Source organism: Tauraco erythrolophus, chromosome 28, assembly GCF_009769465.1.
Source record: "Tauraco erythrolophus isolate bTauEry1 chromosome 28, bTauEry1.pri, whole genome shotgun sequence".
In the NCBI taxonomy this organism is placed as follows: Eukaryota; Metazoa; Chordata; class Aves; order Musophagiformes; family Musophagidae; genus Tauraco; species Tauraco erythrolophus.
In genome coordinates, this window is record NC_141492.1 from 4703175 (window position 1) to 4771817 (window position 68643).

Below are 68643 nucleotides of genomic sequence, written 5' to 3' on the forward strand. Positions count from 1 at the left end.
AACCAATGTGGGGAGCAGGAACTCTTTGTTCTTTACTCCAGCAAGCAGATGTTGCTGGGTGAGAGTCTAGAGACCCCTCAGCAGGGGACCCTGCAGGACTGGGACTGGCTTTTTAAGCAACTGTAAAACCTACACAGGATTTTTAAGCAAATTAAATCTCCGGTCCCTCATCCAGCAGGACAGGAGGCTGGAATAATGCCCCAGGGCTGGGTTTTCCAGGCAGACCTGCTCATGGGAACCATGCTGTGCCTCCAGATATAGGTGGGCAGCTCTGTATTAGTGACTCCTCCCGGGGAGGAAGGCTCAGAAGTGCACTGTGTCACCTCCCTAGTCCCTGCCTGGCAGCTGAGAGAAGAGCTGGCTTTGGGCTCCCCTTGCCTGCGACAGTGATGCCAACGGAGGAGAGGATGACTCCCTCCCCAGTTTGGCGCTGGGTCAGAGGACCCTTCGGGGCTGCTGGGGAAGGGTCGGTGGGAAGCTCCAACAATAAAGACAGGGGAAATCACGAAGGGACTGAGAACAGCTGAGGGACAGAGCGACAGAAGAAATACCAGGGGACCTAAAGCCAGCTCCAAATCCTACCTGGACCAGCAAAGCCACCAGCCTCTCAACTGAACCAGCACGGACTGGCTACAGAAAGCACGTCAGCATCAGGCGAAGCGCCGGGAGGGGCCTGATCCTGTCAGTGGCATCTCTTCCCCGGCTCCGGGCAGGGGACGAAGGGGTATCAGGGATGAAGTTCTCCTTGTGCCTTTCGTTTGCTGGGTTTGAGTGACGGGTCCTGGCTCAGTCCCCAGATCCAGCCAGGCTGCGGCAGCCGTGCCCCCCTTAGAGCCGCTTGTCTTTTACGAGTCCGTTCTTCAGGTGCATCCTGCGAAAGAGCAGAGCAGACAGTGAGCCTCGCTCTCCGCACCGACTCTCCCTCCCGTACCTTCACGAACCACTGCTGAGCTCAGACCTGTCCTGACAGGCTCACGCAGACCATTTGTCAGCCAGACCTGCTCTGTGGGATCCAGCATCTCGCCAGACTTTGTGCTCACCACATCAAGGGCAGATGCTGCTCGGAGAGAACAGCCTCAAGCAAAGGGCCGGTCCCACGCGGTGCGCAGGGGAAGGGGCGGGTGAGGATTCACGGGACAGAAAGACGGATGGACACACCGCAATATGCCTAGGCATGGAGACACAAAGTGCCTCCTGATACCTGCAGCAATGGTTTATACTCTGTGTCAAGGCATCCTGCTCTTCTGTTTTCCAGCCCAGTGGAGAACCCTTTGAGACCGGCTGCAGAGCCCTGAGAGGTCTGCCAGCACCCCCACCCAGCCCACGGGTGCTGTACCCGTGTGTCACCCCACCCCTGCCCACGCACCCTTCTTTCAGAGCACTGGGCAACTGGAGTCCAGCCTCTTTCTTCTTGGCCATTGTAGTCTTCTTGCTGTCCTCCACGTCGTACTCACGAACGTCATTCACCTCTTGCATCTGCCCCATCAGCACCTTGGCCACGAACAGGACGATGTACTGTTGGGGCAGAGACACTGTCAGCCTCACGCCCCAAGGCTCTGAGCTGCTCCACCCAGCCTACTCACTCCTGTTTGCTAAGTGGGACCTTTCTCCACTGTCCTGCACCCCAAGAAGGGCAAGGCAGATCCCTCCAGGACAGCCAAAGCCCTGGGATGTGGCTGATGACCCGCAGCAGTGGGAGGCACCACTCCCGTAACCACCCTTAACTGATTTCATCCCCACAGGATGATGAACTCAGACACCACCCAGCTCCACCCAGGGTCAAGCTCGCTGGTGGGAGCGAGTCCACCCTTTCCACCCCCTCCCCAAAGCTCCAGGGGACACCAGAACATTTACACCCATATCAGCCTGCCCCAACTGCTGCTACCGCTCCCTCTCCGTGGATCCCCGGAGTACGAGACAGTCTGAATTCCAGCACAGAGGAGCCTCCTGGGCACTGACATGGGCTTCCCTCCTCCCCTCCCAGCCACCCCCCAAGTCCTCCAAAGCCTCCCCCATCCCTGCAGTCCCCCCGGCTGCCCCCCCCGGACAGGCAGGCAGCAAGCGCCATGCAGGAGCAGCAGAGGAGGGACAAGCCAGTGTAGGGGTTGCTGAGCTCCCCCTACTCACCAGAAACCAGTAGATGTTCATCAGAGTGAGGACAAGGAGCAGAGCATTGAAGAAGAAGTAGAAGGGGATATTAGGGACCGACTGGAGGCTGGAGTAGCAAGTGGCGTAGAGCACCTTGAGGGGGAACCAGTAGAGACGGAACCAGAACCTGCCAGGGCAGAGGGAGCAGGGTGGGTTTAACGGCCCACGGGGATCCCGGGAGAAGCGTGAGACCCAACATTGCTGCCCCCAGCACAACCTCCCGCCTCCGGGCAGCCCTCGCCAGCTGCCCTTGTGCCACCCGGCAGGCCCTGCTCTTGGCATCTGCCTTGGGTCTGCAGGTCTGGCTCCAGACAGGGCTTCGCACAGACCCTGGGAAAGGGCAGCTACGGAAGGGGGAACACGATTCCTGCGGGCAGGAAAGGCTTGGCACCCGAGGCAGGGCAGAGAAAGGGCGTTCCCAGGGCAGAGAGGCAGGTCTGCACTGCAGATTATTTCGGCTGGATGGGGGACAGGAGCTGGAAGGTTTTCTTAGTCCTGTGCATCCCTAGTTTATCTCTAAAAACCTTCACTGCTCTCCTTCCCTCACATCCAGGGCTCTTGTTGCCACTCCTGCTTTTCAGAGCAAGGAAGAAGACAAAGGGACAGATGAAGAGCGACAACCTGCGAGTTTCCCATCTCTATTTCTCATCTTTTTTTTTTTTTTTTTTCCCCTCCTGCCTTGCCCCAAGAGGAACAGCAAGGCTGGAATCTGGGACAGCCCCACGTCCCGTTTCCTTCTTGCCAAAGTGTTTCTTACTGCTGAAACCAAGCGAGTGGGAAAATGGAAACAGCTCCTCCTCCCCTGGGGTCATTTGTCATGCTGCGAGCGAGATTTCACAGCCGCTTCGGTGGTGACAGACGGCACAGTGACTACAGAAGGATTCCAAGCCCAGCATGGGGTCAGGCTCTGCGGGAACCTCTTCCCAAACAGTTTTTGAAAGGGCTCGTTCCCATGCAAACCATGAAAACCCAGCCCGGCTGTACCCCGGGGCACCGGGGAGGGGATTGCAAAAGCTGGCAAGGAGGGTTGGAAGTGGGATCAGGCAGAAAAACCCACCAGCTGATGCTGAAGGTGAGGCAGCCAATGTTGGAGATGATGTCGTTGAGGCGATGATAGACACCCCCCCGGTGCTTGAAGTAGACGTTGAGCTTGGTGAATTCCAGCTGCACGTCGTTGACGTCGTGCAGGAAGAGCACGAGGATGCCCACGTTGTGGTACCTGTAGGAAAAAGGGGAGCACGGAGGGAGACGTGTGGGGCAGCGGGTCGGTGTCAGCACACGCGGTCCATCACACCGGGAGCGGACAGACCCCCTGGATAATCCAGACAAGCAAGCCTGGGAGCTGCAGGGCAGGTCTGGCACTGTGCAACGGCTCCTGAGCACTGGGATTGCTGCGGTAGGATGGAGACAGGTGTAGGGAAGCAGAGCAGAAGCCACACCAACCCAGCAAGAGCCCTCCTGATACATGCCCACGGGATGCACGAGAGCCCAGAAAGGCAGCAGCTTTTGCTGTGCAGATGCCCGAGGCTGCCCCAGGCACATCGCAGAGGGGCAGCGTCACAGAGGCCTCACCTGAAAGCGTAGGAGAAGGCTATGAGGGTCAGCGTGACCACGTGGTGGAGAAGCATGACAACAGAGTCCTTGCGCCACGTGTCCATGTAGGCAGTGGCATAGATGGAGTGGCCGTAGAAGCTGCACTGCATCAGGTAGGCGATGGCGATGTCTGTGGGCACATCCATGCCCTTCTTCCAGTCTGGGGTGGGACAAAGACACTTGGGTGAACCCAGAGCCACGAGCACAGAGCCTCCATCAGCAGCAGAGAGACAGGAGCATGAACAGCAGGCAGCAAGCAGCAGCCAGAGCTGCCCCGGGCAGCCCCAGCACTTTGCCGTGCTCAGGTCCTCCCATTCGGGACCTCACGGATGCAACGGAGGCAAAGGCTGGAAGGGAACCCAGGTATCCTGGCTCCCAAACCCTGCCTTGGCATTAGACTCACTCCCTCTCCTAGATCGAAGGGAGATACCTGGATTTACTTCTCTCCTGCTTGAACTACTCAGCCCGTCCCCCCTTCAGCTGACACATCCCCACCGCTGCCATCTGCGACAGCCACTAGATGACTCTCTCCGTAACGAAATGAGCGGAGGGAGCCTGCTGTGCCCTTTCTGTACCCACAGCTTTGCAGAAAAGGCAATTCAGAGATTTGGTCTTCTCTTTCGCTCACCCCAACTCCCATTCCCTTGTTCAACCCACATGTCCTATGAACCTGGATGTCCTAATCCACACCCACTTCTCCCTGGTTCTTACTGTACCGTAAAAGACGGATGGTGGGTCGTAGAAGAAGGGGTAGTCAGTGAAGAAGAGCAGGTAGATGCCATACGACCAGGATAACGTGTAGAAAAGCAGCTTCCAGGCACTCTCAGGCATCTTGGCAGCATCTTTTGGCTGCAAGTTGCACCACTCCCCGAAGGGCTGCAAGGAGAGAGGAGAAGTATCATCACGATGGGCCCTGGGGCGCCTGGCAGAGCACACCGAGCCTCCGAGAGCCGCGAGCGCTGGGTGCCACCAGCCAGGGCAAAAACCAGGGCCACAAACCCCACTCTTCTGGCCACCTTTGCAGCATGAATAAGGAGGTCAAAGAGGCTCTAGAGAGAGCCCAAAGCAGGGAAAAAACACGAGGCTGGAGATCCTTCTGCTCAGCCCTGGCCACGGTGGGAAGCTGCGAAAGCAGAACCTCGCGGAGAAGGCAGAAGCCTACGGCACGCGTCCCGCAGTCCGGGCACCGCTCCACCGCCCTCGCTGCGGGAGCGGGGCCGACCACAGCTGGCTTTTGCAGAACAGTCAATAACTAATGAAATAAAAATCAAGCCCTGTCTGCGCAAGGAAACCCAGAAGAGGAAGCCGTAACAACGCTGTCCTGCGCGTACGCGCTTGGCAGCGCCGCCGGCTCCCAGAAAAAACGCCTTCCAACGGAGGAAGAGAAGGATTTGCAGAGCCCTAAGCACGCGGCCGCTGCTGCTCCCCAACCAGCACGGCACAGACCCCCCTGTGTGTGCAACCAGTGCTGGAGGGGGCAGCTTTGCAGGTAACCAGCCAGTGAAGCCCGGGGCACTGGGTCCTCTTGCTCTCTCACACCCACCCAGCTCACCCACGTTCCCAGCAGCTTTTCCAGCCAACCAGCGCTGAAACGCTGCTGGTTTTTTCCCCCCCGTCCTGTGGTTTGCAGCACCCCTCCCACCTGTCGGGACTCAGGAGGCAAAGCCTCCCCAAATATGGCCAAAGTGAGGGAAGGAGGACGAGCAGTTCTGCGGATTGCTCGTGCTAATCAGAACGAAACTTTCTCACCCCAGTTCTTCACGCTCCCGAGGATGAGGAGTACCACTCAGCCCACACTCGCGCTCTGCAACAGTGGGAGAGCTGGGCCACCGAGGCCAGGGACAACTCGGAAATCACAGTAAAAGACAAGACCCAGCGTTAAAAAACCCCCCCAGGAGTAAAATGCAGCAGCTGATGCTGCCCTTCGTCTCGGAGCGTGCGCTGGAGAGCGAGCGGCGCTGCACGCCCAGCGTGCCCTGAGCTCGGCCGGCGCTCCGGGCACCGGTGTTTTCCCCTCCGTGGCAGCTGAGCAACACCAGGCACCGTTTCTGCTTCTCATCACAGGAGTGACAGAGCCCTACCAGCCCAGCCGACCCCGCAGCCCCGGCCGTGGCTGCAGGGGAGCGCTGGCGGCCGGGGAGTGCTGCTCAAGGTCCGGAGGGAACCATGGCTGCCGGAAACACAGATAACACCCAAAGGCCCCCCCGGCTGAGAGCTCCACGGGGAGAGACCAGATAAGCTCGAGATGAAAACAAAATGCCTGCAAAGTAACCGTACCCTGCCCCAGGTCAGCACTTTCTGCAGCCGGCGCTCGGCTCCTTGATGCTCAAGGGCTATATTAAGGCCCCAGCTGTCCCCAGGCACTGGCTGCTCTGGCTTTTAGCCCCTCTCTGCATCAGATTTTCAAAGGACTCTGACTCCAAGCATTGTCCCAGCCTAAAAGTGCTTTGTTCTAAGTTCTGAATTTCCCAGCACCGGTCAGACTGGGAAGCACCGGCCCCACAAAGCTCTGCCAAGTTGTCCGTGTCCCTTCCAGCTAGAGAGGCAAAGCTCCGACCTCCCCTACGCATCTCGCATTCAGAGCACGGCCGTCCTCGTTGAGACCAGGAACAGGCTGCTGCCAAGGCTTCTTCCACCAGGAGCCACGGTAGGAAAAAGAGGAGGAAGCTTGAAGGGTGAATAAATAATGCAGAGACAGAAAGTCCTGAGTCCAGAAAGCATGAATTATTTGTGTCTCCATACAGTGGAGAAAAGGAGCTCGGATATGGGGACGGCTCACCACGGCAGCGTGCTGCAGAGCCCTCTGCCCTCCTCGGCTGGGGCTCAATGCCGGATGCTGAGCTCGGCCTCAAACCCCTGTTGCAGCCTTGGTGCCCATCACCAGCCGAGCCAAGTCATTTCTCATCTTCTCTACCCCTCGGGTCCCCACCTGCAAAGGGGGAAGAACACCACGTTTCTGCCCCGGGTAGGCAGAGCTGACGACGAGGACCATCACCCATGGGGCAGGCACATACTACCGAGACGATCTGCATCTTACGGACACCGGGACCCTCGGCAGAGCTGGCAGCAGCGCAGAAAATCACCACCACGAGCCTGCAGACACGGCCAGACCAACAGTCTGCTGCGGGCACAGCAGCAGCTCCCAGCCTGGAGCGAAAGCAACACCCAGGGAAAGGATACCCCGCTCCAGCTGGTGGTGGCTAACGCCCAAGAGAGGTTTTAGCCCTTGCTGCATATATATTTAAGGACAAGTCCTGGAGAGAGCCCTCCTCCTCCCTTACATAGCCATGGGGCATCTCAGGCTGTACCCCGAGTGCTACAGAGACAGGAGCTGGCTCTGGAGCGGATGTGGGGATCGCCCAGCATATCCCAGAACCCTGACACACACAGGGGACTGGGGGACACAAACCAACATCCCCAGGGAGGCCCCACCAAAACCTGGACCACACATACGGGGAAGTGTGAGCCAAGGGGAGCGCAGACCAGCCCATGCCAGGCGGGAGGTATCGTCCCCCTCCCTGGGGTGGGAGATGTGCAAGGTGGGGGATGTCCTCCCGCTACCCGGCTGCCGTTCCCACGGCAACGGTGCAGAGATGCCTGTTGCTAAGGGTGACGGGTGCTGCAGTGGGAACAGCGGATCTGGCTCTGGCTGAAAGAGCCCAAGGCTCTTGGCAAGTGATGTAATGGGGCTTCGCTTAAAGGGCAACTGGCTCTTCCTCCCTCCTCCTCCTCCTCATTACCCCCACGCAAACCTTCACAGGCAGCTTCTGATTCCCTCGTAGAGGGAAGCGGTGTGAGGGACGTGACTGCTCCCCCGCAGCATCGCCCGCGCAGCCCCGGGGGGAGGGACGGAGCGAGGCGGTGGGCGAGAGCACGCTGCGAGAGCGGCTCGGAGCTGGAAAGAGAAACCGAATGGAAACTGTCGCTGCCCACAGCTCTGTTGAAGTGTCAAAAAAATACTCGTAGTAAAAAGCAAACACATGCTCTCTCCCTTTTTACAGCCTCTGGCACTAGAGGAAAGCAGCCAGGCCCCTTAAATCTACAACCAGCTGCAGCAGCAGGACACGAGTCCTTGCAGGTTCCGAATTGAGGCTTATTACAGAGGAATTGCACCCCCCAGCCCGCCCCCATCGCCTCTGCCACCTCCCCAGCCTGGAGACAAGGGCCTGGCTGAATCCCAGCCACGCCGCGTCTGGCTTCTGGGCACAACGAGTTCCCCAGAGGAACACAAAGGAATGGCTGGCACGAAGCATCCTCAGCCCAGGGAACTGGCAGCTTTACATCAGCTTTTACTCAATGCAGACGATAACGATGAGCAAGCAGAGCTCCAATTCCAAACCTGGCCACAACTAACAGCTACTGCCCCTCCCGTGGCGGTGGCACGGCTCCCCGCAGCCCCGTGTGCTGCTTCTCAGAGCTGCGACGATGCCTTTCCACCCCCAGGGACTGTGTCCCCTCAGTATCCAGCCTGGACATCACTCCTGAACCACGTGCCATCCCCTGCCACGCCAGGGATGGGGCACAGAGCCTGCAGAACGTAAGACCCAGTCAAACAGCACTGGTACACCGGAATTGATGAAGAAACGGAGTCTGTGAACCCCAGCACAGTGTAAGGAGCTCCAGCTCTCATCTCTCCATCCCCACACCAGGGATGTGACCCGCTCAGTGCCTCAGTTTCTCTGCCCATACAGCAGCTAAGACACTGGGGAGCTGCGTTAGGGTCTGGACAACACTTTCCAGATAAAGACGTAGAAAAAGGCACCATGACAACAGCAACAAACCAACAGGCGTTATTTCTTGCTCAGGAAGCACCAAAATATGCCCTCAGGAGAGAAAAGCAACAGGAGATGCTCTCTGAAGACAAGACAGAGCTGCCCACAGGGTGCTGCGGGGGCTGAATAACCCCCCCACCCCTGCCTGCTGACACGGCACGGGGAGAGCAGCCCCCGCTCCGAGCCGCGGCAGCGCAGCTCCGTTCCCGGGGTGAAGAAAAGATCCATTGTTGTGGCTTCCTCCCCTCCAGTTGCCAGGGTCTGTGCTTCGCCCAGCGGGATGAGCCGGGGAGCTGGCGGCGCGGCGGAGCCTTCGCCCACCGCGGGCTCGCTCGGCGTGCCCTGCGCTCGGCAGAGGTCGCGTTGGGTGGTGGGTGTTGGGGACAGGGATAATTCCCCTCGAGGCACACGCTCAGCGCTGGGACTTGGAAAAACAAGTCTTGACCATACCGTAGGGTGGAGAAAAGTTGCATAAGTCACTCCAAGGGATAACAGGAACCTTTGCTTTCCAGCTTCCCCATAGAATCATAGAACGGTTTGGGTTGGAAGGGACCTCAAAGATCATCTAGTTCCAACCCCCCTGCCATGGGCAGGGACACCTTCCACTACACCAGGTTGCCCAAAGCCCCATCCAACCTGGCCTTGAACACTGCCAGGGATGGGGCATCCACAACTTCTCTGGGCAACCTGTGCCAGGGCCTCACCACCCTCAGTGTAAAGAATTTCTTTCTTATATCTAACCTAAATCTGCCCTCTTTCAGTTTAAATCCATTGCCCCTTGTCCTATCACTACACGCCCTTGTAAAAAGTCCCTCCTGGGGCCGTACCGTAGCACTCACCCAGAAACCTTGCTTTGCAGAGCACATTTTTCAATTTACACAACACTCTTCCTCGCAGACGATGCTGCGACGCCCTGCAAATTTCAACACCAAGAGATGGCAAGTCGATGGAAAACATCTTCCTGCTGCAAAGGCAGACAGCTGCTACGGAGGGAGGCGATACCTGACAAACACGGTCAGACCCAGAGGGAGTTTTTTACGGAACGGATTTTGTTCTCTTACGGACTTACGCTTAGCTGACTTCGGGAACTTCGGGAGCAAAGATGGCTCGGGGCAGTTTAGGGCTGCAAGTATCTGCCTGGGCTCACCGCAGCTATTCGGGATCATCTCCGAGCATGACTCTAGGTGTGCTCTTCGCTTTTTCTGTTCAAGTTCACTGAACTGCTCGAGACCTGCTCGGGAAGGGAGACTGCCAGCACGGGCGTGATGAGCTCCAGGTGCTTCACCGAGCCTTGCCCAAGCTGAGCTGCCTGGTCCTATTCCAACGGCGCTTGGCCACGGCACTGCTGGGCTCAGCTGCCCTCCGGGACGTTGAGCCGCTGCAGAGATGCTCATGTTGCTGCTTTTTAATCAAACTCCTCAGAGCCTGGCTGCAGGGGACAGTCCACACAGGGGACACACCAAGGACTGACGGAGCTCAGACGCTGCGGCAGGAGGACAGGGGCACACAAACGGAGCGGGCTTCGAGGGGTGGGAACGCTTGCCTAGAACTGCCTTGGTCTTCATCTCTGAAGGTGGTCTGCAGCTCCAGTGAGCTCGTACAATCAGACGTGCCCTCAGTAGCGTTCACGTTTGTGCACTCAGAAGTCACGGGGACCAAGAGCAGAGACTCTCAGGCCAGACCCCCGAGAGGAAGGATACATCCCTCAGGCCTTTGCGAGGATGCCCGTGCCTCCAGTATAGCTGACACTGGGGTCCTCCCCTGCTTAGTAATCCACATTTGCTCAGCTAACTGGGATCTTTCCTACACAAAAAGAACTCCTTTCCATATTTGCACCAAGTGAGGATTCTGTGAAGAAGAGGAAAAGGGCCGAAAACTACCTTTGCTCTAAAGAGGATGGGAAAAACCACATCTAACACCCGTGTACCGACCTAGCCCTTATAACAGGTGAAAGTCCAAAATCCTAACGAAATTTCCAAATCCTAACGAAACCCCTTCCATCACAGGCACAACCTTTACCGCTTCTTCAACCCAACTGTGAGACCTTTCGTGACAAAGACGTTGCAGGACAAACGGTGCTGCGGTCCTAGAAGGGAGCGAGGACCCCACCTCCCGTTCTCTCCATCCCACTGATGAAAACGGGACGTGCCGATAGCACAGGAAGACGCGTGCGGCTTCAGCGCGCTCGTTTCTCAGACGAGCTGCCATGGCCAGAGCTAAGCAAGATGCACTTTACACTCCAAGCTTCAAGGCCTTGTGGTAAGAGTCACTTCCTCTTCAGATGCAGAGAATCACAATCCAAACAGCAAGATTTATAATTTATAAATAACACGCAGGAAGGCAGCGTTCTCCGGACACCGGGTGGATTCATTTTTATAACCGTGAGCGTTTCAGTTCTTGCAGGGAACATGAAGACATTCAAAACGAGGAAGGATGCTCTTTAAGTCTGCGCTGGGAAGCAAAGTCCTGAGTGCAGGAGAAGCTTCCTCCCAGGGTTAAACCAGAGGTCCTTTTTCTCCCTGACTTCCCCCATTCTGCGCGACAAAACCTTTCCCTGCTGCTGAATGACCCACTCTGCCACTGCCTGTACCAGCGCCACGCAATACAAACTGGTTTCTTAAATACTGCCAGGCATTTTAGAGGAAAGTGACAACCTCCAGCTTTTCCCATAGCAAGCCCAGCAGAATAAACAGAGAAAACCTTCAGATCCCTTAAAAATAGAGAGAGAGAGACAGAATTGTCTCTCCCTACTGTTACCCTTCCACCTATCTGCTAGGAGAAAACTGATGCTATCACAATTTCGCTCAGCATCTCATCACTAGAACATATGCAGATGTAGCCACAAGAACCGGCTCCGATCAACCCCCCTCACTCTTCTGCAATTACAAGCATGACCCATTTCTCCGAGGGAACGATCCCTCGGCACTCAGACAAGCTGCCGAGCATCCTCCGAGGGCACCGAGCGGACTCCACAGCACCAAGGGCTTTTTTTCACGCCCTGATCACCGCTCGCTCTGTAAAGGTGAGCCTTACACGAGGAGAAACTGGAGCACGAAGGAAATCACCTCCAATTTGTAACAGAACTAGGGTTACGTCCAACCTTGTTCGACCCAGTCCCAGCGTCCCCAGGCACTGCACGCTGCCCATCAGGAGCCCCAGGCAGGCAGGGGTGCCGGTAACAAGGAGAAATTCAGTCCCACGTAAGAAGTCCCAGCACGTCACCTTGCCTACATGTCACTTCAGCAGCTTCAAATGACTCCAGAGGACTTCGGCTGGAACCTCACACAAGGTCGAGATCCACCTCGCATTACTGGATAAGCAAAGCCAGCCCTGAACAGTAAAGGAAGAGCTACTGTAAAGGCAAGCTCGCAGCAGACAGGGCAGGGAGAGGACAGCAGTAACTCCTGATAGCCAAATTATGGGATGCAAGGTAGCTGTCTTCAACATGCAAAGCAGCCTCTGAAGGAAGCAGCTCACCCAGGGAACAAGGCCTGTCCCACAGAGCCGCAAAGAACCACACATGCTCTCAGCTACTCAAGGCCTCGTGCCACCATACTCATGGGCAGGTGAGAAAAGGGTCGTTTCCACGTCCCTGAGAGCCGAGGACTATCCCCTGACCCAAAACACCGCACCCTCCATCACTCCTGCTTCTCAAGGCCAGGGTAACCGCAGAGCAAAGTGCGCAGCATCTCTCCAGGAAAGCAGCGTGGAAGAAGTCGCCTCTGCTGGGACTGAGCCACCAGAAGGAAGGGGGAGGTCTCATTTCACCACATACGCTTTTCCCAGCAAGAAATCGAACAGAGCTGTTCTTCGCTCTCGGACTGACCCTGTCTCTTACAAAGTATCGTATTAACAAGGAGGGGACAACGGCTACCAAACCTCTGGGAGGCTGTGAGGGTCAGATGCTCCCATCCCTGCATCCCCCACGCTCTAAAGAAGGTCAGCCCAGCACTGCGGTGCAGCAGCTATCCCCACGCCACCCTCTCCACCGCCGCACCGGCGAGGGAAAGAGGGGAAGGACGTTTTTCATGCCAACCACGGGTGACACGCACAAACGTGGTCCTCTCCTTCCCCCATGCAAGAAATAACCCGACCCCATGGAAGAAATAACCCCCAGCCCCTGCCGGGATGCTGCTAAGGGAACACGGGGTGGGGGGAGAGCTCTCCGGTGCAGCAGGATGCTCGGTGCAGCCCCGGGGGATGGGGACGGGGGTGGGGAAGTCTCTCACGCAGCCCCCGGGGAAGCAGAACGCGCTTTCCCGCACAACGAGCCACCCGGGCCGCCGGGACGAGGCCTCGGATGGCGGAGGACGAGCTCTCCCGTGCAACGGGCCCCGGATGGAGGCGGACGAGCCCTCCCGTGCAACGGGCGCCCCCACCCCGCAGCCCCGGTGGTCTCCGGTGCCTTCCCCCCTCCCCCCCTCCCTCCCCCTCCCCCCCCTCCCTCCCCCTCCCCTCCCAATCCCTCCCCGGCGGCACGGACTGACCCGAAAGAGCCTTCGGGCAGCGGCGCGGCGCAGCGCGGTCCATCCCAGCGCGCAGAGCCCGCAGAGCAGCACCTCGCCCCAGCCCAGGTGCGCGTTCTCGGCCCAGGTCCGCCGCGCCAGCTCCCAGCCGCAGTCCCCGCAGCCCCGCGCCGCCGCCGCCAGGCTGCCGTAGCTCCGCCGCACCAGCTGCCCGTAACCGGGCATGGGCTCGGGAGGCGGCATGGCACTGCCCGCCGCGGCGCTCAGCGCTGCCCGCCCATGGCCCGCCGCTGCCCGGCCGGCTCCGCGCAGGCTCCGCGCAGGGCGGGACGGGGACGGGACTCCCCACCCCCGCCGTTACCGGGCCCTAAGAGCCGCCCCCCCAACTCCTCGGCGCTGGCCCGGCCCCTTCGGGCTCCGCTCGCCCCCTTCGGGCTCCGCTCGCCCCCGCCGCGCAGCTCCCGGGGCGGCGGGAGGAGCCGCTCACCCCCCGCCGGGGCCGGGGCAGCGCGCCCGGAGGGGAGCGGCGGCTCATTAAGTGCTCGTTAATCAGCACGGAGCGGAGCGGCGGCTCATTAGGTGCCCGTTAATCAGCACAGGCGCTCGCTGAATTAAGTTACAGCGCGGTTTTTTTACATTAAAAAAAAAAAAACAACAAAACGAAACCCCAACGCTGCGACTGCTCTCTTGGATGATGGGGGGGGGGTGACAAGAGGCTGGAGTCGCTCCAGCAGCAAGAATGGGGACAAACACTAATATTTCGGTATCAAGAGATGACGATCGATGATGTAACAGGGGCAAACTGCCGTGCCCGCCAAGGAGCACCCTTTGATGGCCGTGGGGGCTGGAGGTCACCCACAGCGTCTTGGCAACGCTGCCCCACACCACAGAGCTCCTGCAGTTCCCCACGTCCAAAACCCCTCGCTAAACATCCACCCTTTCACGGTTTTTTCATGTGATATTGCAAAGAGAAACATTCATCCAGATCTTTCCCTTTTCCATACCTCCCAGCAGCAGAAGATCCGTCCCTCTGCTCTGCACTGAAAGGCTTTGTGGGGACCAGGTGCTTCCACCCGGCTGCAGCTCAACTCCTGCACCTGTGGCAGTTTGGGTGGCTCTGGAATAACGAGATGCACCTGGAAAATGCAACCATGAACTCCCAAAAGGTCACCCCTGAGGAGAGGCCTTCTCCAGAAGGCAGGCAGCTTGCTGCTCTCCAGCTCGCTGCTGACTCATACAACAGAAATCTCGTTAGGTGCATGTTTAAAATTAAAAGTTATGGGTCACGTATCCCAGTCACACACCGACAGCCAGACGTTTGGCTTGCTAGGAAAAGCGTGAGCTTCAGATGAAGATTCTCCTAAAATGCCAACACTTCAGTTGTCTCCTGGAAAGGCACAACAGGAGCCTCAGACCGAAGGCGCTGGAGCAGCGCAGCGGAATTCGGGTTCAGCCACGGAGGAGTAAACGGAGTTGGGTTGTGTCCCAGTGCACCAGTACTGAGCTGTGGCTGTGGGATCCGCACTGCAAGGGATGGAGAACAACCATCACCACCGCGGGCGCTCGTGGCACTGCAGCTTGAACCAGCTCGATAGGGAAAGAGAAACTGGAAATGAATTTTATGTCATTTAAAGTCATTCCTCCGGCCGCAGCCATTCTCTGGAACCCCTCTGGTCAGTCTGGGGCAGCAGTGGGAAAACACAACCTCATTCCTCCGAGGTCCGAACAACATGTTCCCCTATTCCCACACGGACAGTGCTGGCTCCTGCTATGCCACTTGCTTTTATTGTTTACGTTTTTAAGTCAATTTATCATGGCCCATCAAGTGGGGAACGGCTGCCCCGCACACACAAGCCCCTTTCACGTCTCCCTCAGACGGCTCCACAAAGGAAACATTCATTCCAGACCGGACCATGAATAACCCCTCACTGAATGTAGCCGCTGGCTGAACGAGCCAAGGAAGGAGACAATGAGCCCTTTCAGAGCAGCCCGGGCGAGGTGGGCACAAAGGAAACGCCGGTTGGACACATTTACAGTGTAGCATAAACTCTTCTTCTCCCCCCCTTTGCAACTGAAATGAGAATTCTGAAGATAACTGGAATATTAGAGTTCAGAATTCTAAAGGTAACTGGAACATGAGAGTCCAGGAGTCCCAGCTGAGGGTTCCTTGGACACCTGCTCTTTGCATCCCTGATGCGACACACTCGCTCGGCACATACAGTAGCCTGAAATGGCAGACAGGAGCCCGAGGCTGCAGAAAACCATCACCACGGAGTGCCGGATCACGCTACATCCCACGACACGTCAGGTTCAACACCCACCACAGCCTCATGGCGACAAGCGCACTTCCACACGCACCGTGTGCTTTGGGAAGACCTGACGCCTTCCTGGCTCCAGGACACGAGCTGCTGCGTTTTACCAACTCCAGATTAAGGCTGAGCCTATTACCATTGGATTATTTTTATTTTGGGGAAGCTTTCCCTCTCACCAGCAGTAACCCCTACAGCCGTGCGTGCTTCTTCCAGAGATTCCGAAGTTAACGGAGGAGTCAGCAGTCAGCCTGAAGGAACATCCATAACTCAGGACTCATCCATGCACTGAATGCAAACGCTGAAGATCAATCTTCATACTCTTCCCACAAGTGTACTCTCGGTACAGTTGATGGGGTTCAGTCCCAGCGTGGAATTACTTGAATTCCAGAAATTAAGGGGCACAGGGATGCAGAAAAGGCTTTATTAGGAATGTTTAAGGTACAGTGTTGCTTCGCTTGACTCGCACTGTATTTTAAACGGCGTGCAGGACCCAGGCAGGCCAGAACACGGGCCACCAGACTCACGTAGCTACACGTTACGCGCGGGTTCCGCACCGGCACACTGGGTTCCAGGATCCCGCCACAGAAAGTTAAGCCAGACCGACTCCCAGAAGGCATTTTTCCGTGTTACCGGAGAGGCTTTGCGCATCGGCCCCGGTCCCCGAGGTGCCACAGGGGCTGGCAGCCTTGCTCCCCTCTCCTCAGGCGCTGGGGGCGTACTGCATGACTAGCCGGTCGAAGTCATTCTCCTTCGAATCAGAAGCACAAATAAAATGAGCAAATCTTGAACTTCACTGAAAATTTAACAAAACCTGCATTAGCTGAAGAGAACACTACTATCGCAGCTCACTAAGGCAAAAGGGATTCTAAGCAGCAAGATCACCTGTACCAGTTCTTAATTTTTTCCAGTTTGTTCCATTTCTCCTTCACTATTATCTTTACCTTTCCCCCTCCCCAGATTCTCTCTTCCAGAAGGATGTTTCCTCTGTTCAAGCAGTGTGTGATGGTAACAAATATCCGACTCAGATGAAGAACTCCGACCTCTGAGCTACTCTTCCAAGATGTTACCAGGGCTGGGTGCATCACTCCTTTGTTTAACACCCGGCTTGTGTTTCCCAGCACCTCTCACGAGGGCTAGAAAACGTGCTGGTGGCCCCATCAGACCCCAGTATGAGGCACAACACACTCCATTTTCCATTAGAAAGCAATTAGTACCTTTGCCTGATACTCCTTGATGAAGGGATGATTTTTATGTGCATCTTTCAACTGTGACAAATAGCGATTCGTAACCTGATGGGATAAGACAGATAAATTTAAATATTGAGATAACATGAGCAGAAGCCGAGAATTTAAAACATCACACTTCAACATTATTTGTTTGCAGTGAGTAAAGATCTGATTTTCTCAGTGTCCTGAATGTTACAGCCCCAATTAAAACCAGTAAGACCTGTGCATGCTCTGCACTTAAAAATCAGACCTTAAAGGGTGTGTTCAAGAAAACAATCAGTGAGAAATGAACTCAGAACTCTCAAGAGATTTCTTTTTCCACCCAGGCCTTCCTCCTAAGTACATACCATTTCCCACAACACCTGTATTCCCACAACACCTGTATTCCCACAACACCTGTATTCCCACAACACCTGTATTCCCACAACACCTGTATTCCCACACACACGTTACTGAACGTTGAAGATGTGAGCTCCCCACGCCCCAGAACTATTCTATTTCCTTCATGCCAACCCTGATGGGAACACACAAAACCTAAACAAAGTCACCAGGAGCACTGGGAACACACAACCTGCCCTCAGCAGCAGGAGCAGGTTGATGGTATCCGCTGGCTGAGCGCAACAAGACTCACCTCTGGTGGTTTGCCCAAGTGCTGAGACAGGACAACCAAGTTGATTAGGGTCTCAGGGTGGCCACTGTCCTGAAAACAAGAACAATCACCTGATCTATCTGACTGACTTCTACCCGTGACTGAGTGTGACTACCAGTACAGTTCTGCAAGAACAAGCTCTGCCAAACCCACAGCTCACCCTGCTGGAAAGGGCAAAGTAGAAGGAAAGGTGTTAACAGCATCTGCCCTTAGCGGTACAGACCCATACTCTGGTAATTTCATGAACTTTAGCAGTGAAAGTCCTTGCTGTTTTACTTTCTACCCCTGAGAGCAAACCTACCTGGCAAAAGCAGGACATACCTTGTCCAAGGCCTCCTGCAGAACCCCCTCGGCATCGTCCCACTTGCCCTGCGCCATGTAGCAGGCTGCCTGCCCGTTCAGGAGCAGGAGGGTGGAGGAGCATTTGTCTGCCATCTCTTGGAAGATGTAGTAGGCATCTTGCAACTTCTCACCACCCTGCAAAGGGAGCAGACAAACCCCCACAGTCTCACCACGTGTCGCTAAGAAGCCTGTATGCTCTTGCCTTGGCTGAAGGACCAGGCACAGAGTTCATTTCCAGGGTTACAAACAGCTGTTGGCATTCACATGATCTCCGGTGCCACAACAGACCACTGGCAGACCGCAGATGAAAGAAATGCAAAAATACTAAATATTAAGAACCACTTAAATGACCAAAAGATGGAGGCTTCCATTCAAAAAGAAAAAAACCCCAACACTCTGAAAGAACCACTTCAGATATTGGATGTAACAAAGGATTATGAAATCAGACTTTTCTAATTAAACAAAGGTAGGGATGCCTGGCTTCTCAGACGTTCCAGCTTCAGAAAGGTTCCACAGGCAGCAGCTTCCACCATGCAGAAGTGGGATGCTTTGTGGAAACTACGGAAAATCCAGCCACACGCTACTGTAAGGCACGGGCTACGCAGGAGAGACCTTGTGACGAGACCAAATGAACCCCAAAAAAAGAAATCCCAGTAGTGTAACGGGTTATTGCATGCACAACCTTGCAGGGGATTTGAGGAGGCCACTTATTTCCAGTGCCCTGATCACCCGGACTGCAAACAGTGTGTGTTTTTGTCTGATTCACAACACGCTTAAAGACAGTTTGCTCTGAGCAGAGCAGAAAAAAATTGCACTTTTTTCCTGGGAGTTTAACTGCAAGGTCTGGATGCCAGTAACATCACAGCTTTCTGGTTTATATTGTAAGGTTTCGTTAATTTTTTTGAATTTGTGAATAATTTTTGAATTATTTCAGCGTGGTTTAGCTCCTCCTCGGGTGAGCTGAAGGCTGAGGAGCATGGACGAAAGGCTGACGAGCAAAACAGCCAGTCAGTCTGTGAAACCAGACACCAATATTTTCTGTGTACTTAAAGGAAGGGGGGGGGGGGAAACCAACCAAACAAAACCAAGGAAAAGCCTGCATGTTTTTCTGGAAGCACAATGTGAGAGAGCAGCCAGGAACAAGCGATGGAGCCGTGTTTCCCAGGTGTGGCAGCCCAGGGACCACCATTTCAGACACTCACCATGGCCAGGTTCACCCAGGCAGTTGCCAGCTGAGTCAGAGTTGCGTCCTCGTCTTGCTCCTGCATCTTCTTCAGCTCCTTGCTGGAGAAGCCAAAGTGGGAGTCACATAACAGAAAGACAAGGCCTTTTCTGCACTTCTTTAAGATACAAACAAAAGGCTGGAGTTTCCTCTCTCAGCTCTTCCACCACTACAGCACAACAGCCACAGCAAGCTGGTCACGGGGCACAAACATCTCCTGATATTTTACTGAAACAACTTGTGAAAGATCCCACAGGGAAGTGAAACAGGGGGCAGTGAGGAACCCACGCCTAGAGATTGAACCCACATTCTGCTGAAGGTCAGACTGAACCTGGAGGTCTGTGTCATCCTTCAGCTGTGCCCAGCTCTGTTATCCCCACAGCTTTTGCAATCTGAAGAATAAAACCGTTCTGCAGAGCACCCAGACCGACACACAAGCTCTTCTGCCCACTGCAGGTAGGAAAACGCTGCACCTGGAGGAGACTGATGGAAATTCCCTTCTCAGGACCCACCCCACAAGAGCACCACTGAGGAGCAAAAAGACACAAACTTACCGAGCCAGATCAAGCCTGTCAAGCTTCAGAAGAATCTGTATCATCATGGCGATGCTGCAAGGAACAAGAGCAGTGATTTCCACAGCTGCAGGCTTTGCTGCTCACCGTGTGTCGCTTGGAAGAGGTGCTGCCAGCACCCAGGGACAAGCCTCCCTGCTGTGGGAGCCAACGGAACAGGGAGCCAGCAGAGCAGGCGGCTCTTGGAGCAGGACCTGGAACTGGGAAGCTGCTCCTGGCTGCCAGGTGCTCCCTCACTGTATTGCCACAACGCTCATCTCAGCAATTCTGAACACACATGAAGCAATAAATCGGGTTCTTGAGCTTCACACGGGAGTTTCACACCACACCTGATGTCGCAGGACGAGCACCGAGTCGCTCACTACTCGGAAGGCAAAGCTGAAAGCAGCTCCTCCGTGGTTTCAAGGCAGACCTCAGCCTTCCTACGGCACCTCTCCCTAGAGAGGAGGCTTTGCCAGCACACGCCTCCGCCATGCCAAGGCCACACTCACCACTCCAGGCTCTCCCCTTGATGCAGAGTGCGCAGAGCCGCGTCGGGATTTTTGTCGTGGAAATAGATAGAAGCAGCCATCAGCAGGAAAGTCGTGTTGGCCACATCGACACTTTTTGCCATCTTCTTGTCCAAATCGGCGACGATCGCGTCCCTGTGAGGAGCAGGGGGCAGAGTTTGGGAGGGTCCCATTGCTCAGCGAGACAAACAGATCCTGCCCCGACACAATTCGGCCTTTTTGAGATTCACTGCAGAACTACAGGAAATCACGATAAAGACCAGGGTTCTGAAAGAAACTTTCCAGATGGAAACATACCCCCTGTTAGGCAGGACTCGAGTTCCAACTTATTATCAGCCTCACCTTTGACTCTCGTTTGAAAGATACTCTGCAAACATCCTCACTGCCTGCAGCTCAGGACTAGCACTGGCTTTAATTTCATCCAGGACGACACCGTATTTTCTCTGTTGAAGGAACAAACATAAATCTGTAATTTAATAATTTTGAAGAATACAGGAGATCATTTATTTTCTAGATATAACAACAACAGACAGAAACAGCAAATTTCCACTTCACGTCTCCCATCACGTTCCACAAACGCGGCCAAACGTCACAACTGAGGACTATTTCCCCACAAAGACAAAAAGGTAGAATCACAGAATGGTTTGGGTTGGAAGGGACCTCAAAGATCATCCAGTTCCAACCCCCCTGCCATGGGCAGGGACACCCTCCACTACACCAGGTTGCTCAAAGCCCCATCCAACCTGGCCTGGAACACTGCCAGGGATGGGGCAGCCACAGCTTCTCTGGGCAACCTGGTCCAGTGCCTCAGCACCCTCAGAGGGAAGAATTTCTTCCTTAGATCCCATCGAAATCTCCCCTCTTTCAGTTTAAATCCATTGCCCCGTGTCCTGTCACCACAAGCCCTTGTCCAAAGCCCCTCTCCAGCTTTCCTGTAGCCCCTTTAGGCACTGGGAAGTGCTGGAAGGTCTCCCCGGAGCCTTCTCTTCTCCAGGCTGAACAGCCCCAACTCCCTCCGCCTGTTTCCAGCGCAGAGGTGCTCCAGCCCTCTCAAAGAGCTGGCAGCGGGTCGTCCTGCCCCTCCACACACCCCACTGCGCTCACTACACGGCTGCGGGGGAACACGCTGTGCTCCAGTGCTGAAGGACGAAATTATCACCGAACCGCGTAACGCAGGGCTCACACGGCCCCCACCCTCACACCCCCCCACACCCCCCCCGGGTTATTTATGCTGCTGCACCCACCGCGCCCGCGGCCTCACCTGGGCGATGTAGGCGCGGAACAGGAAAACGTCCCGCTCCGCTTCCTTCTCCGGAGTAGACGGCTGAAGGGACGACAGGGAACAAGACCCCCTCTCAGGGACTGGCACGGACACAGCCGCGCAGCGGCACAGTCCCGGAGGAACGACGCCCCCTACACACCCCCGGCGCCCCGCGGAGACCCCCCCCAGCCCCGCGGCCCCCTGCCGGCGCGGGGAGCACCGCAAACAGCCCGGGACGGGGCGGGCGGGGACTCGGGGCGCTCGGGGCGGCCGAGGGGACGCGGGTGCCGGGAAGCGGCACCGACCCACGGGCCAAGGGCCGCCCCGGCCCCCTCCGAGCCGCCCCTACCCGGATCCGCTGCGCCTCGTTGATAGCGGCCTGGTAGGCCCCGATGTAGAAGCTGTTCTTCACGTCGAACAGCTCGTCGGCATCGCCGCCCTGCCCCGCCGAGCCCGCGCCCGCCCCGGACGCCATTTCCCCGCCTCGGACACGTCTCCGGAAGCAGCTGAGCCGCAGCGACTGCCGGGAGCCGCGGTCTCCATGGAGACGTCCCGCACCAGCCAATAGGCACGCAAGAAAGAGGAAAACGTCACTTCGGCGCCGGAAGCGCGGCACGCTGGGCGGGGTCAGCAGCAGGCAGCCAATGAGGGCGGCCGGCGCGTCTGTGACGTTAGGGTGAGAGCGCCGCGTGCAGTGGGACGCGGCCATGGCGGAGTTCCGCGCGCTCGGGCTGGCGCCGTGGCTGGCGGAGCAGGCGCGGCAGGTGGGGCTGAGCCGGCCCACGGCCGTGCAGGCCGCCTGCATCCCGCCCGTGCTGCAGGGTGAGTGCGCGCGCTCCCGCTCCCGGTCCCGGTGCTAACAGCCGATCCCGGTCCCGATCCCGTTCCCGGTCCCGGTCCCGATCCTGATCCCGCTCCCGCTCCCGCTCCCGGTGCTAACGGTCGCTCACGGTCCCGGTCCCGGTGTTAACGGCTGCTCCCGGTCCCGGTCCCAGTTCCGCTCACGGTCCCGATCCTGATCCCGGTCCCGGTGTTGACGGCCGCTCCCGATCCCATTCCCGGTCCCGATCCCATTCCTCGTCCCGATCCTGATCCCGCTCCCGGTGCTAACGGCCGCTCGCGGTCCCGGTCCCGGTGTTAACGGCCACTCCCGCTCTTGCTCCCGGTCCTGGTGTTAATGGCCGCTCCCGGTCCTGGTCCCGGAGCTAACGGCCGATCCCGGTCGCGCTCCCGGTTCCGCTTCCAGTCTCGGTCCTGGTCCCGGTCTCAGTGTTAACGGTCGCTCCCGGTCCCGGTGTCAACAGCCACTCCCGCCCTTGCTTCCGCTCCCGGTGCTAACGGCCGCTCCCAATCCCATTCCCGGTCCCGATCCCACTCCCGGCCCCCATCCCGCCCCGCCCGCAGGCCGCGACTGCCTGGGCTGCGCCAAGACGGGCAGCGGGAAGACGGCGGCGTTCGTGCTGCCGGTGCTGCAGGTGCTCTCCGAGGATCCCTACGGCATCTTCTGCCTCGTGCTGACGCCCACCAGGTACGGGGGGCCCGATCCCTGTCCCAGTCCCGGTTCCGGCCGGCGTTGCCACCCCACTCCAGCCCCCCTCTCCCGGCAGGGAGCTGGCGTACCAGATCGCCGAGCAGTTCCGCGTGCTGGGGAAGCCGCTGGGGCTGAAGGACTGCGTGGTGGTGGGCGGCCTGGGTGAGTGCACACCGTGCCGTGCCGTGCCGTGGCGGCGCGGGGTCATGGTGGTGGTCTCGGGGTCTGTGTCCGGTTGTCCGTAACGGCTCCGCGGCTCCCGGCACAGACATGGTGGCGCAGGCACTGGAGCTCTCCCGCAAACCCCACGTCGTCATCGCGACGCCCGGCAGGCTGGCGGATCACCTCCGCAGCTCCAGCACGTTCAGCCTGAAGAAGCTCAAGTTCCTGGTGAGGCACTTCTCCGGGAATACCTTGGAGCTTTCCAGCTCTCCAGGTGCGCGCGGATGGTTTCCGTGTGTCCGTCTGTGCCCAGGTTCTGGATGAAGCCGACCGGCTGCTGGAGCAGGGCTGCGCCGACTTCACGGCGGACCTGGAGGTGATCCTGGAGGCCGTCCCGGCGCGCAGGCAGACGCTGCTGTTCAGCGCCACGCTCACCGACACGCTGAAGGAGCTGCAGAGCCTGGCGGCCAACAGCCCGTTCTTCTGGGAGGCGGCCTCTGAGTGAGTCTCCATGAAAACCCCGTCCCCTCTCCGTCATCTTAGAATCAGAGAAGCATGGAATGGTTTGGGTTGGAAGGGACCTTCAGGATCATCCAGTTCCAACCCCCCTGCCATGGACAGGGACACCCTCCACTACACCAGGTTGCCCGAAGCCTCATCCAACCTGGCCTTGAACACTGCCAGGGATGGGGCAGCCACAACTTCTCTGGACAACCTGGGCCAGTGCCTCAGCACCCTCAGAGAGAAGAAATTCTTCCTTAGATCCAATCTAAATCTCCCCTCTTTCAGTTTAAATCCATTGCCCCGTGTCCTGTCACCACACACCCTTGGAAAAAGTCCCTCTCCAGCTTTCCTGTAGGCCCCTTGTCTCCTCGCTGTCTTCCATCTCCCTCCTGTTCCACCTTCCCTCACCAAACTGGTGGCTCCTGGTGCTGTGTGTTCCCATCCCGGCAGGGTGCGGACGGTGGATGAGCTGGACCAGCGCTACTTGCTCGTTCCCGAAGTAGCCAAGGATGCGTACCTCGTCCAGTTAGTCCAGACCTTCCAGGACGAGCACCAAGACTGGTCCATCATTATCTTCACCAAAACCTGCAAGTGAGTGGATGGTTCTTCCCCATCACTCTTAATGGATGTGCGACTTTGTGTTTCCAGTTGAGATCCCAAATTCCCACTTTACTGGGGGTTAGGCTGGGATGGTATTTGCTTCCTTAGCCTGTTCTGAAATTCCGTAGGGAAACAGCTTTTCCTTTGAGCAGTCCCGGGGGTGAGCAGGTGTGGAGGGGGTGTCCGTTCCCCCCCTCTGCCCGAGCGCTGAGGTGACTCCCTGGTGTGAGGTGACTCACTGGGAGGGCTGCTCGAGGAACCCCAGCTCCATCCCGATCCATTGCCTTTATATTCCCCTGTTATATTCTGATTTTTTTAAGTATTTTTTGCCCTTCAAGGGACTGCCAGGTCTTGAACATGATGCTGAGGAAATACAACTTCCGTTCCGTGGCTCTGCACTCCATGATGAAACAGGTGAGTGATGGGCAGCTCTGGGAGCTGGATGCTTCCAGCTGCTCCCCTGAGCCAGGCGCCCGTCCGAGCCCTGCAGCCCCCGTGGCTCACCACGGCCCTCACGCAGACTCTTCCCTTCGCAGCGGCAGCGGTTTGCGGCTTTGGCGAAGTTCAAGTCCAGCATCTTCAAGATTCTCATCGCCACCGACGTTGCTGCCAGGTGAGGGAAGAAGGTGGTCTCTGCCACCAAAGGATGCCAGCCTGCTTTCTGAGCAGCAGCACCTCTGCGGGGATTTAGGCTGGATTTCGCACGAGGAGAGCTTTGCATCCCCCCCTTGGGTAGGACGGGGTTGTTCACGTCCATCGTGGGACACTCTGAGCTGCGTTTTGGGGGCCCGTGTGACGTAGCTCTGATCCTGCCCTGTTCTGCTGCAGCAGGAGGGGGTGTGTTGTGGCAGGAGAATGATTTCCATGGGACTTAGGGTGTTCTCTGGCTCCGGGAGGGAAGGGCAGGCTGCAAAGTGACAGCTGCATCCTGAGACTGCTGGAGAGCCGCAGGGGGAGAGAGTTTGGCTTAGAACCAGCCCGAGCCAAGAAAGACTGTACATTCCTGGGAATGTGGGGCTCTTGGAGAAGGCAGAGGACAGGAACTTAAACAGCATGTGTTAAAACAGTGTTTCTCAACTTGTGTTCTCTTTCCCTGCATTCCAGAGGTTTGGACATTCCTACAGTACAAGTTGTCATCAACCACAACACTCCCGGCCTGCCAAAAATCTACATTCACCGGGTCGGCCGGACAGCCCGTGCGGGTGAGCAGGGAAAACTGCCTGCTGTTTGCTGGCTGAAACTGGGATCCCAGTGCTGGGGCTGAGCCCTGAGGGGGTGCAAGGAGGCGTCACAGCAGCTGCAGTGCACACTTGTCGGTCGGCGCCGGATCCATTCGGATCAGTGGCTCAGCATCCTTACGACCGCAACGACGGCTCACCCCAACTCATGTCTGAGCTGCACCAGCAGTTAACTGGTTCTTCAGAACAAATAAAGACCCCCCTGAGCACCCTGTCGCCTTGATGTGCCAGGCTGACTCCTGGGGATGGATGGAATTGGGCATGGGTTAGGCTTCGTCTCCCTCTGCTTGTCGAGATTCCTCCATCGCTGTGTTTTCATCCTCCAGGCCGGAAAGGAATCGCCATCACGCTGGTGACGCAGTATGACATCCACCTGGTCCACGCTATCGAGGAGGAAATCAGTGAGTAGAGCACCAGTCATGCTGCTAAAACGTGGGGCCGTGCATGTTCCTGTGTGCCTGTGGCACCCGCAGCCCTGATTTCGTCAGTGCGGGACGTACGATCCAGCCATCGGCGTGAAATGGTTTCTCTTCCCTCGGTGGCTGAGGCTTGGAAAAGAGCAGGAGCGCTGGAATCTCCATCAGCTTTGGCTCTGCTCTTGTGGCTGTGCCAGGCAGGAACGTGTTTGTCTTCCTGCTGTTTCTAGTGGAGGAGAAACTGTGTTGAACTCTCTCTGTAATCTTTTCATTAAGGCAGCCAGTTTCTTCCTTACTTCTGGATTCTGGCTATGCAGAGCTGGACAGAAAGAACAGGCTGCTTGTATAGGTTCAGACTTCATCTTTTTTTAGGAAGTAAACCTAATTAACTTGTGCCGTGAGGAGCTGTAGGTAGAGGGAGGATTTAATCCTTTATTGCAGGCCTGAAGAAGTCAGAGTGCTCATAGTATATGACAACAATTCCGCTGATGATCAGTGGAACAATGTTGGGATTTGCTGGTTGAGGATCCCCCTCTGGATTTTGTAACCAGCCATGGTCTGTAAGCGTCTCGCCCCTGTTTAGAACTGAAGCTGCAGGAGTACTCCGTGGAGGAGCGGTTGGTGCTTGACATCCTCACCCAAGTGAACGTCACCAGGAGGGAATGTGAGATAGTAAGTGTGCAAACACGAACCCTTTGTCCCAGGGGCTGGGCATCTCGGGCAGCTGAGTGTAACCAGGAGATTTGCTGCAGTCTGACGTGCGGCTCTGAACATGCAGCTTTGCTCTTGAGCACATAAATAAGAATTTTTGTTCCTTTTTCTGGTGGGAGCACGTGACGCTCCCCACACACAGGTCTGGTTTGGTTATCTCCCCTAGGTTTGCTCTGTTATTGCATGTTTTTGCAGCATTTTTGTGCTGCTGGATGTTGAGGCTGGTACTTTGGGAGGCTACCAAAGGTGTGCGCACTGGTGAGGCCCTGCTGACTCTGTAGAGCTGCGCTGCTTTTCTCCACGTCAGATTTGGTGACTGATGGTCCTGCTGGATTTTTGCTTTGACAGGAACTGGAGGGAATGGATTTTGATGAGAAGAAAGAAATAAATAAGCGGAAACAAATGATCCTTGAAGGAAAGGTGAGAATTGCTGCTCTATAAACTACTTTGATCAATAGCTAGTATAATGTCGTCGATGTGGAAAAGGAGTGACAGTTCCTCCCTCACTGCCTCGCTCCCCTTCGGAGTGGTGGAGTTTTATCTCAAAGGGTGACATCCCAAAACGTGCATTGGAGCAGTGTCTGACTTCTGCAGCCCGCTCAGACACAGGCTGGGAAGCAGCGTGGGGATCTAGGAAAGGCAGAGGGGCTGGCACTGTCCCTAGGCATGCCACTAGTGTCACTTGCCATTGCAGGATCCAGATCTGGAGGCAAAAAGGAAGGCAGAGCTAGCCAAGATCAAGAAGAAAAACAAGCAGTACCGTGAGAAGGTCCAGCAGACAATGCAGAAGAAAAAGCAACTGCAGCTGAAGAGGAAGCTGCAGAAGAAGACGGAGCGGCAGCGGAACAAACTGCACGCTGCGGAAGACAAGTAGCATCCTCTGGCCTGATGTGCTCGGCTCCAACTGCCCTGACATTCCTGCTGCTTTGGAATACTGGGATCTAACACGTTTTAATGTGGGCACTTCTGACCTGAAATCGGTGTTGGAGAGAATGAGGAATGTGGGCTGAGGGGAGAAGGGACACTTTGATAAACTGTCTCCAATATTTTTCCTTCCTGCACAACGCTGCTGGCCTGGGCCATTCCTGGCAGGCTGGATCAGGCTCCTGGAAGAATGTCCTTCAAGAGCACGTTTCCTTCCTCCAGCAAAGGAGAGGCCAGACCTGAATTCTTGGTGACGTGAAGGGAAATAAAGAGCCTCTCTCTCTTCCCCCTTCATTCAGTCTTTGCTCTTTCCCTGTCAAGGGCTGGTACTTGCCACTCAGCTTGTTTCTATCAGCAGATTCTGCCCTGGGCCAGACTCTTAAAAACGCTGTGACCAAACGAGCTCAGCCCCTACCCGTGCAATAGCGCCGGGTTTTCGGAGGGGAAAAATTCCTGGAACACGTGGGGAGGTTGTATTGTGTGGCTGGTCCTGGGGTCTTCTTGGAATAATTCTGCTTTATGCATTTAAGTGATACTCTTGCCTGCAACCATCTGCCTTGGCTCGGACTCCAGCCCTGGGCTGTGGTCTGGAGGGATAGCAGAGTGGCGCTTTGGGGACCGGGGCTGCCGAGGGCTCTGCTTTCCCAGATAATCAGTCCGTTCCAGGACCGTTCCTGGCACCGAAAAACCACCCAGGAGCAGGGTTGCCTTGTTTCTGTACGATCTGAGGGTAACCAGAGTGGTTTGTATTTGGGTTTCTGTAGGTTTTGGGCCTCCCCGTGTAGACGTGCATCAACGTGTGTTTGGACCAGGAGGGTGGTGAGGCTGGCGGGGGCTGAGCGATCCGAAGAAACAGCTGTGTTTCCTTCCAGAGCTTAAAATCCCGGAGCAGCTCAGGCCAGGGTTTGGCCAGCTCTGTTCCGATGCCAGGTTTGATCCTCGGTGCCTTCTTTAACAGCCAGAGCTTTCTATGACTCGAGACTGAAGATCTGTTATTTCTGTCCTCTGACTTACAAAAATAGTTTCTATGGCCAGTGCCCAAATAAATATTTATTGCAGCCAGTGACTGGATGTTTGACCTTCTCCAACACACGGGGGAGTTGTGAGACCTTAGGGGCGGGGAGCAGCACTTGTGTGGGCAAACAGCTTGCAGATAAAATGGGGTTTATTTCAAGAGATGAGCTGGATAAGGATCGAGCTTCTCGTGGGTGTTACATCCCTCGGTCCCGTCACGCAACCCGAGCCCAGCTCCTTTCCTGGGACCATGCAGTCCCTGCGGTGCTTTGGCCCGACACGAGTGTGGTGTGTGCACAGTGAGGTAGGTCTTGCAGAGGAAAGCTGGTGTTTCCCTCAGGGAAACTCCTGCAGTTTCCTGCAGAAACATCCCGTGCACAGCGGGGCTCCCTGGGGTCTTGGGGCCATTCAGGAGCGCAGCGCTGACGTGGGCTTGGGAGCTGCGGGTCCCTCCAGCTGCCTGGTGGCAGGCGAGATGGGTGTGACTGGGGTTTTGGAGATCCCTGAACACGTTCCTCCTCGCTTTGTCCTCTTGGGTGCCCTCCAGGAAGGGAAAAGCACTCCGTAGCCTGCCTCGTAGCACAGCTCGCCGTCACCCGTGGCAGCTGCTGCAGCAGCAGCAAATAGGCTTGTATCAGGCTGATGCTTTCGGAATACTAAATGCTTCTACAGCCTCGTGCATGCTAATTTGTGGAGCAAGCCTGTTGGCTGTAGATTAAAAAGACATCCTGGCTGGGACAGGATGCTCTTGCCTTCCCAGGGAGGGTGTGATGCTGCCTTTGAGTGTCAGTGGTTCCCTCCCTCTCGCAGACGTTCACCTGCTGTCTGAAGTCGCTTTGCTTCAGCCTGGTGGGGGTTTCTCTGTTTGTCTCCTTCCACCTGTGACATGTGGGGTTTGATCAAGGCTCTTGTCTCGAAGCTTTATTCAAAATTCCTTTTAATACATCCCTTGTCTTTCTTGAGCAGCCTTCTCCGTGAGGGTAGGACACGTGCTGGAAATAAGAGCTCTCTGTGGCGCTGACTACATGTTCCTGCTTCAGGTAACGAGTTTCGGGAGTGGCTGAGCAGAAAAAGAGGTTGCTGTGCTAGTTGGGATGTAGAAAGATGCCTTAAATTCCTACATTAGGAATTTACACCTTGCCCAGGGTGAAAGGACATTGGGTGACGTTTCTGTACGGGCTGTCAGTACTGCCCCTCCAGTAGGATATTCGGATATTCCATTCTGGGGTTTCTAAGCATTGTCATAAACCTTTGGGATCCCTGGGAGTATAAGGACTTCCTTCTTGTCTCAGCCTGGATTGCGTTTGGGCTGAAAACCCCCCTCCTCTGCGCGTGGCTCTGCCTCCCAGTCCCCCCAGCAGGCGCTCGCACGCTTCCCTGTCTGTGCCGTGCAAGAACTGGCCCCAGCACGGCTGCTGCCTTGTGCCCCGCTGTGCCCCAGCGCACCCATCACCTCTCACCGGGTGCCTTCACATGCTCCACTCTCTCCCCTCCATCCGCCCAAGCTCCCCAGCTCCAGGGGGGTTTCCCTGGCTGGGTTGCCATGGAAACTTCTCAATTCAGCATCTCGGATTGCTGCCTCTTCTCTCACCCGAGCCAGCGTGCGGCCGCTGCACACCACGCTGGCACGGGGGCTGTGTGCGTGGGGACAGTCCTGCACCCGTGCCAGCCCTCCTCATCCTCCTGTCTCCCCTGGGTGTGGAACCACCCCCAGCCCCGCTCGGAGGGGCTCAGCAGGACGTGCCCCTCTGCCTCCCACCCTGCAGGGCAGTTCTGTCCCGCCTTTACGCCGATGGGTCTGTAGGCACCTGCCTAGACTGGCTGCTTTGTGTGTGTTTAAGGAAATATTTGTCTGTTCCTGGTGCATTTTCCCTCATTTCTGCCCCTCACAGGGAGGAAGAGACGTCTGAGGAGTACTTCCCAGAAGTTTTGCAGGGAGAAGGGCGAGTCTGGAATCCTCCTAGATGGGATATATGGTATTTGATAAATCCTCTCCACTGGCAGTTCTGCTGAGCAAAGAAATGTGGAAGTGGGGAGAGGTTTGGTAACACGGCTGTCACCTTCAGGGGCTGTCACCCCCTTCAGCCGTGGATGCTGTATCAGGCAGGAAAGCTCTGGATCCCTACGCTGAAGGAAAAGCAGCTGCAATGAAATAGTCTGGGGTGATCTTTGGGCCAGGCTTTCGATTTCTCTCTGCTGAGACAGCAGTGCTGCACTGGAGCTTGTGTTCCAGCGCTGCTGCTGCAGTCATTGCCAGCTCTGCCCTGGCAGGGGCTGCCCTGGGTGCACACCCACCATCTGTGTGTCTTTAACACGCCTCTACCTCCACCGAGTCCTTCACGCTGCCTGAGATCTCCCTGGTCCAGCCTGCCCTCTGTCAGCTGCTGCTTTACCTTTGGATGCTCTTTGCAAACACGCACTCAGCTGTTCTGAAAGCCTTAAAAAAGCTGCTTAACAAGCTTTTCTACCAGGAATGTTTTTTTTCCCCTCCAAGCCCTTCTCTTGGGGCAGCTTGTGTGCAGCCCTGCCCCCCTGCCAAGTTAGCCAGTCGATGGCAGCTGGTGTGCTCTGCACACCCTCACTGCTGCCTCTGGTCCTCCTCCAGAGGGAAATACAGCGCAGGGCTTCTCGGCTGGGCAGCTGGATACTAAAGATTTGGCTCAAGAGAGCAGGCAGACAGGGAGGGGATGGGGCTGCCTGTCCCCAGACCTTGCCCGTGCAGCAGTCAGACCCCAACTTTGGGTGCTGCTGCTGGCAGGACCTCCTGGGTCAGCACTTCAAGCCTCAGCATTTTCCCTTTGCTTGCAGGGCAGGACTGATCCTGAACCTTGCAATGCTTCTCCATTCCAGGGCTCTCCTCCCAACTCCTTCCAGTTTCTTAGTTGAACCTTGACTTTCCCCGCTGCACCTTAAAGCTCTTCCCTGCCAGATTTTGCTGATTAAACTCCTTGTCCGTGGCACACCCTCATTAAGGGCTTGACTGCAGCTGCCCGGACGTGTCTTCACCCTGGGTATGACGTGCTTAACACTGCAACTTCTCTAGTTCCTCCCTGCCAGCATCAGCACTCCAAAAATGAGACAGAGGGAAGAAACACCTGGAATTTTTTTGTCTTCTATGCTTAGAAAACCTCCCTGCTGGCTCTGTTTCATTCTCACTCCCTGCAGCAGCTCTGTCTCCTGGGAACGCATCCCTGCATGACTTGCTTTGGATTCCTGTCAACTCTAACAGGGAGAGCAGTTGTCAAGGAGCAGAAGACGCTGCTCCGGCCTTGCCAAGAGAAGCTGTGAGCACAGCACCAGCCTGTTGCAGTGCCTCATCCCCAGCCCTTCATCCCAGCTCAGTACTTCCCAGTATCGTTCTTGAATTCCCAAACTCAAACATCACAAGCTGTGCTGCTCCCGTGTTGAGACCACAGGAGAGGTGGCACTGATGCCACCCATCTCTAGGTTCAGACACTGTTTTCATCTACCCATAACAAGGTCTGGACACCAGTATCTCCAGCCAGTAAGGCTAGAGCAAAATGTTTTCTGTCTGTTGCCTGCTGGGATTTGAAACCCTGTTAGCCCAGCCTTGGTGGAACAGAAGGCAGAGGCTATATACAGCATCCTCTCTCACACGTTCTTCTACCAGCCCTTGGGAAAAATAAGCTGGCAACAGGGTGAGGAGCTAATGGCGAGACAGAGAGGCTGCCCGGTTCTCTCCGGAGCACACAGTGCCACCCACGTGCAGACTGGAGGATGGGGTACGTGAGAAACTGGTGACGATTCCCGTTTGTGGCAGCCTGCGTGAGTCCCAGTGAATTTTGAAGGGGACATATTCCCTGGAATAGCCGGTGCTACAGCCTGCAGGGTCCCTCCCTGCACGCCACGGGGACAGACGACAGCGGCCTCCCAGCCCTTTTCACCTGGCAACTTCCTACAGCGGCATCCGAGGAAATCGAACTCGGTACCTTTGATTCTCACCTCCCAGCTCGGCTCAGCGGAGCCCAGCGGGTGCAAACGGGGCGTCAGCGAGCGCCGACTGCAGCGTGCAGGGGCTGCTCCTGCAGATACCTGGTGCCAGAGCTGCCACGTCTCTGTGTCTGGAGTGTTGTTTGCTCTTACCACCAGCGTCGCATTTCCAGCATTATTCCAGCTGCTGCTTTTTTGGTAGGGTGGAGGGACGCTGGCGGAGGAGGTAGGACTTTGTGCAGAGATGATTAGTGCTGTAGCTCATGTGCTTTTCCCTCAGAGCAGAAACTGCCTTTGCACACCACGATCTAATAACAATAATAATTATAAATTACTCTGGGAAAGTGGATTGTGAACCTCACTGGATTTGGGGGGGTTTATTGCGTGGACGTTTTCCAAAACACACATTTAATTGCCTTTCTCTGGTGCACATGGAAATTGTCTTCCAGGGCGTGCACGTGGGGGGGTGCTGCACTCAGAGCGTGCTTGCCTGTGCTGTCAAGTGTAAACAGACCATTTCTGAACCAAAAATAACTTCTCCTCCGAGTAACAGAGCAGCTGATCGCTGCAGCCCAGATGCAGGAGCTCAAAAGGGTTAGGTCACCTATTTTTCATTAATGGTGCTACTTAATTACAAATTCCCCCCCAGTTTCATCCTTTGGAGATTCAAACCGAAGTGCCTGGTTGCGTTCCCTCCATCAATAACCTGCTTTAGTGTGTTCTCACAAAAATACAGATATCAAAGACAATCTGTTAAGTAACTTTGATGTGAGGCTGCCTAACAACACAACACGCGTTGCCAGGGGGCTCTGCAGCAGCTTTTTTTGGGAAGAGAAAGATTTTTACTTCTTGTTTAAAATCACTCAATGGACTTAGAGTATTAACCAGCCTGACCTGTGCCAGCTTTTTCTTCTCTTGGCTCTCCAGGCACCTCGTAGATGTTAGTAATTGAAGTCCAACAGTCCTTCAGGGAGGGTAATTATCTACTTTGTGGAGAAGGAGGAATCAAAGCCTGGAGAGGCCAGGGAGTTTGCAGAGAGAGCCAGTGGCAGAGCCTTTGGTGGTCTGCCACTCTGCCTGCCAGGTCAGCTCTAGGTCTGGACTGGATTTGCAGTCCTGCTCAGCCTGGGAGGCCTATATTGGCATCTGCCAGATGGAGTTTGCGTTAGACACATCCTTTTTCTGAGGCTCTATTATTGGCACGTCCTGTAATAGCAAAGCTTCATTTCCTCTTGCTGAGCTGGTCAGAAGGACCTTGTCTTGGGTTGGGTTCAGAGCAGAGAATCTCACCTTCCTGCTGTTCATCAGAACATCATGCAAAGAGGGGAAAGTTGCACGATTTTTTATTTGTTCATCCTGATCTCATACGTGAACCATTTTTCCCATGTTCCCTTTATTAATGTTCTGTCTGGGTTTTCTATGAATAATTAAGGTCCTCGTTTGCCAAAAGAATTAGATCTCTCAAGGTACCTGCAATCAGTAGCATCTCTCCTCGAGCAAGGCAGGCAGTTATTTAGTTGCTGACAGTAATTGTTATCGTAAGGCAGAAGCAAACACACAACTGCAGCCTGGCCATTCAGCGCTGGCTTTTGAAACATGACATTTTCTCATTTTCTCCTTTTGAAGCAAGAGAAGCACGAACACGGAAGGGGTGAGGGTTGGGAAGTGCGTGGCGGGGCCGTGTTAGAGTGCTGCTGTTCTGAAACACAATCCAAGTCCTTTTTAAATGCTCACTAGAGCGGGGCAGATGGAATTAGTGCTTTGCTGCTACACTGTCTACAGTAGGGCTGTCTCATTGCTAACTGCAGATTTCGGGCATTTGTGGAAATAGCTGGTGATGAATGGGTTTTCATTAGCCTAGAAGAAGGGAAGGCTGCAACAGAAAGTGCCTCCCGGAACCATCCATCACACTGTCCTGCAATGCCTCAATAAAAGACTTTCAACAAATTCTGAGCACAGGACAGATCTCATCAAAAAGCCACTATTCAGATTGTTCTGGTAAGGAAGAGAATTGCAACCAGCACCCGTGGGGATGAGTGTAAAGGAAAAGGGGCTCTGTTCCTGGGTCCTGACAGTGGAAGAGGGAAGGAGCACAGCCAGGATAGCTGACAGCGGCACGCAGCTAAAGCATGCAGAGTACCAGTGGCCTCAAGGTGGGCTGTGTGCAGGGAGACACCAGCCAGCGTCCTGCGAGGGACAGGGCAGCTCTGATGGCAAAGCTTCCAGAGGCAGACAGTGCTGCTTGTTTGCAATGAACAGGCTGTTCAGAAAGTTTAGGGAATGGGCTACGTTTGTCCCTACTGCAGAAGCGTTGATTTCACAAGAGCTGAGTGGAAGAATTCCCACTTAACAATATGACTGGGTCTAATACTTCCCCCACTAGGCAGAAACACAACTTCCAGGGGGTTGCACCTCCTCAGGATATCATATATTGGGCTGCTGAGTCTCGAGAGGAGGCACTATTTCTGGATCCTTGCATGGCCAGTGCATAGCACCCCCTTTTTCTTGGTACCCAGATGCCCTACCCACAGTTCAGAGCTCAACAACACTCTCAACGTTGGTTTAACACACCATGATGATGAGGAGAGACCTGGGGAGCTGGGACTGCTTCCACAGGCACCTTGTGTGTGGTCTCACCTGGGCCTTGGCTTCATATTGGACATGAGGATAAGCAGCAGCCTAGAACTTGTGCTTTTTCATAGCATTGTGGTTTTTCCATGGCATTTTTTTTAAAGAGTCTGGCCCTGGCTGGGTCTCAGCCTGACATGAAGAGGTTGAACACTGTGGGAAATGGAGAGCTTCCTGCAGGAGTGGAAGATTAGCTCCACGTTTCCATATATTTGTGACTTGCTGCATGACGTGTAGACCTTCTTGCACTCAATCAAGACTGTCAATGAGTCAGCTGTCTTTTCTGTAGATCTGCTGGAGTTCTCCAGTGATGCCAGGTTGTGCTTCGAGGATATAAAATGCATAAAGGACAAGAGCCTTAAAGAGCCTCAGAGCTGGGTCTCACGCTGCACTGCTGCCTGACTCGGGTCAGAGCAGGTCCTGGGGAGAGCGGCGGCAGCGCGGCGCTCCACGAAGCTGTGGGAGCTGCTGTCTCAGCTGAGCACCACGCAGCAGCTTGCGTCTGCCCCAGCTCAGAGTCCTGCGGGGATGGGCAGCAGCTTGATTCTGGTCCTCCCTCTCACTTCTTGGGAAGGTCTGAGCATGGCCTCTCTCGGGAGAGATGACTCACGCAGGCACGGCACGCACGGGGCTGGTCAGCCCCATCCATGGTGCCAAGACACCGGGCTACGAAACGGTCACTGCTGGAATTTAAGGATCCATACCCACCTCCACCTTGTGGGTCGCAGCCACAGAAGGGTGGCATGAGAAGGCAGTAGTACAGAACATAAGCAACTTCTGCTCGACTTACTTCCTCCCATACTCGCAAATCCCACCCTCCTCCCTCCGTGTTACAGTGACGAAGATGCAAAGCAAACACACCTTTCTTGGAGCTGATCTCTATTTCAAAAGAAGGCTGCTCCTGTAGGAATAAAATATGAACACTGGCATGGGGTGGTAAAGTCGTCCTTAGAAATTTTTGCCACCCAGTTACTTCCTTCCCTTCTTAAATACCCTGAAACAAATATTACTACAGTAGCTCCAGCCCCATACACTTGTGAGAACACTTCATGCAAAAAAAAAAAAAGGGGGGGGGGAGGGAAGAAAGTAAAAACTAACAAAAAAAAAACAACCCCAAAACAAAAAAGCCCTTCCCTGGCTATGCAGGTCTGGAAATCCCGATGTTTCCTCATCAGCCCTGGGAGAGGGAAGGGCTTTGCCTAGACACAATCCAGCACAGGGTCACCAGCAGTTCTCCACTCCGGCAGATTCCCGAGGTGCCAGGGCTGATCCCGCCCGGACCCGCAGGCAGTGCGTGGAAGCTGTGGGTTCCTCTCGTGGTCACCAGGCGAGCGGCCGGGAAGGTCCCGAGGAGCCGCGCTGCCTTTCCGCAGCTCTGCCACGTCGGGCTGGGTGCGGGGAGGGCAGGACTTGGCAGCCAGTGCTTGCCACGTACCAGAGATTCTGCAGACTTGTGAAACCTTCCCAGGATTACCGCTGTCTTTGCCTAACTTATAGCAGCAAAAAGGGCAAAAAACCAACAACAAAATCCAAATCCATCAACGCTCCTGTGAGGTTACTAACTACTTGTACACAGACACTGCTTCACCGTTCCGCGCGGGGCTCAGCATGCTCCTAGACAACTACGGGGGCGCAGCGGGTGCCAGGGACACACACACAACTTTCCAGGTTTCCGTGGTGCCTCCCTCGGGCATTGCTCAACTCCTATCACTAGACAACATCTACGATAACTCACAAGCTTCCCACAGGCCCCGCAGGGCACTGGTCCCAGCATGCTCCAAAAGCCTCCTGCTCTCGTTTAACCTGGCCAAGCGCGGCAAGCTGGGACCTGTACCCTTCACAAGGAATACTGCTTGGCTGACACAGAGCAGGACATCTCTGTGGACTGTTTCCCAATAAAAATAAAGAAGAAAAAAAAAGACAAACCAAGAGCAACTGTGATTTGCTCCATTTAATTTCAATTAACTGCAGCCCTTAGAGGCCAGGAGAGATGCCAATCTAGCAGTGTGTTGGCCATCCCCTCGGGGATGTCCCATTTCTCAAATGTCCCTTTCCCAACCAAGCCTCTACTCTTCTCAGCTTAAAGGAGTTTTAACAACTCATTAAATCCCACTGTGTTAAACTAATAAGACCTTTAGAACCTGCAGTTCCTTTTCCTCTGGAGGATGCGACTGAACAGTGGAAAGGACACACGGTCAGACAAGTTCCCTCTCTGCTACCTCTGGAAGCTCCTGACAGTGACCAGTCTTACTGGATCCTGTTAGAAAGACACGACGCAGTTAGGGCTGGGGAAGAGGAAAAGGAACAACTGTTGTCCTCGGTGTGCCAGAACTCCTCCCTCCCGAGGTGGGGAAACAGGCAGCTTATTTGCAAAAGGCAAGTGGTTTCCTAAAAAACTACTGAAAAAAACACGAAGGCTGCTCAGCCCCTTCTCCTAGAAAACTGTAAAAATGTTGGGACACAGTGTGGCAGCAGGGAGGCTGGGAAGGCAGCACGGGGACAGCTGCTGTCTCTGGACCATGCCACAGCCATGGCAGGGTCCAGAGAGGTTTGGCTGAGACTCGTAGACGCTCCCTGTAGAGGATTCAGGAGCTCAGGTCCTCTCTGCCCTGTCTGGGTGTGCAGTGGGCAGTAAGTGGCTGTGGCTGATCTCCACACTGTCCAAGCAGCTGCTGGTATGTTGGTGTATCGTGCCCAAACAGACCTGGAGGCTGTTCTGTGACCGTAACACTGCTGTCAGTGACCAGTCCCAGCTCGGGCACCCCTCCTCCGGAGGTGCCACCTTTGAGCGCGCTGCTGCTCAGTTGCTCTCTACCAGCTTGGCTAGTCCCTGACGGATCTCACTGAGCTCGAATATCTTCACATCCATTATCTCTGCCACCTTGGTGACCTCGTTCTGGATCTTCTCCCTCTCGGCCAGGGTATCCGCCAACGTCTGCTCAGCAAGGTGAAGGCGTCGCTCCAGTTCTGCATTACGTGCCTCCAGTTCCTGCCAAAGGACATGCGTGCAGTGAGGTGGCTGCCCCAGCACCGACACACGCTGCTCAGAGACCAGCACCCTTATCTCCACAAAACAGCCCTGCTGGCACCCCAGCGCCAGGCCACCCACACCCAGCCAGCCCGGTTTCCATCAGCTCTTTCATGGAGGGACCTCCCTATCTCGAGCCATGGCACCGCGGCACGCACGTGCCTGTGAGCACACGTTCCCAAACCCGGGCATCTGCCCACAGTTTGCCAAGGCGCTATAAACGCAGATCTCCTCACACGCCCATCATCTCCAGGCCTGACAGCGTTTGGAGATATTACTCTGCCATGAAAGTCAGTGCCTGTGTATGGGGGTGAGCCCCGCAGATGGCCTCGTTCAGCGGCTCGGAGGTCCACACAGGCAGGCAGTGCCCCCCGAGACTGCACAACAGATCGTGCTTCCATCTGTCCTTGCCCTGAGGGGCAGAGCAGCTTGCATCCCTCCTGCCAGCCAGACTGAGTCAGAGCTATGCTCCTCAGCCATCCCTGGCCATCCAGCAAGCGAAGCAGGACTTCTGAGAGATGGAGGCTCACAGGACATCGCGGCTCCTGCTCATGGTCCCATATCAGGGGCTGCTGCGAGCGCTAGAGGGGAGTACGTGAAGGCTGGGTTTGCTGTTGCCTACTGATTGTGCCTCATGTCACACCTCCGAGAGATACAGGGAGGGTGGAAGAAGGCAGAGACATAGGCAAGGACCTGTTCCCATCATCCAGAGGCAGACAGGCACGACAGCTCTGCGGCATTCACTCTTTAGCTCAAAGAAGAAACGGGGACGGATCTCTCTACTCCAAGTGCAGAGGTGTCCCAGATCTGCCATCCTTACCTGCAGCTTCTGCAGCGTCTCCTCACGCTCGCCCTCTGCTTCCCATCTGCTACACTTCTGGCTCTTCAGCATCTGAATCTCCTGAAAGACAAGGAGGGAGAGCGTCATGTCCGATCCACCCCTGTCTCAGCAGGGCCAGCTCCCACCACATACCCCAACCAAGGCCCCTTTCCTCACTCCAAGGATCACATAACCACACTCCGCTCCAAAGTTTAATACCTCCCTTTCTAACCTTCTACTTCTGCTGTACCTACTGCCTCCCTTAGAGCCCCTAGTCCTCAATCAAGATGACTGGCTGAGGGCCAGCAAGGCTCAGTGGTCTCTGCACCTGGCTGCATCCTTGCTTAAGATCTGATCCCAGGCTCTTGGGGCCAGGGTCCCTGCAGAGCTGTTGGGTGACCCCAGCCTCAGGCTTTGCTGTGCTTCGTGGGGTATTACCTCGTCTTTAGCCTTGATCAGTAGTTCCAGCTCCTCCAGGGTTTGGCTCAGCTCTTCCTTGTTGTTCTCACTGGAGGAATCGTGAGCCCCCTGTGACTCCAGTTCTGCCACCTACATGGAAGCGAGCACAGGGAGGCATGCTCAGAAACACAGGAGTGTCCTCACACCTTATCCCCCATGGTCATTCTCTGCCATGTTTTGGCTTCCTTGCAAATCCAACTGGGCTTACAACAGGATAGCAGCTCCCACCCTGGGGCTGTGAGGAAAAAACACTCTCTTTCTGCTCTGTTTAAATCACACACACAAACACACTGCGGTGAAACTCCTTCTAGAGACTGTCTCTGCTTTCTCCTGCACTTCCAGCAAAGCTCGACTGGCTGACGTCAGGCACACGTGCCTGCAACCCAAAGCAATGGCGAGATCCAGCTCCCTCAGCATCCCAGGGCAGATTGCCGAGGGCACGGGAGTTCCTGCAGCTCAGCCACAGCAGAGCTGGGAGGAAGGGCTTGCCCAAGCGTACTCCTCATCCCTGAAAAATTCAGCCCAGTGGCTTAGATTATTCATGAAAGTGATTCATTTTTCCAAAGTTCCTCAGAAGGTTGGCAGCAGCTGCTCCTGGGGCCCAAGCTCTCACAGGGCCTGCCCTGAGCTCTGCAAGTGCAGCTCCAGCGATGAGGACCCCCAGGCAGACAGGGCTCAGGCCCCGGTGTGGCACTTTCCCACGAGCAGGGGCAGCAGGGCAGCGTGCCAGGGTCCGTGGGAACAGAGGCTGTGAGCTGTCAGGCTCATGGGGTCATGGCCAGAATCCAACCAGCTCCGGTTTAGGGACATTAATTTAGACGTTTCACTAAGTGACAGTTTCTTCTGTGATTCTGCAAAGTCCCCTGTGGTTGCCCTTCACCCCGGGCTCACGAAATCGTCCCTCCTGGCTGTGAGAACAGCCACAAACCAGCTGAGTAGGCACAGAGCAGCCTAATGCAGCCAGCCCCAAAACCACACGTAGACGTATGCACAACGCAGATCTCTGCTACACCTGGGGCAGGCTCCTGCTGCAGAGGAGAAATTTTGTTCCATGCAGCTCTTTGACTGCCTGACTGCAGCCCAGAGAACGAGCAATGGGCACGGTGAATCCCGGGGGACGGCTGTTTGCTGCACAGACTGGCCACACAACAGCCATCGAGTGGCAACAGCTGTTCATTGCCAGAAATCCCTGCTGCCTTTTGAAGGAGCTATCTCAAAGTGAAATGGCTTTAAGCTGCCGTCTCCAGGGCTCCAGAATCCCTTCCCAGCCAAACCCCAACTGTCCTAAAAGCCTTTCCCAAGTACTCTGCAGTTCTTCCCTCCCAACAAACCCAGCCGTGTGACTGTCACTCCTCTGCCCAGATGCACACAGGCCTCCTCGGTTGATCTGTGACCTCCTGGACATGACGTAGGTCGAAAGATCCCATTATCCAAGCGAACAAGGGCTTGTTTGTACCGCGCCACCCGGGATTCATGATGCTGCAACTTGGATTCGAGCTAATTATAGCAGACAGAGCAATCTTCATCCTTCCTGTCAGCAGCCACAAGGCTGCCCTGATGCCCAGCTCAGGGGGAGCATGGACCTTCTCCGGTATTGCTGGCAGCTGGGATATACCCCCAGAAAACCTGCAGGGAAGCCGGTACTCTGACTTTGTGCTCTGGTTTCCTCCCTTTATCCACAGGGACTCAGCACACTCCCGACTTGCTCTGCAGAAAACAGAAGCTCTTACGAGAGCTCCCTAGTTACACGGCCTTATTCCTTGACATGTTTTCCCTGCCAGGCTCATGCAGCATCCTGGATTTCCATCCCATCTCCTGCTGACACCCACGGAAACTGATGGGAGAATGGGGTCAAGGGCACCATCTGGCTCTAGGATGGGGCTTCCTCTGACCCGCTCTGCAAGGGCCCTCCTGTGCTCACCCGCTGCCGCAGCGTTTCCGTCTCCTCCTGATAAGCAGCCAGCTGCTTCTTCCACTGGTCCACGTTGGCGTTGGCTTCATGGAGAGCAGCCACGAGCTTGTTGTTGTTGTCCTGGAGGCTGAAGAATTCAGCCTCCCACTGGACCTCGCTCACCGAACTGTGGGAGAGAACAGAGCAAGTGTGCAGGAGAGCGTAAGAGAGTCTCAGCGTGAAGGTTCCTTCCCCCAGTGCTGACATACACTGAAACCATGCTCTTGGAAGTGCTGGGCAGCTCCCTGCTTTTCCACAGTTTTCTATTTTGCTTTCATATCGCTTCCCAAATTTAAATGCTTCTTCCAGCCCTGAATCTGCATCTCCTTCCTTTATCCCTGGATAATATTAGACTTTGAGGCCACGTGTGCTTGCTTGACACTGCAGAAACCACGTTGTGAGACTAATGGGGTGGGGAAGATCCAGCTGCTATAACGGAGTTTTGCCATGTGGGACTGTGAATCCGTTTTTAAAATCCTTGTTAGATCCGAGTTTGCTCTGACTAAAGCCCTGCCACCCCAGACTCAGGAGAAGGTAGCAAGGGACTCTTGCTTTTGATTTAAAAAATATTCTAAGTGTTCAGCTGGGAGCTCAACAGGAGCCACAGGGCAGAATCCAGCCCAGAGTCTTTTGAACAGACAAAGACCGGAAGCAGCATGAACTTTGCTAGAATCATCAGGGAATTAACACAAATGCAGCCCTGGGCCAGCTGGAAAAGCGTGAACATCTTCTGGTATCACAAACTACTGATCTGTAGATAACTGGCATCAACTCATCCTCGCTGTGGGCACACAGCATTCTCCTTCCCACATGACCTGAAGGGCAGATTGCACCTCCAACCTGGAATAACCTTCTACTGGGAAGAGGGGAAATTGGTACAGTGGAGGGTTTGAGCAGCAGCAGACGTGGGGCATCACTCAGCTAAAGAAGGAGCATTGGATCAAAAGCATTTGGAATGAGGCCACTCAATCATTCAAGGTCCCTGTGAGCACTGGGATGACAGGGACATGCACCAAATCCTGCCAGAATACACAGTTTAGGGGTCAGAAGCAGAAAGCACTTGTGGCAGCCTCACCCTTCTGAAAGCATCTTCTTCAGCCGCTCCTTCTCTGTTGTTATCTCGACATCTGCACTTTGGCTCCTGAACAGCTTATCTTCTCCCGGCCCGTTGGAGCTGATGATGGGGCTGGGAAGTACCTGGGGGATGAGGAAGAGGTGGGTATCAAGACAGGCCATGGGGCCACAAGGTCTCTGCAAACTCGTTCACAGGGCTGGTTCTCAGTCCCTGCAGCCTCGTGACTGGCGTTCAGTCCTACCTCTCAGGTACTGCTGTGCTTGTCTATGGCATGAGGTCCTCACGTACGGCTCAGCAGCACCAGCCATGGCATAGCAATGACTTTGGAAGCTGTGTGGACATGGGGCTTTCTCTTGGATAGGTAGGTTCGAGCTTAGCGCTTCCAGCAGCTGCCCTGCTGCCACATTCTCCCTCTCCCTGTCTCCACGCCATGCTGGGGCAGCCATCCCAGTGCACAGACACTCCGAGCAGGTGGGCTCACAGCTTGCATGCACCAGCTAGTCCTCCCTCCCGACTTGAGGTAGTGGATTCTCCGTCCCTCAACTTGGCCTTGACAAATGCCAGCGATGTTACGGCCCGTAACCCGAGTCCCGCAGCTGTGCACAACACTCCGAGCTGCTCAAGCTGCCCGTTTCAGGGTTTTGCTAAATTCTTAATAGGATTTTCTTGCTGGTTCTCAGAGCAGCGGAAAGACTTAATAAACTCGAAACACAGACCTGCCAGGCCACCTGGGTTCAGTCACAAGTCCAGCTTCTGTACCTTGAATTAAGACACCAGGTGCCATTGGGAGAGTGTTTTTCAGGCTCATGGGAGGGAAACTCTGCTGTTGCTCAGATGACTGCGGCACCCACTTGCCAAAGATGTGGGAGAAGAAACTCACAGCCCTTGCACCAAAGTATACCCTTCTCTATGGCTCCGTATTCCTCTGTACATCAGAGCTGGCAGAGACAAACAATGCATCTCTCAGGCTGGAGGGAACCTGCAGAGGTGAACATGCAGAAGCTGAAGCAGACTTTACATCCTCCAGCCCCTCCAGAAGACCCCTGGCTGCACAGTCTCCTCTCACAGCAGGGCAGAAGCTTGGCACTGACAGGGCAAACTGGTCTATAAAAAGACTCTCTGAGCAACGAGTCTCTGGGATCCTAAGTTGGAGGCTGTGAGACCAGGTGGCTGGTGAGCCTGCTGGAGTTGATAGGTAGCCCTCAAATGCCCGCCGTAAGGACAGCCATCTGCCTTCGGAGTCGGCTGACACCTATAAATAGAGCCAGGCAGGGCCATGAGATGTATTGAACACCAGCTTCATGAAGCCTTCCAGAGAGGGAGTGAGAAGTGAGACCTGCAGAACACAACCCTGCCTCACCTTTACCAAAAGGTGGGGAAACTGAGGCAGGGAAAGGGCAGAAGTTTCCTGTTGTGGTGTGTTGAGCCCCTGTGAGTCCAACTGAAACTAATGAGAGCTGAAAATGCTCCACACAGTCTTGTTGCTTACATTATACTCGGTGATGGGGATGCTAAATGGGATGGGGTTTGGCTTAAAAGATACTATAGGACAGAAGAGAGCTGCTATCCTGGGATTTCCCCAGCTCTGAAAATGTGAAGCGTAAGTAAACTAGTGCAGATGCAGAAAATGAGGGAGCCTTGATTTAATTTCAGGAGACAGATCTGCTCTCTGCTCACTTGCAAACAGAAACACAATCAATTATTCAAGGATGAAGCTCATGTTTGAAGCTCTACTAATGTAGAGACTGCGACTCAGCAGTGGGATGGTGGGAGAAGGGATGATGGGCTGATGTATGTACAGGCTGGGGAAGGCAGGACGAGATCTGCACGCCCCCATGGCAGGGGACACTGCATACAGAGAGGGTGCCAGGGAGGGTGCCCAGGACCCCCAGCAACAGGAGCTGTTCATGTCATGTCCGAGCTCTCCCACCGAGAGGCGAGCCAGGTGGGATGGGAAGAGTGAGCGTGGGTTCCATTGTGGCAGTTTTAGCACTGCTGAGTCAGGTAAGAAGAACGAGCAGAGCCTTAGATCACTTCCCTGATCTGTGCTTAACCTTCACCTTCTGACCTCCTCACCCCTTCTGCTGCAAGTTGCCGTCGCAGCACAGGGGAGATGAACATGTCCTGTTGTGGCACCTGGTGAGTTCTGCCTGGTGCAACAGGATAAGAGGGACTATCTCTACTCCCAGCCTCCATCTCCTGGCCAGGGGAGCTAGGAGATGGAGGCTGCAGCTGGCCATGAATCTCAGTCTTAGGCAATTATTATTGACCAGAGTCTTGCCTTTTACCTAAAACTTTGGTTGTGCTATGGATGCTCTACTCTACTCTCTTCTTCATTTGCCACCCATTAGGACTTGGCTTAGAGTTGGCAGGAGCCAAAAGCTAGGCAGATTTTCCCTGTTTTTGCACCCCACATGACGTTTCCAGTCTCTGCCACCCCCTCTTTTCCCTGCAGGCCAAGGTACTGTTCAGGTTCCCTCCTCCTCCTCTGCTGCCATTCCATCTGCACTCGACCCGGAGAACGCAGTGTCCTCCATCCTACAGCTCTGCTCCTACTGCCAGGAGCTCTAGGAAATGCAGAATCACCTCTGGAGTGAGCTATTTGGGAGGGCAACCTCCCCATCAGCACTGAACTGCTTCACCACGGGGAAAAAGCAGGGTAGAGTTCTCCACATCTTATCCTCTCTCCTCCATCCCACTGCTGCTGGAGCTGCTTTAGCTGTACAGGGAGAAAGGTAACAATTGCAAGAGCAACACGCGTGAGAATGATCTGGGATGGGCTTAAGCTTTCTAGCTTGGTCTCCTGGGGGAAAGAAAATTGAATGACTGGCTGTCGTGCGTGCAGTTCCACCTTAGTGGAGAGTTCCCAAGGGGAAGAGCGATTTCTACTCTCATAACACAGCTGCTCTTCTACAGTGGAAATACGACAGAAACAGAAGTCTGGCCACGACTCCTCAGTCACCAGCTCTAAGAAATCAGTTTGTCTTTCCACAGTCCCCCATCACCTATCAGAGATACTTGGAGAAGAACCCCCTGCAGCCCCAGAAGAGGAAGAAAAATGGTTGGAAATGCCACATGTCTTCCTTCCTATGGTCTTCAACCAGCCAACATACACTGCATGCTGCTTGCCTGTTATTGTCACACTGAGCCCAACCACCACAACAAAAAAAAACCCTCCTCCAGCATGGCTTTATAAGACAGACATCAAATGGTTTTGATAGTTTAACTCGCAAAGAGGGAGGAGTGTGAACCTTCCCAGGAGCTCCACTTAAATGCTAATTAGTTAATCTACTTCATGTGTTTCAGTAGAGTGACCTCAGGGCCACAGGTGTCATCAAAACGTGAAGCTCCAACCTCAGCATCCGGCAAGGAAGGTCTCAGAGAGAAAGGGAAGAAAGCAAGAAGGTCCCAGAGCTCAGCACGGTGGCTGTTTTCCCCAGCCATGGTCACTCTGCAGGGAGCTTCACCACATCCCTTTCCAAGCGTTACCTGGTGAGATGTGATGTTCAGGGCAGGGTTGGTCAGCTCTGTTTTATCCTGGGACTTCTCCCTCGCCAAACGGGCTGCTTCTTTCACTTCCTGAAACTTCTCTGCGAACTAGAGGGGAGCAGAAAAGTCACTCTGGTGCTACGCTGAAATGCAGAACAAACTTGAACTGATGTCTGGGTTACTCCTCCTCCCTTTGCTGCTTCATTCAACATGCTTTTTAATTTCTCTTCAACTAATAAAATTCAAGGAATACTCCCTTGCCCATGATTCTGACACTCAAGGCTGTGGGATCAGCTAAGCAGCAATGATGGGAATTGAGCCCAAAGAAGTCCTAATTAAATTTGTGATGCTCAAAACACTCTGCACATATTACCTTAAAGCTCTTCCTAGCATCTTCACATCTTGCATTAGACTTTAGCACAGTGAGAACAGCATTACATCAGGTTCCCAAAGTCTGTTCTCCAGGGACTGACCTCCCCTTCAGGGTTTCAGGGACATTCTCCCTCCTAGGATCAGATTTCTGCCAGCACCTGCCGTGTTACCTGGGATAGATGTTGCTCCGAAGCAAAGCCCAGCCCATAGACTGTGTTGGCTCGGCTGTCTGCCCATTGTCCGAACTTCTGGGACGTCTTTGTGAAGGTCATGTTGGGGGTAATGGTGCTGTTGATGATTGCCTGCAGAGAGGGGCGACAAGGAGTCAGAGAAAACTCCGTCCTGCTGCCCCGGGGTGACAGTGTGGGATCGACCACTATAATCCCTGCACACTCTAGGAACTAGGGGTAGAAACTCTGCCTTTTAATCTATAAGATAACAGTGCTGGCTTCTTGTGACCAAAAGTCTTTCTCGTCTGGCTACAGGACACGAACAAACCTCAATCACCCTGTCTACTGAAAAAAAAACCAAAAAAAAAGCCCCAGAATCATCAGTTTCATTGGGCTTCCATTACTGGAAAAAAAAGATAAGAGACAATGTGTCTCTGGGGACTGAATAACTTTCTGATGTTCTCCATTTTCATGGCAAGTAAGAAAAAGAGGAAAAAAGAAAAGCTTAAATAGCAGTCAGGACTAGCTATTACGAAACACTCTCTGCTGGTTAGGGCAGCAACAAAACGAACTGCCTGGGAAGACTGCCGAATGTCTGCCATCGGAGGTCTTCAAGAATAAGTCAGGAAAATGCCTATCAAGAACAGTTTAGGGAGAGTTAATTGCATTTTGTGGAAGGAACTGGACAGACTACCCCTCCGAGACTCCCCCAACCTCTGCCTGTCATTTCACTGTATCTACAGGGCTTGTTCCAGCACAGGATAAAGGCTCTCAGAAAAAGCTTGTGTTCTGCATTCTTGCAGGGGACAGGAAGCGAGAAGAGAGTGGGGCAGGGTTGGACAACATCAGACCCGAGGGTACATTTTTCATCATCACGGATTCTACTGTCTAACACTAAATACACTCGAGCGTGGAGGCAATGTTTTACCTGTGGTGAAGATGGTGGAGTGCCCATGCTGAGAACTGAGCAACCTGACACCAAAAACCATCCACCCCAGAACCACAACCTGCTGTCAACCTGTGCGATGCCGTCAGCAAACACCCCCTACCTTGGTGCCCCCCACGCTGATGATCCGGTACACATTGCGCGTGGCATCGTAGAAATAGGAGACAGTCAAAGCGTGCTTGCTGGCCGGGATCCAGTTCCGTTTGGTGGCAGGGTCAATCTGGAAGACATGGGCCCTGGTGCTGAAGATTGGCTGCTCCCTGCAAGAGAAGCGAACAGGGCTGTCAGGGCAGAGGGGCAGCCGAGCAGCGGGGGAAGCGCATCGGCTTCCTGGCACTCGTGTTGCATTGTGCAGCGCCAGCAGCACTTCTGCTGCTCGCCCTGTCTCTGGGGATCCGAGGCACGAGGTGCTGAGCAGTGCAGCCCCCGAGGACGCAGCATCTCTCCGCCAGCAGCCCTTTGCTGAGCCTCTCTGCAGGGAGTAGCAGCTCCCCACTGTCTGGGCTGGTATCATCTACTGTCCCTTCTTATCAGTGGAGTCACGACCCAAGCTCTCTGTCATTCTGTGAGTTGATTTCCCAAGACCTCTGGGCTTCTCCGTGCTCTCCGCAGGAGCCCTCCACACCCTTGGCACTCTTCTGAAGCATTTTAGAAGCCAGGGGACCACCAGCTGATGACCCAGCAACGTAAAAGCCTATGGCTGTTTATGCTTCCTATTTGCACATCGTCCGTGCAGCATGACGCCAGCAGCACTGCACACTAGTGACCTTGGTCTATGAAAATACCCTTGGCACAATAACAAAGCTACCAAGGGTGTTTAACTACAGGTAGAGGTTTTTACCTTCCTCTAGAGCTTCTCTGCTCTCCTCTGCAGCCTTCAGACATTTCCAAGTGTCACAGCCTGGTCATTCCAGCAATAACAGACTATGCCCTCAGGTGAGTAGGTCTTACATGCACATTCACCCAAGGATGGGCATGCAACTTGCAAGCAGAAGCACAAATAGGACATCACAGTTTCATGTTTGGGCACACCTGATGGTCCTTCACACTGGTGTGGCAGAGTTATGCTAATGACTAGGGGTTATATTATTTTTAGCCTGACTTGAAGCTTTCTTTCACCATCCCTTGGCACCTTAGTGGTCAGTTCATGGCAACTTCACCAAGTATATGATTTCTCTGGCTGCTGCGTTATTTGTACTTCTCAGGGTATCTCCAAGCTGAAGCTCTAGGGAAACGGAGGGATGGAGGATGTGTCTGGGATGTGAGCACAAAAAGCGCCTTCCCCTCGGCACAGCTCTTCCTCCCTTGACTAATGCCTGGGAAGCGCATCCTGCAGTGAGAGGTCACACGGCAGGATTCAAAGCAAGTCTCTTAACAATGAATCAAAGGAAACACTTCGCCACGCAACGTGCAGCTGCTGCAAGAAAGCACTGAACCAAGCACTGCCCGGATTTTGGAATCAGTAATATCTGAGCTGCAATAAGGAGCTGAATCTCAGGCATCGGGATGTAACTTGAGTGTTTCAGGAGGCAGGAAGGAATGTTTCCGTGACACAACAGTCCAGGTGCATCAGGGCTTGGGGTCTGCATTTGACTTGGGTTAAAACCCAAGGCACTGGCTATTGCCACACTCCTTACCCAAACATAGTGAAGACCGATGTGGCTGGAAACATCCCACACGACAGCTGCAAACACGGCATAGTCACAGTCCTGCCACCTGCGAGCTCAAAAATCCAGACATTTGTATTTCCTCCCCATTCCCAGTCCTCACAGCTGCAGTGAGCAGGCCTTCCCATCAATCCCAAGACAACCGTACCTGGTGCTTTCTAAATCCATTACCAAAACTTAGGAAGGAAATAAAATGCTCCCTGCTACCTCCCAGTTTCAAGCCATGTTCCCAGGTTACAGCCCTGACTCAAATCCCTTGTTCAGATGCAGACTGCATGAAGGTCTAAACCAGCCCCTTCTCAGCATCCTCTCTGCTTGGTTTCATTCAGCCACAGTCTGGTTTTGGAATGATTTCATTTCATAGATTTGAAAAAGACCTTAGAGATCATCCAGTCCAACCATCCCTAATCTCCCATTAAACCATATCCCTATCCAAATAGATAGATTCAAATTTTCCAGGCTCCACTAACAGATACTAAAAGGATAAGTTGTGATCCATTGAAATTGAGATGCAGTAGCTACAGAGTAGGGGAAAACTAATGTTTCAGCAGCTCAACCCCCATGTCCTGAGCTGGTGTCAGAAAGAACAGAGGAAGGACGTTACCTAGTCGTTGACATTTGTTAGTAAGAAGGGTAAGACAGACTACAGCCCGTGGAGTTAGTACGTGTCTCCTCCAACAGCTTCCTTCTCAGGTCTCCTAGCTGGACTGAGGCTCCTTTCTGGTTTTGCCTCCACAGTGATTCATTTCCTAGCGATGGAAAAGTCAGCTGTTATTTATCACACAGAGCACAGCCGAGCGTTCAACCAGGCAGCGTTCAGGGGCTTCGTTTGTCCCAAACTCACGAAGCTTGTAATTTGTAATGATTTCTCATCACCGAACAAGTTTTCTTCCCTGTCATGGGAGATAACTGGGTGAGCCGTGTAACTGGAGTAAATCCCTTCGGCAGCAGGCGCCGGCTGTTGGGACAGGGCCATGGAGAAGCCTGGAAGGCTCTAGTGTTTCCAGCCACGCACACGTGATGCCGGCTGCATGACGGAGAACCCTCCCTGGAGATCACCTCTCACACTCAAGGCAGCTATTCCTGTGCCCACTGTTCATCAGTGAGGTCTGCACCCAGAGTCGATGGACACCATCCCGCTGACTGCAGCAGGATTCGGACCAGGTGATGGTCGAACAGCCCCCTGCCATGCACCCTGACGCTGCTCTCTGCCATTCCAGGAGATAACCCTTCTCTGCCCGCAGGGACGGGTTGCAGCACGTGGGTACGCACCCACCATGTGCGCTCCCTGCCCTGAGCTCCACGGAGCCAGGCATGGTCCCAGACCCCAGCAGTGAGGAACCCCTGCCGCTGCCCTGTGCTGTCTCCCCACGACGTTTGAGGCAGCTGTGCTATTCATTTGCTTTGTAAATTAGTCTCTCCAGCAAACGGTCCCCACCCTGCTCTTCCCCATATCAACTGAGACTGCACATCTCAAAAAGGGAGCAAAAGGGTGGAAAGTGAGTTTGCATGACCAAGGATGCCTGTTGAAGAGGTAGAGAGCCCAAATCTCTCAAGCTCTGCTAAATCTACCTTCCAGCAGGTCAATTTAGAGTGTTTTAATACTTGGAAAACCCCACTGCCTTCCTACTGATCACTCCCGGACAGGAGAGGTTCAGGAGGCCGTTCAGACGTCAACTGTCCTGTAATTACAGTGTCACTAACCTGAAAGCCAGCAAGATTTTCCTTATGAGCACTGGGAATGGAAAATAAAATGCCCCTGGAAGGCTTGTCAGATGGGAGAAAAGCCCATCTTCACAGGAGTTAGCTTATGACTTCTCTACTTACGAGGCTGACTTGGCTGCTCCCTCCCTCAACACACCGCCCCTGGGCACACGTGCTCTGTTCCCAGTCTCAGGCACACTGAAATATCACCACGGATGGTGTTGATGGGGAAGAGAGCCCTATTTTTTTGTGCCTTCACGTAATGACTGCTGGCTCGACACTCCTTGTACGCTTGTTCTTGCCTTATGTTTTTCCCTGGAGCAACAAAAGCTCGTGCTGTCTGCGAGAGGTCTATCCCTTCCAGTTACAAATGTGAAAGTCTCGCAGACTCTCCGCACAGGCCCGCTGCCAGTTCCACCAGATGTGCTTTGCTTCCAACAGATAGCAAACTGGCACCAACAGTGGTGCCAGTCAGCAACTTCACCTGCCTGCCAGGTGCCAAAGAGGGAAACTCCTGCACCCACCTCCCTCCAAGGGAAGCAAACTATGCAGAATCTCCTGAAATTCTCTTTCCTGTCTCCCCTTTCCTTACTCCATCCCTAATAACAGCGACTGGAGATCGCTTTATGAAGCCAGAACGTTATTGCCTTCTCACAACTACCTGAGTATAATGCCAGCCTGGCATGGGGACAGTGCTTTCTAGGAAGCAGTTGCTTAAGCTCTGTAGGTAATGCTCAAGAAGAGCTTTATGCTCTGCTTGGGAACAGCGCAGAGACGTTCATGCTCCTTTTGCAGCGCTTGTGCAGGGGAAAAATAAAGTCTGTTTGTTTGTTTTAAATCCATCAAATGATACAAATCGTACCCAGCTAGTACAAGAATTTCATTGTCAAGAGTGCTGGCTAGGCTGGAAACCTGCCTTTCAGTACTCACTTGTCTGACAAGGTTAAAGCAAATGCTACAGAACAAAAGCTCTCCTAGAGTCTAAAGTGGTGGAGCACAACAAAAAAAAAAAATCAGAGAGAATAGGCAGCAACGCAAACCGAGAGAGAAGAAAAGCAAGAAAGTCTGCAGATCTCGGGGCACATCTCTAAGAAGTCACGAATGGCTTATTGAATGGCAAATGGCTCTACCTCAGCCCTTCTGCGATTCCTTTAGCAGCAAAGAACCACGGCGGGGTTCGACGCAGCTCCGCACGGCTGAGTGGATTAGCAAGGTGGGCACCCAGGCAGGAGCGCGGGGCACCGGCGTACGTGCCGAGGGAAGTTCAGAGCAGGAAAAGCAGAGAGGGGCTGAAAGCCAGATCCGAGATGCACAAGTGGAGTAACGTCTGAGGAGCACCCGTCTGCATTCAGCTTGCTTCTGGCCAAGCTGCTGACCTCTTGTTTCCAAAAACACTACAAAGCATTTAAAAATAGTCCTGAAAGTGCCTGGGATTTAAACTGTCAAGTTCCCTCTCCCGCTACAGCCCTCTCTTCCCCTGTGTTTTAAGTGCATATGCTGGATACACCACACATCCCTAAATGCTGACACTTCTTTTCCTGCTCCCAGCTGGGAGTCCCCATAACAATACAGACATAGCAGTGAAAAGGCCATGTGTAAATAAAACCACTTACATCTCCCCAGGGCTGTCCTTCGCAGATAATTAAGAAAAACCAAAGCAAATGACTGAAAGGACAAAGATCTGGCTGAGACACAAACACGATCAGCAAGTGCCTGACGGCAACTGGAAAGGATCCAGGTCTCATCGAGGCCACCATTTGTTCCCAGCCCAGGAGGGAAGGGCAAAATTCAATATCCCACATCCCGCTGAGAGCTTAAAAATGACCTGTCCCCCCTGAATGTTCCCTAACGCTCCAGCAGCAGGCTGCCAGCTACCAGGCAAAACCAAGCAGCTCAAATGGAAAAGAAGAGATGGTCTAACTAATCCGGCCATCCTATTGTGTTCTTCACATCAGCAAAGCACCTGGCTCCAGGATGCTGCCTGAGTAAAGCCTCCTCTTGTGACTTCTCCTTAAAAAGAAGCTGGAAGAAGGTCACTTGGTATTTGGGGAGGACACGTAAATATAGGGTATGGATCAATCGCTTCCGATTTGCTCACTGAATGGAGTCTCTGACTCAGCAGCTATTAAGGCAACATGTAAAACTGCATACTGGTCTCATTTCCACCTTGGTCTTATATTATTCCCCTCTCTACAGCACCCAAATTGATTTCTTAATGAATAGCTGCTCATTTCACCATTGCCAGAAGAGCAAATCATTATTTGTCCTTTTAATTTATGGTCTCAGCAAACCAGCAATGGACTGAGCAGGCCACAGGGACCGAGTTCGCTAAGGCTGGACGAGCGACCACGTCAGGTTAGGACACACCAACACACTGCCAAGACCCTGGAGGAGACGCATGCCCTGCGAGCATTGCCCTGTGCCAAGGATGTACAGATGGCATCGATTCAGTCCCTTGCACCAGTGCCACATTTTACCTAGCAGGGGCACAGCGGGCACAAAAGGTGCCAAAGTCTAGGGAAGAATAAAACACAGAGCAGAGGGGGCAGCGCTGGTAATCTGAACACATATGTCACTGGATGCATGGACTGTCCTTGAGTGCCCTGCCTGGATGTGGGCTCTGCCCTGCTCTTTACAGGCACACGGGCCTCTTCCTAAGTGGGATCTTCTAAAATAATCTAGTGCTGCTACAGAGAGAACACAACAGAAAGGGAGATGTGCCACCTCCCAGAGAGGTCTCTCCAAAGAGGGACCGCAGCATCTCCTGTTTAGGAGACAGCACCGGGGACTGGTGCCAGCATCACCCCGTGGGTGCACCTGCATTGCGTGGGATCGTACAGAGCAGTACACACACAGGGCCACCGCGCCGCGGTGGAACAATGTCCAAGCTGATGCGGAGCTGCTGACACCCACCCTGCCTCAGAGCCCATCATGCACAGAGGGTTCCATGCACACATCTGCTCACACTTTGATATGTCTTCGATAGGAAGGTTTCACAGAGTCCTCTCTCTAGTCCTCACTAGAAAAACACTCTCAAGCCTGCAGACGAGTCTAATAGCAGAACAGGAGTAAAAGAGTGAAAAGACTTTTGGTTTGAGCTGCAGGAGTCTCCTGCATGTTCCCCACCACATCCTCCAGCCACCAGCTAACAGCACGTACAGAAACACCTTCCATCTCAAGGAACAGCCCAGGTCAGAGGAAGGGACCGGGAGCCTTCGACAGAGCTGTTCAGCAAAACATTTATGTCTGAATTTCCACAGCACCGTGGCAGCGGCGGTGTGTTCACCGCATGTTCCCTCCCTTCTCTTTGCCCCACACCCCAGTTTCAGCTGCCTATTGGGGTCTTTACACCTCAGAGAAACCACGTCTTATTGCTTTTACTTTCTCGAGATATTCCCATGCAAACAGCACCTCTTTGGGAAAACCCTGTTGGACAGTTACAGGCTCACTCTCTTTTCCACAGGTTCCCAACCCTAAGGGCAAGTGCTAAAACACAGCCCTCCTGCCAGAGCTCCAGGAAAGGGAGAGGAAAAGGGTTTATTGTTTGCTTCAGGTCTTTTATTGCTCCCAGCCACGTCTTTGCTCAATCACTGGGTGTGGGGAGGGGTCTCCTGCCTGCACAGCTGCATTTGACTTATGCTTTGTCCTTGTTCTTCCTCAATTTTCTGTGCAATCTGGAAGATTCTTCCTACTGAGATTCTCTTTTTTTTTTTTTGTTCTCAGTAATTGTCACCTCACAACGCTGTCTGCCTGCCTGTGACATGCCCATTTAGTTAAACTGGCGAGCACACCAGTTAAGTTAACTGAATTACTTATCACATTCTGCTCACCTGCCCCCACCCTTTGCTGCATGACCAGAGAAGAAACCTTCTGTTTGCTATGGAGAGGAAAGCTTTTAGAGTCACCGTTCCCCAAATTTATATGAATCTTTCTGTCCTGTTTTCAGTCCCAAAGAGAGGTGTGCCACAAAAGAGCAGGATTCAAACCTGGACACAAGCATAGAGTTTTAAAGGCGAGATTTGGTGGATGAGTCTGAGTTCAAAGCACTCGAGGGACACAAATCACCAGTGAATAGGTCTGAGGTTTAGAATAAAGTCTTTTAGCCACTTAAGGCAGCAGCTGGAATGTGCTGGGGAAGCTGAGCTCAGTCCTCATTAACTGTATTTGCCTTGGTGCTCCTGGATGGGGTTCAGTCAAGGGCATCTCTAGGAAGTCCAAGTGCTGTTCCCCAGCCTGCACCTCCTCTCGCTCACTGCAGCTTCTCTTTGCAGGGATATTCATTTACTTGTCAGAGAAAGGAGCATCTCTGCACTTGGACGCAGAGAAGATAATCACTTTAAAGACCTTGCTCTGCATCTAGGCAGTCTGTGGTCTCCCTTCATCTAAAAATCAAACCAAAAAAAAAATGCTTTGCAAGAAATTGCAAAGTGCCAGATCAGGAGAATCGTTGGTTTCCGTGGACAGCACAACACTACTCAGCAACAAGGGCAGGGAAGGGCTTTGGGGGTGCGACGTTCCTGCTGACAGCAGCAGGATACCTTCGGAATGCAGAGACCTAGGGATGTGTTTTTGCACTGTGGCTGGGCTCAATGTGCAGCCACGACCAGCAAGCTCCCCCAAAAAAAGAGGTCATCTTCTGAGAAAAGGCCCATTGCCAGCCACAGCAAGAGCTCAGGATTTCCCAGTTCTCACTGCAATCTTCCCAAAAGTCCTTTCTCTCTGCAAGGTCTGGTTTCTTGGGTGGGTGTTGAGCAGGAAGGGGTACGTGAGAGCACGCGAGCGCGACGGAGACGTGGCTCAGCTCTGGCGCTCAGCCCACCGCCATGCTGAGTCAGCGGGGAGGCCGTGCCGGCTGCGTCGGGCCGGGGCTCTCCCTGCTGTCGGATCACCAGCCAGAGCACTCGGCTGTGAGAAATCCCACAAACAGAGTCCGGGAAAATTTGAGGCAGGGGGTTAGCCAGGGCAGAGCAGGGGGAAATGCATTTCAGACAGTCAGCCCAGTACTTCCAAAGGCAGAACTGGAGCACAGAGAGGGCATGAGAACCATCTCCTCCTCCACTGCTGTCGTTGTTTCCTTTTATCTTCCCTCAAACAGCTGCTGACGGTACGTCCGTGCTGTTTGGGGAAGAAGTGTGGGTTAACGAGAGTCAAACCTCATCTCATTCCCTTTGCATTTGTCCCCAAAGCCCAACCCTTCCTGTGAGCCAAGGACTGGGTGTAACTCCCTCCAGAGCCTACGGAGCTCTCTGTAAACGGGTGCAGAGAGCCTTGGAGGTTGCCTGCCCAGGATCTGGGCACGAGCCCCCGGGACACGCACTGCAAGATGCTGAACTGCTTTGGGAACAAAGTTTGGGAGGAAGGATTCGCAGCCCTTTGTTCTAGCCACCAGGCAGGTTTTCAAGCCCTCTTAGCTGCAGCTTTGCTTTCATTCCGTGCTGCATAACGTCACCTTGGGGAAAACACATGGATGCTGCAAGTGTCCAGATGGGACCGAAGGAGGCCAGACTTCTACCCCAAAGGGGAGGTGGAGTGGTGCAGCTCCAGCAGCCAGAGCTGGCTAGGGGCTCTTTCCCTTCTGCCTCCCCCAGCTCCCAAGGGATTACCCAGCAGGGCTTAGCACAGGAATGAAAAGCAGCTGCCTCACAGCCTGTCTGCAGATAAAGGGCAGCAAAGGAATCCTGGCTGAACATGCTCCCGTTGGATCAGCGCGGGGGAACAGCGACAAGCATGCAAGGTCAGGCGCAGAGACAGGGGATCAAGGGCATTTAAAGACAAAACACAGCTGAGAGATATTTTTTTTTCCTTTTGGAAACCAGTCTTCATCTACAGAGCATCTTGGCTGCTGAGCACTGTGCTACTGGGTGTCTACAACACAACCTGTGCACTCACCTTCCTGGGACAACTTACTTCTGCTACTAAGCTTCAGCAGCTCGCTCTTTCGAGACACGCAGGCTGTTGCTGGAAGTCTGAACAGCAATTAAAGTTAAAAAACCCAGCAGAGCCAGACTGCAGCTAAGTAATTCCTTATACATTCCAGAAAATATGTCCAGTAATAATTAGAACCAGAGAAGTGGAGATACATGCATATTTCAAAGTGCTTCATGCCTCCAAAACATTCTGCCTCTGCATCTTCCTGATAAGACACAGGACCCGTAGTACTGCCAGGCGCGGATGCGTGCTCAGCTTCACTAGAATGAGTCCCTAAGATCTGCTGCTATTTTCGACCTGCCCTTGCCAGAGCTTCAAAAAGCACAACCAGCAGCCTCTTTGACAGGGCCAGTTCCAATTGCTTGTTTAGCAGAGGTCAGTGGGATGACAGCCTGGATAAGAGCGGGTGAATTCATTTGCTTGATATAGGTGACAAGCCAGTGAACTCTACACCACTCAAACAAGAAGCTGTTAAGTTGCATCTACCTGTACTCACATTTGACAACGTTGTCAGCAGAGAGTCAGAGAAATCCAAGTGTCCACTGAAGACTCAGCTAGGATCTAACTAAATTCACTTCCCTCAGGATCAAGAGTTATTTACAACTGTCCTCTTCAGAGGAAGTGCTAATGCATTAATACCTACAGCACAGTGGGTACAAAAGAGTCCATGGAGAATTTATCCATGAGAAGCAGAACATGATGTTACAAAGAAACATAACATGGAGGAATAAGACCAGAATCCCTCCGTTAAAAATAAGTTAACTAAAATCAGCTGCTAGAAAGCGATGTAAGAAGTGACGCGTTTTTAATCTCTTTTGTATCCAGAGTAACTTAAATGCTGCAGAAGGCTACTCAATATCCTCAAGTGATCAATGCACAAGCAAAAAGACACTTTCATCTCAGAAGTTAAGTGGAAGTAAGAAATTTTGGGTGGAAAAGTCATCTCTGGCTTAACAATAGTTTTGCTACTACACCCCTACAACTATACGGTGAAGCCTATACAGATGGAGATGGTGACACATCTCAACGTTTTCCACAGGACCTGGTGACCCTCTAAAGAAATGACTTTGTGGATCACAGGAAAAGTTACAGGAAAACAGGGACACTTTCTGATTTACCCTAAATCAGCACATACTCTGCCAACTTCAAAGGATCTGTGCCAGATTCACACTGCTGCCACTTTTGATTCTTCGCCTCTACCTTTTCTTGAATCTGTGTTTGACTGTTCAGTTATTTTATCTAGATAGTTCAAGTGGAAAATTAGGAAAAGGAAAACAAGCCCCCAAGAATATTATTTACTTCTCTTGCATTGTCAGACCCACACATTTGGAGGGAGCTGATCAGACAGTCTTCCTACAGCTCCACTGTGCTTTCAGACAGCCACGGAGAGTTTATTGCGCAAGAAACTCTCAACAACATGTCAGGTCCTTAAAATTGCATGATTGAGACTTATAACTAGGACATAAATTAGATACCAGGGCTAAGCTCCTATTTCCATGCCAAAATCCACTGCCACATCCATGCAGCATTATTTCACTCTTGGAAAATCTGAAGAGGGATCATAAACTAAGTCATCAGGGATTTTCAGCGAGCTATTTATCCATTTAGAAATGCAAACAGGATCCATTTTACCGAATGCCAAAGTCACAACAGCCAAACAAAATCCCTAATTTCTAACTTCTGGAAAAGTTTGTGAACACAACCCGGCCCCACTCTTTCCACCCAGCCTCCCAGTTTGGATTTCATAGAACATATAGATCAGTGGAGGCTTCCCTTACATACGAGTTTATTTAAAGAAGTTGCAGAGACTTGCAATTTTCTACTTTCTAACCTATAAAACAAAAGGCCAGCCTAAGCGTTAAAGCTTGCAATGTGAAAAAAAAAAAAAAAAGGGGGGGGCAATTTAAAACCTTCATTTCTTTTGCCATTACCTTAAAAATAGCTCAGCGGCCATGAATAATAAAAGCAATTCAAGAATAATAAACTGCCAGTCTCACCCCATCGCTGCCTGGGTGTCAGCTTCTTTCTCTCCCGTCCTTTCTTCAGCTGCCCGAGATTCTCTCCACGTTTTGATTTATTTCTCCCTTCCTCTTTCTTTCTGTCTTTCTCCGGATCCGGATGCTCTTTAAATTTCCTCCGGAATTTCACTTGGAAATCTTGCTAGTTTTGCTGTTGGCTCGAAACGCCCAGTAATCCGCGGCTGTGCGGGGCAGCGGCCGCCCGGACCCCCCCCCCCCTCCCCGGGCTGCGGGCGCCCACGCCCGGCTCCAGCCCAGAACTTCGGCGCTCGCCCGGCCTCCGCGGGCCCCCGCTCGGCTCCCAGGCTCCCGCCTCCCCTTCGGCGCGGGAGGGAGCCGCAGGACGAGGCGGTGTTGGACAAAGCCGCCCGCGGCTCCGGCAGCGCCGCAAGTTTCAGCCCAGCCGCCTCCGGATCGCGGTTCCTTTGTTCTCGCTTCCCTACCCGCTCCCTCCCTCTGCCCGCTGCCCCATCTCGCTCACGCTGCTCCGCTTCTTCTCCCGACTTTATTCCCGGGGCTGGGGCCGGCGCTGGGGCCGGCTCGGCGGCACCACCTGCCGGGCAGAGCCGGGCAGAGCCGAGCCGGGCCGGGCCGGGCCGGGCAGGGCCAGCTCTGCGCCCGCCGCCCCCGGGCCCCCGGCCACAGCACCCGGCGGATTACGGCGGGCCGGATGACAGCGCTGCGCTGGGATTTTAACGGGGGCCGGTTACCCATGAAAACAAAAATCCTGTTCTTTTCATCTTAGCGTAGTCATCTGCTACAGAAACAGGGCAGGCCGTGTCGTTCTGCCTTTTATGAAGGCATTACACGAGTGGAAAATTAACATAAGCCATGAATAGGTGTTTATGGAATGGGAATATACGCCTTGGGAAGAAGGGAGGCTGAAAAGGCTCGGGAAGCGGAGTGGATAATGAGCAACCAGCCACTCCCAGCCTGCCAGTGTGGCCAGAGCAGCTAAGGCAGTCCTCAGCTGGGTACCCTGGCACCGAGTGGGAGAGGAACCTCTGCTCCCCGGGGGAACCCTCTGCCCAGGACTATTGCCCGCACCTCTGGGATGCTGAACAGCTGGAGGGGGCTCATGGGAGAGCCGTGAGAGAGAACAAAACACGCTGCGTATTGAAAGAATAAAGTGCTTCATCTGCTCATCAAAGAAAGGATACGGTGTGACTTGATCATACCCATAAAAAAACTTCCTGGTAGAAAGAAATTTTTTATGCAAGAGTGCTTTTTGGTTTAGCCAGCACAGGTGTAACAAGCTCTGAGGGCTGGAAGCAGGCGCTGAGCAGGTCTGTCCAGGAATAAGATGTGTTTTTAACCATGAGAGTAGAGGTGCACTGGTTTCCTGGCCTCGTGACGGCAAGAGAGGCCAGACCTGGCATGGATCTTTCCATGTCCTCTCCTTTTCAGCGCTACATCCAACAGGTTGGCAGTCGAGATTTTACAGGCAGCAGCTGCTCCGGGCGCTGCTCGCGTTCTCTTCTGCAGGCAAAGCCCAACACGCACCCACCCCGGCGTTTCCACGCCAAGGAAGGACAAGCACGGGGGTCTGCTCGTGAACGCTGCCTATCCTGATGTGCTGGTGACAAAATCAGAACTGACCAGTGCCAGCTGTACTGGGCAGGGTAAGTCAGTTCCACAGTTATTCTGGGCTTTATGTCAGTGACTTTGAAGCCGCAGGCAAGTTTTGCACAGTTGTTACAGCGGACAATAACTGTGCAAGCTTCTCATACAAACATGTCTAGTAAAGGGCCTGATGCTTGGCTTTGGCAGGAAACTCTGCCTTTCCTCCCAGACACCTCTACCAGTGCACTCAAATCCTGGTTGAACACCAACACTCCTCACTCGGCTCCCACAAGAGCCTCAGTTCTGCCTCAAAATACACCACTACGCTAACACGAAGCTTCCCACGAGCAGACCCAGTGGTGCTGAGTTATGTCGCTGCTGGATGATCCCAGTTCCCTGTATGCTTCTTACCAGGACACTCTAATAGGAAGTCTTCCCGAGAGAGATTTTGTTAATCCCACACAGTTCTGCCCATGGGTTAATAACTCCAGAACTTGCACAAGTATAATAAGCTCTCTACTGGTAATTTTACAACAAAAGGTGGGAGTAACATTCACAACTTCACAATATTCCTGGCAGAGTTCAACACCAGCAGCATGAACACGAGCAGCAACACCACTTCTCACACTTCTCACACTTCTCACACTTCTCACACTCTGCTTTTGGTGCTTTACCTCCGCCCTTTTCCGTAATGAATTTTGAAGGGAGATGTACTGAGACAGGCGCAATTCCTTGCCCCCGGTGTCCCCACTGCTGTCGCCCCTGTGTTTGGGGTTATGGAATTTTAGGTGCGACGTCAAGACGTCACACACTAAGGCCACGCTCCGTTTGAAACAACGGCAGCACAGCACAAAAAAAAGAGATTTTTGGGCACCGAGCGAGCTGAGCCGATGTCAGACGCAACGGAGAAGGTTTGTGTTTTCACAGCATCGACTCGGACAAGTCAGTCGGAGCGGCTCTGGACGGCTGTTCTGCGCCGGCAGCTGAACCAGCAGCTCAAGGACCACCTCGGCTCTGCCCCACATTCCTCTTGCCCCGTATCCTCTGTCCTTCCTCCGTGCAACGTGGCACCCAATGACAAAAGGACTCAAACTGCACCGGAGACACCGCTGAAAGTAGGGCACAGTATCTTTCGTATCGACCTGTTAACTGCAACTTATCTACGACTTCTCTTAGAAGCTAATTATTTTACACATTTAAATTAGGGTAATTAGATCAGCAGGAATTGAACTAAACCCAAGTGTTGGCAGCCTTGTGAGGATTTTCTGAAATGGGGTTTTACATTCCATCTGCACTTCCTTCCGCTAAGGGAAGAGAGTAAGTGTCCCCAAAGATAAGGATGGAAATTTCCATCACTTCCTACGTTATTAGTTCCATACCACCATCCAGCCTGCATCATTAATTTCCATATAGCCCGCTGCATATAGGGAGTAGGAATATAGGTAAAGGAACCCTGCAAGGAAGCAGACTCCCTTTCAAAGAGAGACCTCAGACCTTGTTTCTGCATTGCACTGATACCACTGAAACGCGGCCGGGCAGACCTTGGTGTAAGGGTTTGCCACCAGCTTTCCAGCCTTCTGATTTTTTTTCAGATGTTCATTGTACGTAGTTCTCTTGCCCACACTTCACACCTACGGCTTCACCTTGCTAGAAAGGCTGGCATTGTTCCCACCTTTACGTCCTTCTCTGGAAAGGGCAGACACTGCTGTGGTGGTAAGCAGCAGCGTGACAGACACAATAACCCGTGAATTTGCTTCAACAACCGGCCTCACCTTTCCTCTGTGGTGTTGCAGACAATACACAAGAGCCTGTTGTTATGAAGCATCACAGAATAATTTGATTCAAGGAGAAAGAAGGCATTAAAAAAAAAATAATAAAAAGGGACTGTGACTTCGCTGCAATGGAAAGAAGCCTAACCTGTCCACGTTTTTAGGAAAAAACCACTGAATAGCCACTTATCTGGTCTCTCTTCCTCTCCAGGTATCTGTATCGTACGCATTTCCAAGCATTCCTGTTTAACTTGAGAGCAGGTGTCTTGCTACAGCTGGTACAGCCTTCCACATAGGAGAATCCACTTCCAAGCAGGTCTGTCCTTCCATAGCTATGTGAAAACTGGGAAAAAAAAGAGGTGTCCATGCCTAGAAGAGCATCAACCTTGTACTTCATGCACATCTGGCAAGAGACAGAGTGAGGCAGCATAACCCTTCGTTCAGAGATTTTTGTGATTGAGAACCTGTGTTATTTTGCAAACAAGAAAACATAAGAGAACGTTTATTTGAAAATGAAATGTACCAGAAAAAGTGCTCAACTTTCAATGGCTTTTAAAGAAAGAAAGAAAGCTGCAATGTCTGAATTTTGACCACACCTCAGAAATAAATTCAGAACAATGACACAATAAGTAAGTTGATTCATGACATTTTTGACAGAGGAAGATGTTTCATAAAGGTCACTAAAAACACATTAGAAAAATTGAAAATCGATGTGTGGAAAGTGTTTTGAAAACTTAAATAAAGGGAAAGGAGAGGAAAATAGAGAAAGATAAAATACAGGAAGATGACTCAGGAACTTCTAATAAAGCACCAGATCTGACACCAATACTCACGATGGTCAGCAGCAAGTAATTTAACCTCACATGGAAAATGAGGATAGCAGCAACCTCTTGGGGCATTGGGAAACTTAATTAGTTGCTATTCATAGATTAAACAGAAAGTCTGAAGGTGAAAGCACTAAATGCTAAGTATTATTAGCTTCCGAGTATTAATTTCTGTAATTGGGCAACCCCAACACTACAAAAAAGTGGATCAGTATCAATTTTTGAAAGCAATTCATTCTTATGCTTCTATCATGTCAAAAAGGTACCTGAACAAGGAATTTTGCTTTTAAAAAGAAATAACTGGTAGCACAACCATGTAACACACGATGCAGCTTGTCATCTTCAATCCCGAGCTTCTGACTCCTGCCCAAATTTACATTCCACGCTCCTTAACAGGAAACACCACGTCATCTTCAGCAAACAGCGTTTGCAGCTCCCAGGGCTCTCGGTGGAACTTGCACTGTGCCGAGCGCCGGCACCGCGCTCCTTGGGAAAAGCTGGCGAGCACTGACTCACCGGCACCAGGCGCGCTCGTTTGCGTGGCTGAACTCTTCCTGGTCCCTCTGGAGCCAGCGCTGCGCTTCCCGAGCCAGCTGTACTGGTGGGTTTTGAGCTGGTTTCTCTGCTCGTCCAAGGCAGAGGGAAACGGCCCTTGTAGAAGTTCCAAACCAAGAAGAAAAAGAAAGGAAGAGCAAACCCAGCCCCCAAGAGTTTTAAAACAAGCTTCTCTCGTTGGCCGTCCGCAGATCCCTGTTCGGCTGCCTCGTTCAGTAGGGAAGGTGGTGCTGAAGGCTGAAAGCCCTCAGCTCCCGCTTCATCATGCTGCTTTGCTATGGCAATAGCACTCGCTTCCTCTGCCCCTTCTCGGGCATAAAGGGCACAGCAGGCCACAGCGAGAAGGAATTCCTTCCCTTTGGATTTCTCTACCGAGAGGCAATCAGAATCCAGCTGCATCCATGGTCACATTAAATATTGCTGTTCCTCCATCGTAGAGGAGATACTTAGAGTCTCCGTCCCGAAGTCTTCTCCCATTAAACATCCACACTGTGCTTGCCAGATTCGACAGATGAACACATTTAAGATGAACATTGTTTCCAAGGGTAAAGAGACATTTTGTCACACTATGTTCTGAAATTATGAAGATAATTTCTTTTTTAGGTAAGAAAACTGGGGATTTAGTCGAACTTACAAACTCAAATATATATTCAAATAAATATGAAGTTTAATTCACTAGTCTGACAACGGGTGATAAACAAGTGAGGGGTAAAGACAAAGAAACCCCACTACAAACAGGTCTGACTATCTGTCAGTGACATTTGCTGGCCTTACTCCCACGGACGTGTGACGGGATGAATCCGGCACTAGGAGTTGAAGACTTCCAGATTTTAATCTCCTTTACCTCACTCGTATGCACAGCCATGTGTCGTAAATTCCCCTTCGTGTGCCCCAACCTCTGTCTTGGTTAAGGACATCTCTTCCCAGAAACGCTCTGACGTCTGTGCAGTGCTTCTCTCAGCTACGTAAAAGTTTCCCAGCTGTCCCACTGATTGCCTCATTATCATCTGTCGTGTTGTGCAGTCTAAAATATCCCAGACTAAAGTCAACTTTGACTTTGGAGACATCAGTGGAGGTAAGAGATCCACCCCGTGTCACTGCAGAAAACACCAAGGTATCTTCCAACGCGTTACGAAGTCACTGCATGATAACACCAGATCACACACACCTGCATCTCTACGGTAAAAGCAATTAATTTCCCAATCCCACTAAAAATGAGAAAAATAATTGTAAATGATAACAAACAGCCTTCTTTTAAAGAGTGCTCTTGAATTGCACGTCCTGTACCCACAGAACGGCGTCCCAAAGCAGTGACAGATTTAACAGGGCAGCTGATGTGTCGTGTGATTTCTGCAAAGTGGCTGTGGGAGGGACACCAACAGCTTCATTTATGCTTCCCTCGGCAGTGAGAGTTTCACTCCAACCAACTATTCTGACATTTAGATTGGGAGGGTTAAGAGCTCTAGGCAGCACCAGCTCAGTGCGGGTTTTTTCAGTCTTAGCCCAAAAGTAATAATCAACATGATTTTAATTCTGTGGTTTTCTACAAAGCAACAATTCCAGTGAGTACAAAGCAACAATTCCAGTGAGCACAAAGCACTTTGATCGTGTTAAGCTAAAATATTCTTTCGTAAAACAAAAATTCACATACCTACAGTAAGGCAGCTGGAAGCATCCCCGTATTTCACACTTCGAATTAAATTCCTGAAAGCAAAATAGAAAAAAAAAAAAAAAAAGAAAACAGGAAAACCCAAAACTCAAACAGATGAAAACACAGACAAGAAGTGTTCCAGCTCGTGCCACTCCATCTCTAGGAATCATCCTAGTCTCGTGTCACAGACATTAAGAGTGCTTTTAGAAAGCAGTCTCACATCAGGTGTGCAGCTGAAACAACAGCTTTGCACTTACTCAGCGTGCCCAGTTTGATTTCCCAGCAGAACACACGGCAGCAGGCGGAGACCACGCGCAGGACGGATCCCTCGCCAAGACGCAGCCCATGCAGTACTGGTATCGGCAGCACTCGGAAACTGGGGGCTGCACCACTCGAGACGGGGACCCTGCATAGAGCATTCCCCAGAAGTGCAGGAGGAGTTCTTTTATAAGTGAGTGACATTCTAAGCTGTTATTTTCTAATGTGGATTGTAAGATTCTCTGGCATTTATTAAAAATACCAGCAAACTAAAAATGTTTTAAGAATAGATGGTGATAGGAACGAGGAAAAACCTTAGCTTTCTGTAGCACGTAAAATGACAGAGTTCCTTCCCTAATTTTCAATGAACAGAAAGGCTTGTTTCAGCTACACACACAAATTCTTCTACAGAAAAAGATGTTTTGTGCCTCTGTTATTAAAGAATACACGATAGAAGGAGAGTTATGAGAATTTACAGGCCATTTAAAAGCCAGAACACCACAGAAGACAAGGCCTGGGGGAAGCTGGTACAGCAGGCACCTGCCACCTGCAGGGACACAAGTTGGACCTTTGCAGAAGACAGCTGGAGAGACTGGACGGGCTCAGGAGACACAAACAGCTGCAGCTCTTCCACAATGAACATTTCCCCATCACAATTGAAAGCTTTATGCAAATAGCCATCATCTACATAAAATGAAATGTATTTCTAAAGACAAACTTGTTTAAACAGAGCGTAACATTTTAGCCTGATAAGTCATGTTGGAATTAGATAGAGATTTAGAAGACATTCCTGGGCACAGGGAATTTTTGAAATTCTTCAAAGCAATTCTTATTTTTTCTTTCAATAAGAGAGAAGCAATGTTTTTTTTTTTTCAGGGGGAAAAAAGACCTCAAACAATCCCTGAATTTGCAAATATGATTATGTCAAGCCTCCTTTGATATGGAAAGTTTCTAAAGAGAGTCTTTTAATGTCCAACAAGCCAAACACATTTAATCTAACTGGGATGAAAATATTAAACTAGCAAGACAGCCTCTGAATGCAGAACTTCAAACAGAGCTGATGAATACTTTCACTTTTTTGAAGTCTCAGAAAAAAAAATCTGAAACAAAATACATAAAAATGTGTAGTATCTTCTCCTAAAATAAAAGCACTTGCCTGTTCCTCAAAACATGACATCGTACGTTTGTTTATCCAGGCCAGTGACTCTGTCCACCACGATCCTGGTGTAGTTTGATCCTCTCTTCAGCAGCACTGGTCTATCACCAACTGGATTTACAGAATTATCCATTAGAGGGTGATCTCTGACAAACTGCAACACTTTGCCAGGCAAGTCAGAAGTAGTGTTATACCCAGCACTCCGGGCGAAGTTATCAATGCACTGAAACAAAACATAACGAGCATGATTAGAATTGCTTTGACATTTCACCAAGGGACATAAAAAAGGTGCATTTCCTTCTAAACATTGGTATTTCTACTTATCTTCGAAAGATAAAAATCACTATTTTCCTCACACTTTGTGAACTGGCTAATAACCCCACATCTCCTGTGGAGAACAACTGTAAGCCAGGCAGATTTTTTGTGTGATGGAATGAGAAAGCAGGTTCTCTCTGCCGACTACACACACTGCATTTGTACTGGTAAAACATGAGCTACTGATTTGCTACCAAAAAAAAGATAATCCAGAGGCTGTTTTTTAATAAGAACAAGTAAATTCATATTTACAGCACCAGGATGTGGAACTGGCACTTCTCCCCTATATACCATCCACTTAACAGGGGAATGTTCTACAGCTACTGGTCCTTTGTAGCATCCTTTGGAGAAGACTTCCTGACTATTTTTCATGCAGTATGCACAAACAGCTGATATGTCTAATCTTCCCCTTAGAAGAAAAAAACACAAACCACAAAACAACACACAAAACAAAGGCAAGTTTTATTGGCTTTTCTATAGAAAGAAATACTGTAAAATAACCCAGCACACTGCTTTGCCTTTTCAGGATTAGTGACAGATACCTAACACTAAAAATACTTCACTGTTTCATGATTCTCTAAGAAGAGAATAAACCAAAGGCATTCATAAAAGATGGTATTAAACATGGTTTTGTTAAAAATCAAGTAACTGCCCTCAAATAAATGGAAACGGCTTGGAGAACGAGGACCTTTTGACAACCTTTCCTGAAAACAGACCGATGAGCCCAAGATTTATGGTAATCAATGTTTTGACAGGACTCTCCTCCCTTTGGCTCCACACATCTGACACAGACCATTAATTATTCTTTTAACTCATCTTATTGAAAAACACAATACTCCTCCTCTTTGCCTCCAACTATAATGCTTTTCAAAATGATGACTGAAAATTTAGGTAGACTTTTAGGAATGTCTGGATCAGACACTGATGTCATTTCAGTTCTACCAGTGAATACCAAGCCTAAGTCTCTTTCCCACACCCAAAGGAATAAACGTTCTACAAATCCCTATCTCAGGACACATTGAACCCAACCTGCCATAACCAGAAATAAAACTCACTTCAGATCCAGTGGGTAGAAACTGGCAGGGAAATGGGTGGTAACTGTGCTGTGTTCTGGTAACTCTGACACTTTTTTATAAAACAGGAGAATTACCTCCTCATGGCTGCTTTGTCGTTGGTACTTTTTGACATGTAAAGTTTTATACACTTCGTCTTGGATTTTTTTTCATTAGGCAGAGCATTAAGAAAAAAGCTAGTTAACCCTAAAACTTGTAAGGTATTTGTTTGGAGTTCTGTTTCCACTCTCAGCGAACATCACGTTAGACAAGCAGGCCATGACAGACTCCTTTTAGAACAGGAGAATAATTCTGCACCTTGAAATATGAGCTATCTCCTTTAGTGCAGTCAAGACCAGAAGAATCCAGAGCTTTGTGTATGTAATTATGTAATTTTATATGTAATTAGTTTTAATTGCCCCCCCCAATCCAACTAGAGAAAACATAACTCTAAAAACTTGGCTTCGGAGAAGCTTCTGGTTAGTCTTTAATTGAACGCTTTGGCCCAAGAACCAAAACCATTTTGTTTCAGATGATAACGTTTGCTCAGTTGGATCAGGCTGTAAGAAAACCAGTTAAAACCATTAAAACACGCAGTGTTAAGTAGCTGGTAGCTTCTTGTTCCCAGTTAAAGCCAAGTGAGAACCCTCACTCTTTATGACAAGCTTTAGTAGCATATGTAGCCTTCTATCTCACCATTGTTGGGAAAAAATTCCATAAAATACGCTGTCCTGCCACTTTCTTCTGGCTGTTTCTCTAGAAATATTATTCAAGTCAAGAGCAAATACTGCATCTCTGCCTCCAACAACTAACGGATCGGTTTCTTCACTTACAAGGAGAGTGGAAACATTGGATAATCCTTCGTTCATAAAAGTGTTTATATTTCCAGCTGTAAAACAGAGCAGATAAGTTATTTTAAAAATATTTATCACTAGAATCACAGCGTTAAGTAATAAAAATTCTAGATTGAAAACAAATTGGAACAGAGCAAAGATAAAAGCTTACATGCATTTCCAGAACATTTTCTAAATTATATGGAAGTATTTAAATAAATGCCTGGATATTCTTTTCCCAATTTATTACTGGAAAATAAACAACACTGTTATTATTACCTATAAGCCA

At 52.5% G+C, this 68643-nt stretch overlaps 4 protein-coding genes across 5 annotated transcripts; 1 reads left to right on the forward strand and 3 right to left on the reverse strand.

The window, feature by feature from the left end:
* Positions 1-828: 828 nt before the first annotated feature.
* On the reverse strand, positions 829-13222 carry CERS1 (ceramide synthase 1). Its single transcript, XM_086627846.1, has 7 exons — positions 13001-13222; positions 4458-4617; positions 3721-3901; positions 3206-3367; positions 2128-2275; positions 1367-1515; positions 829-871 (listed from the first exon to the last, which is right to left on the reverse strand). The coding sequence occupies exons 1-7, from the start codon at positions 13220-13222 to the stop codon at positions 829-831; spliced, it is 1065 nt and encodes a 354-aa protein (XP_086483972.1).
* A 2233-nt stretch (positions 13223-15455) lies between these two features.
* COPE (coat protein complex I subunit epsilon) lies at positions 15456-21547 on the reverse strand. Its single transcript, XM_086627667.1, has 10 exons — positions 21422-21547; positions 21073-21135; positions 20154-20254; positions 19794-19946; positions 19285-19338; positions 18711-18792; positions 17488-17643; positions 17149-17217; positions 16506-16580; positions 15456-16039 (listed from the first exon to the last, which is right to left on the reverse strand). The coding sequence occupies exons 1-10, from the start codon at positions 21545-21547 to the stop codon at positions 15992-15994; spliced, it is 927 nt and encodes a 308-aa protein (XP_086483793.1). The 3' UTR covers positions 15456-15991.
* A 232-nt stretch (positions 21548-21779) lies between these two features.
* DDX49 (DEAD-box helicase 49) lies at positions 21780-27452 on the forward strand. Its single transcript, XM_086627568.1, has 13 exons — positions 21780-21894; positions 22477-22600; positions 22680-22765; positions 22872-22993; positions 23079-23266; positions 23720-23860; positions 24208-24283; positions 24406-24482; positions 24974-25071; positions 25434-25508; positions 26107-26195; positions 26583-26654; positions 26929-27452. The coding sequence occupies exons 1-13, from the start codon at positions 21780-21782 to the stop codon at positions 27106-27108; spliced, it is 1443 nt and encodes a 480-aa protein (XP_086483694.1). The 3' UTR covers positions 27109-27452.
* Positions 27453-36684: 9232 nt separating this feature from the next.
* HOMER3 (homer scaffold protein 3) lies at positions 36685-56514 on the reverse strand. Of its 2 annotated transcripts, none has more exons than XM_086627571.1 (10): positions 56322-56514; positions 49333-49477; positions 47165-47321; positions 46116-46247; positions 45574-45681; positions 42085-42206; positions 40980-41136; positions 39038-39148; positions 38600-38680; positions 36685-37740 (listed from the first exon to the last, which is right to left on the reverse strand). In XM_086627571.1, exons 2-10 carry the CDS (start codon positions 49344-49346, stop codon positions 37552-37554), a joined length of 1071 nt encoding a protein of 356 aa, XP_086483697.1. In that variant the 5' UTR covers positions 49347-49477; positions 56322-56514; the 3' UTR covers positions 36685-37551. The 2 variants fall into 2 exon arrangements, with proteins under 2 accessions (XP_086483697.1, XP_086483696.1); XM_086627570.1 differs by lacking the exon at positions 56322-56514 and adding an exon at positions 48699-48777 and having other exon boundaries at positions 49333-49347.
* Between the last annotated feature and the right edge of the window lie 12129 nt (positions 56515-68643).

Bases quoted from the DNA above. Each gene is read 5' to 3' on its own strand.
- COPE (XM_086627667.1), bottom strand. From the start codon at position 21,547: ATGGCGTCCGGGGCGGGCGCGGGCTCGGCGGGGCAGGGCGGCGATGCC. The intron at 20,255-21,072 runs GTGAGGCCGCGG...TTCCTTCAACAG, and splicing joins TCCGCGCCTACATCGCCCAG to AGAAAATACGGTGTCGTCCT. The intron at 16,040-16,505 runs GTACTAATTGCT...TCTGATTCGAAG, and splicing joins TCAAGGAGTATCAGGCAAAG to GAGAATGACTTCGACCGGCT.
- CERS1 (XM_086627846.1), bottom strand. From the start codon at position 13,222: ATGCCGCCTCCCGAGCCCATGCCCGGTTACGGGCAGCTGGTGCGGCGG. The intron at 4,618-13,000 runs GTCAGTCCGTGC...CTCTCCTTGCAG, and splicing joins CTGCCCGAAGGCTCTTTCGG to CCCTTCGGGGAGTGGTGCAA. The intron at 3,902-4,457 runs GTACAGTAAGAA...GTCCCACCCCAG, and splicing joins CCCACCATCCGTCTTTTACG to ACTGGAAGAAGGGCATGGAT.
- DDX49 (XM_086627568.1), top strand. From the start codon at position 21,780: ATGGCGGAGTTCCGCGCGCTCGGGCTGGCGCCGTGGCTGGCGGAGCAG. The intron at 22,766-22,871 runs GTGAGTGCACAC...CTCCCGGCACAG, and splicing joins CGTGGTGGTGGGCGGCCTGG to ACATGGTGGCGCAGGCACTG. The intron at 24,284-24,405 runs GTGAGTGATGGG...TTCCCTTCGCAG, and splicing joins TGCACTCCATGATGAAACAG to CGGCAGCGGTTTGCGGCTTT.
- HOMER3 (XM_086627570.1), bottom strand. From the start codon at position 48,760: ATGCCGTGTTTGCAGCTGTCGTGTGGGATGTTTCCAGCCACATCGGTC. The intron at 45,682-46,115 runs GTAACACGGCAG...GCTCCCCTCTAG, and splicing joins CGGAGCAACATCTATCCCAG to TTCGCAGAGAAGTTTCAGGA. The intron at 39,149-40,979 runs GTGAGCACAGGA...GCTTCCATGTAG, and splicing joins CGGAAACGCTGCGGCAGCGG to GTGGCAGAACTGGAGTCACA.